Source organism: Oryza glaberrima, chromosome 5, assembly GCF_000147395.1.
Source record: "Oryza glaberrima chromosome 5, OglaRS2, whole genome shotgun sequence".
In the NCBI taxonomy this organism is placed as follows: domain Eukaryota; kingdom Viridiplantae; phylum Streptophyta; class Magnoliopsida; order Poales; family Poaceae; genus Oryza; species Oryza glaberrima.
Genome location: NC_068330.1, coordinates 9616785 through 9688505, shown reverse-complemented (window position 1 = coordinate 9688505; position 71721 = coordinate 9616785). Strand labels below are relative to the sequence as shown.

At 44.2% G+C, this 71721-nt stretch overlaps 4 protein-coding genes across 6 annotated transcripts; 2 read left to right on the top strand and 2 right to left on the bottom strand.

The window, feature by feature from the left end:
- Positions 1–19480: 19480 nt before the first annotated feature.
- LOC127774024 (germin-like protein 5-1) lies at positions 19481–20644 on the bottom strand. The gene is made up of 2 exons (XM_052300294.1): positions 20279–20644; positions 19481–20200 (listed from the first exon to the last, which is right to left on the bottom strand). Exons 1-2 carry the CDS (start codon positions 20400–20402, stop codon positions 19659–19661), a joined length of 666 nt encoding a protein of 221 aa, XP_052156254.1. The 5' UTR covers positions 20403–20644; the 3' UTR covers positions 19481–19658.
- Positions 20645–35113: 14469 nt separating this feature from the next.
- LOC127773941 (peptide chain release factor 1, mitochondrial) lies at positions 35114–39672 on the top strand. Of its 3 annotated transcripts, XM_052300185.1 has the most exons (12): positions 35114–35471; positions 36023–36341; positions 36499–36599; positions 36732–36830; positions 36915–37098; positions 37197–37245; positions 37337–37415; positions 37571–37645; positions 37735–37812; positions 37922–38080; positions 38675–38770; positions 38847–39671. In XM_052300185.1, the coding sequence occupies exons 2-12, from the start codon at positions 36203–36205 to the stop codon at positions 39033–39035; spliced, it is 1248 nt and encodes a 415-aa protein (XP_052156145.1). In that variant the 5' UTR covers positions 35114–35471; positions 36023–36202; the 3' UTR covers positions 39036–39671. The 3 variants fall into 3 exon arrangements, with proteins under 3 accessions (XP_052156145.1, XP_052156147.1, XP_052156146.1); XM_052300187.1 differs by lacking the exons at positions 35114–35471; positions 36023–36341 and having other exon boundaries at positions 36736–36830; positions 38847–39672; XM_052300186.1 differs by lacking the exons at positions 35114–35471; positions 36023–36341 and having other exon boundaries at positions 36728–36830; positions 38847–39672.
- A 629-nt stretch (positions 39673–40301) lies between these two features.
- Positions 40302–41602, bottom strand: LOC127773942 (uncharacterized). The gene has a single exon (XM_052300188.1). The coding sequence runs from the start codon at positions 41503–41505 to the stop codon at positions 40657–40659; it is 849 nt and encodes a 282-aa protein (XP_052156148.1). The 5' UTR covers positions 41506–41602; the 3' UTR covers positions 40302–40656.
- A 14545-nt stretch (positions 41603–56147) lies between these two features.
- Positions 56148–57801, top strand: LOC127772806 (expansin-A33). The gene is made up of 3 exons (XM_052298783.1): positions 56148–56346; positions 56459–56777; positions 56924–57801. Exons 1-3 carry the CDS (start codon positions 56226–56228, stop codon positions 57228–57230), a joined length of 747 nt encoding a protein of 248 aa, XP_052154743.1. The 5' UTR covers positions 56148–56225; the 3' UTR covers positions 57231–57801.
- The last annotated feature ends 13920 nt before the right edge of the window (positions 57802–71721 follow it).

Here is a 71721-nt window from a genome sequence, read left to right as displayed (position 1 = left end):
CCGCTGCTCCCGCCCGCCGTGGCCGCCCGATCTCCTCCGGGGCGATCCGGGCCATCCACGTGTCGCCCTGGCGCTGCTCCGCGTCGGTGCCCCGTGGCGCCACGTGGGCACCACCTTCTCCCTGGTAGGCTGTCGTGGCCGCCACATGGCTACCACGTGGTGCGCCCGCGCCTAGTGCACGCGTGGACCCGATCCATCGTGCGCCCGCCTCCTTTGAGTCACCGACAGGTAGGGCCCACTTGCCGGCGCCACCTCTCCCTCGTCGGGTGATGTCATAAACCGTATTAATTACGCAATAAATCGGTAATAATTCTAGAAATTCATTTAAATGGCTCAAAATTTCTAAAATTCATATCTAACTCATACGAACTCCAAATTGGGCCATACAGCTTGCAAAATTCATCTAAAATTGAGATCTACATGTTGGTTTTGTTTTCATGTACTATTTACTTGGGTTTTTTATTAGAGTTTTTCCTTGTTTTGCTTGCCAGTGCTTAGTTCCGTCGTTTCGAAAGGTCGCGTTCGCGACGAAGGAGTTCAGAAGGTTGTTTGAATAAGCGAGGCAAGTCACACATTCCCCTTTGAGCATATTGATCATACTTCATAAATGTTTTACCGTTTGCAAATAAAATTGCATGTCTTGCTAGTTACTTGGGATCAGGGTTTTACCTATCTGTTCGCTTGTGCCATATTACTTGATGTCTGTCCTTTGTCAAACTTGGGTGATAATTCGACTAGCTTGTGTTACTTATGTTGACCTAGATAGAACTATATGCTTAGCCGTGCTTAATTACCACTAGCACGTATAATGGGATAATTACATCATTAGACACCTAGTATCTTGACGAGCTGCGTGCTTGAGACATCCGGCCATGTTTCATTAGTCGTAATTATCCAATTAAAATGCGATTGAATGATGGGCTGTGGGTGCATGGTTTTGCTAGTCCCGCCCATGGCAATTAAGGACCGGTTGGCGGGATGCACGGGAAGACTTACCGCGCTTACCACTTGGTGAATTGTCTCTACGATACTATAGAGACATTTTTAAAATGCCTTTACAGTGTTATGAGACATTTTGAAGAATGTCTCATAGGTGCCATTTGGTGAATTGTCTCTACGAATTAAGCGGCATTTTATAAGTTGTCTCTATGCAAATAGAGGCACTTTGTAGAGGCACTAATATGTAGCGGCAACTATAGCAAATCAATATGAAAAAGAAAGAAAAATATTATCCCTTACTAATCCTTGAACTCATGTCCTCTTGAGTTGGCCATTTTTTATCTTCAATGCACTAACCATCTCAACCTCATATAATTACATGTAAATATGTGATTTGTGTTACTTATATCTAGTTACTTGATATATATTAATATTTGGAAAAAGTGTCGAAAAGATGTCTCTACAAGATAAATTTAACAAAGTATGCTAAAAATGTCTCTAAAGTGTCTCTAGAGTAAAAATATTTTAGGCAATTTTTAAAGTGCCTCTAAAAAGTGTCTCTAGACTATAGAGCTTCAAAACTTAGAGGCATTTTGAAAATTGTCTCTGCAAAAGAGCCTCTACAAAAGGTTTTTGTTGTAGTGGCTTGACCTGTAGTATAGCTTTCCTCTAGCTGACATACCCGGGCTAGGGTGGGCGTGATGGAGTATAGATGGGCCCTGCGACGGCCTATGCTACTTTCGGATTCACCGTGGCACGAAGGGGGCTGCCCGCTGTCTGCTGGGGGCGGGGGCAAAACTTGGGTGTGGCATCGATTGGTCAGAGGGAATTATATGAAGGATCTTGTGACAATCACTCGACATGGTGACGTGTTATGCATGGCACGGTGACATGCCGGTGTATTGTGTCTTGTGGGTACAGTTGTGTACCTTTGGCCAGAGTAAAACTATTCGAATAGTCGTGCCCGCGATTATGGGTGATCGACCAGAATCACCGTGATTAGTCTCACCCCCCAAATAATTGGTTAATGAACTAGTGTAGTTTAGGTGGTTTGGTTGGGCATGTTCAACGTGGTGTAGCGTTGATCAGTGGAGATTGAATATTATCTTAATTAATAAACTATTTTACTGTTTTGCTCAATAAATGCTTTAGAACTGCCTTTATGCAAATAGCCACAAACCTCCCTTTGTCTCCCGTTGCACCAGTGCATCATTGGTGTGACTTGCTGAGTACGGTGGTTGTACTCAGCCTTGCTATTATTTCCCCCTTTTCAAAAGTGTAGTGTGTTTGAGCTGAAGACAATGTTAGAGGACCAAGGCTCAGACCCCAGTTGAGTTTTGTCTGTGGAGTGGACCTGAAGCCCTGCTAGGATCGCCTTTTCCACGGCTGCTACTTTTTTTTTGGTGTGAGGACTAAGTGCCTCTTATGTAAGTATTTACGCTTTATTTACGTTTGGATCTGTATATTAATTTGTTGTTTTGTGTACCCTGGCTGATTACTAGACAAGGATTTTGATGAGGACACAGCTAGCTCGGATATAACCATGACTACCTTATGTATTAATCAATCAAAGGTGCATATGTTCTATATTAGATTTACTTGTTATATATTTGAACAAACATTGCTATACAATAAGTTTCGTGTGTTTCTGTTTGCAGAGGTACTTGCTTGGGCAAAAGAAAAGAGACCGAGTATAAGGAATGCATGGATGGCTAAAGAAGTTGATTCAGGACCAAACCATGACCTTCTCCAAGTCCATTTCCATCTCACCACGTCACTTTTGTTCCATAGAAGACAAGAGATCAAGTTCTACAAGTTTTGGATTCAGATTAGGGCCTCCTGACAGCATCAACTTCAAACGGACCTAGCCGCTGATCTAGAAAGAATTCTGAGGCCCATGAGTACTTGTTGGAAAGCTTATGGATTCTACTTTCAGATGGTTTTAGTCCCATGTCAAAAATTCCTACCGAGCTACCGGGATTCTGCAAAACAAGCCACGAACCTCATCCAATCCGAATCTGATTTGGGTTTTGGACCTTGTAATCGTGTCGTGGGCTTAGCCCAAGGGGGTGTGCGCCCTAAGGCAACCCTAAGATGTTCCTAATCATATTTATTCAGTAGCTGTCATCATTTAGAGTCGGGTTTTGCTTAGATTAATCTGTCAAGACCAGTTTCGCCGATAGATCGGTTTGTGGAACCCCAAATTCGAGTGCTTAATCATTCATATGCAATTGTGTTGCAATCTATCTTGTTCTTGCTTGTGTTCTTCGATTCACATGCAGGGATTAGCTTTCTCGGTGAGGTCAACCAGGTTTTGGCTCGGTTGATAACCTGAGGAGACGTGGTGCTGCGATTGCAGGGCTCAGTAGCGTATTCGTTCAGAAGCCGAATCGAGTTGTGTCGCGACTCTGCCCAAATCGACTGTTTATCAATACCTTTCGGAAGATCGGGACATAACATCCTCATCAGATTTAGTACACAAAATAGTCTGGAAATTTATGCTAAATTTCTGGGCGTGACATAAGCCAAGACTCCACCTATGACTTCTTCTCCAAATTTCTTACTAGAGGGAGGGAGATTGAGCAAGAATGATCACAACCACCGTACTTAGCAAGTCACACTGGGAGATGCATGATTAATGTAAAGGGGGGGGGTACAAAGGTAGTAATAAGGGGGTTCAGTTTTGCAGTATACCAACATTTTAATTCACTTAGTTGCTCGAGGCTATTTTGGTAAATCCGAATCTAAGTCTACGCAAGATTATTAATAAAGGCCATGAACCCAAACAAACCTGCCTTAACCCAAGGCCTACGATGAGTTAGACTGAAATGGAAACCTTATAGCCAGGCCCCCAGCTCATCCCAAGCCAACCCAAGCCAACCATTCCAGGTTTTAGTTGATTAACCAGATTGTTCATATTTTAAGAGGAGGCCACTAACTTGGGTACATTGCTAGGCTTGCCCATAACCGAGGGCACGACTATTCGAATAGATTATACTCTGATTAGAGGTGTACATCTTTACCCACAAGACACCTTTACTCTGCATTCCATTGCAATTGGAATCCATCATAAAAACGTGACATAACTCTTCACCTGTCCTAGCCGTGAACAAAAGTACCGACACAACTCTTCCTATGGTTGGTATCCCGGGATAGGTAGGTTAGGATTGAGCCCCACGGTATCAGAACATCCCTTGGGAGAGGCCACCCTGCAATTAGAATCCATCATAAAAACGTGACATAACCCTTCACCCGTCCTAGCTGTGAACAAAAGTACCGACCCAACTCCGCCTATGGTCAGTATCCTGGGACAGGTAGGTTAGGATTGAGCCCCACGACATCAGAACATCCCTCAAGAGTGGCCACCCGGATGCCCGTCCTATGCCACGACATCTTGATTATCGAAACACCCGCCCAATAACCTTCATTTGCCTTAGAGATATCTATCACCCGACTTCAAGCATTTCTATCAGTGTCGTTTTGTTCATGACTAAACTAAGCACCGAGTTAAGCCTTATCCATTATACATGTGGTTAGTATGATAAATGATTTGCAACAGAGGCCCGAGATTAATTCTTATATTGGCTGGGGTGCTAACTTCCCACAACTGGTGCGCACCAAAACCCTACTGGAAAACAGGTTGTAGGCTTTTAGGGGTTTTGAAAGAGGAAGAGAGTGTCATGTCCAGGCTATACCGCCAACAGTTCCAGAGTTACCAAGAGTGATGTGAAATAATACCCAAAATCTAGTATTGTAAAACCTCTATAAGTTGCTACTTAAGCATGGCTAAGCATGAACCTAAAAGGTCTAGTAAGCACCACATATAGAGTTCTTACTAGTTGTTTTTTTGTTTCCTAGGGTTGTCAAAGAATAATAATGCAATAATAAGTAATAAGGCCATAACAAGGAATAATAGGCATGGCTAAGTAAAACAAATATTCGCAAGAATTTAATAAAGAATAATTCAATAATTTAAATCAAAATAATTTTATAAACTGGGATTCAATATGCTCAAGGATGATATGACTTGCCTTGATCTTCCGAACCTTCGGCGACGAGCACAAACCGTGCTTCTGGAACCACCAGAATGACAGGAGCTACGCGAAGAAGACAAGAAAAGTTAAAACCCTATAAAGAAGCAAAAACAATATATCAAAAAAAGCACATGTTTCTTTAGGTTATAACAAAAATTAAGAGACTTGAATGAGTCTATTCAGAGTTCGTATGACCAAGATATGGTCATCCGAAGTTTAATATTGTTATGTGGAGATTTATGAATTACTGTAATTAATTTTGCAACTATAACGCTAGCCTGGAAAACAAAGAAAGGCTGCACTGTTGACGTGTGGACCCCACGTGTCAACATAAAGGACCAGGGTGGACCGAGTACACAGAGACAGTCCACTAGCCAATGCAACTAGACTCTGTGTGTCAACCGAAGCGAGTGGCCAATAAATGGGCCCCACTAGACACCACATGGGCTGCACACGTACGTGGACACCACGCGGCTACTGAGCTGGCACACACACCACACGTGCACGCAAAGGCTGTGCAAATGATTGCCGATACTGGTACACAGGTACCGGGACCGACAACAGGTCGACAGGCACGGCGGCGACACCGAGAGGACGAGGGCGAGTATCGAGAAGAGGGATCCTCACCACAATGAGACAAGGCGCAGAACGGCAATGGCGACCGACGATGAACGGGCACGGCGGGGACGACTTGAGGTAGACCGGTGGCGATGAACAACGTGATGACGAGGATCTGGCTTCGGCAGCGACCCAAGGATAAAGGCGAGGCGCGGCTGGCACAACGCTTGACGATGGGAAGCCGAGGACGAAGACGACAACGGGGCTGCAGCAACCTTGACGCAACAAGGACGACAAATGGGGTCGGCTTGACTGACAAAGGGCCGAATGCCAATGATGACCAGGAACGACGATGGAACGGTGATGAAGGAGATGACCGGGAACGGCTTTGGCTTGGCGATGACGATGGTAGAGCACGATGGTTGCACGGAGGAGAGGCCGGACGAAGATGGTGAGGCCAGGCGGTGCAAGGGTGCCACTAGACATCGGTGGTGAACGGTGAAACCGTGCAATGGCCGGGGAAGGAGACGACGTCACGGTAACGGGGAAGCAGATAGCGCGGCTGACCGATGCTCTGGTGTGGCGGCACGGGAGGCTGGAGGTGGTGCAGTGGCGGCAATGCCACTGGTTGCCAGCCGGGCCCCGCCTCTAGTGGTCTCTAAGCAAAACCGAGGTGACCCCGAGGAGAGGAGACGACGATGTCGGTCGGCTGGAGGTCAAGGACGAGCCTGACCGGTGGGACCTGCGGGAGACACATGGAAGCAACGTGGGTGCATGTGCGCCTCGCGTGCGTGGGAGGGGCGCGGTGCCCTGGGCTGGGAGGGATGAAGGAGGGAGTGGGCCAGTCCAGGGTGAAAGAAAGGGGAAAGGAAATAGGAGGTTGAGCGGGCCAGCGGGGAAAAGAAGCAAACTTTGGGTCGGACTTGGCCCAAAGGAAGGAGAGGTATTATTTTTAGTTTTTTTCTTTTAAATAAACTGAGACAATTGTTTTTGTTGCTTAATAAATATTTCCGGTGCTTTGAAAATTTGAGTAAAATTTGAGGGTTCCTTTTAGACCATGGAGAATTTAAGAAAAATTCTCTGGGCCACATTCGAATTTTTCTTGTACGTATTTTAATGTTTGCCAATTTCATTTGAAATTTTAATAAATTCTAAAAGGAATTTCCTTTTATGAAATGTTTTTTTAATTCGGGATGAATTTACCAGGGCGTGACATCCTGACAAGAGGAACAAGAGGCATTTAGGCGAATCATGAAAATATTTTTTTCCAACGTCTGACAATTAACAAGTTGGAGGTTACGAAAAGTAAAATCTGGAAGTTGGCGACTCAATCCATGTCAGTTTTTCGATACCTTCATCGAATAGCATCTCTTGGTAGCGGCATTCGCAGCAGCAGAAGGCCATCTCATCCTACAGAAGAAAATCAGGCCATCAGATTCAAAATCGGAGCAGAAGAGCATAATATTAACATGTAAAAATAGGAGCAAAATATGAAGCAAAAAAGATCAGAAGATCATTAATTCATGAGAAAATCCAACAAATGCTATTGACAAACGCCCAATTGCAACAAATGCTATTGACAAGTGCAAGTTTCATGAAATGTCATCCTACAAGCGACTTTGTACCAAAAATACTATCACCGTTAGGGTTCCTTTAGCAACCCTCCATTAAGTGCTATAGGATGAACAATGTATTTAACGACGCGGGATGGACGGAACCCTAACAGCGATGATATTTCTGGGACAAAATCACTTGTATGATGGTATTTTATGGAATTCGCACTTGTGTGCGCTTGTCAATGGCACTTCTTGGATTTTCTCTTAATTCATAGCTAAGTGATGTTCTGCTCCAAAAAAGAGCAACTGATGCTGTGCTCCTAACCGAGTAAGGGTTGGAAACCCTCACTCCCTGGCATGCAAAACGAAGCAGCGTTTAGCGCGTGATTAATTAAATATTAGCTATTTTTTTCAAAATAGATCAATATGATTTTTAAGCAACTTTCGTATAGAAACTTTTTGTAAAAAAACACAGCATTTAGCAGTTTGAAAAGCGTGCGCATAGAATATGAGGAAGAAGGGTTGGAAACATGGAGCAAGAACACAGCCTTGCCTTGCCTCCAGCCACAGAAAACAAAGCACACCATTATACTGAGATTAATTAAGTATTAGCCCTAAAAACTTGAAAAATGGATTAATATGTTTTTTAAAGCAACTTTCATATAGAAAACTTTTATAAAATATATACTATTTAGCAGTTTGAAAAATGTTCACGCAGAAAACGAGGAAAGTAAATTGGAAAAGTGGGGAAAATAACACAGCCTAAGTGATGTTCTGCTTTGTTTCCAATTGACGTTCTGCTCTCGTGCATATCAGCATATGAATATACAGGCCGCAAAACTAGTGATGGAATTTAGAATCAGAATATGAACTGAAAAAGAAGAGCAGAAGATCATTAATTTAAAGTTCAAATATGAACCTAGCTAATTAACTGATGTTCTGCTCCCTCCCAAGTCCCAATATAGCTAAGTCATATTCTGCTCTCTTTTAAGTTGATGTTCTGCTCCTAACCGAGATGATGTGTGTTGACGGTCATTTGCAATCAGTTTCGACCGTCCATACTACCAAAATAAAGGAGAACTATTTATGCTTGCAATACATATTTATGTTAGAATAATAATATTTCACTAGTGTTAGGATTACTAACCTTTTGCAGAGAATAATTGTAAAGTATAGGAGAATTGATATCAAATCAGACAATCAATCAATCGGACGATGTCGAGAATCAGATTTATGCATGAATCAGCCAAGAACTCAGAATTGACACGTCGAATTGGGCCAAAATTCACAAGTCTACGACAAGAATCAAGAGAGGAGGCCGCCAGCCAAACCGTGGGCTGGTTGGGCCAGCTCCTGTTTGATCCAGGAATTAGAGGAATGGCTGAGATGACTCCCCAATAATGGTTGGTGGGTATTACCGACCTTTTCAACCGTCATAACAGTCATTCTTGATGAGCCCATGACTCATCAAGATGTTCATGGAGACATGACTAGCGATAATTCAAGTATTGTAGCTGGTAATTCTCTAATATCATCTTGTCTTTAATTTGGAGCTATTTATTTTGATGAGAAATATGTCAAAATCTGGAGAAATTTACTAGCACTGGCCTATCATCAAATATATTTTTTAGTGGTGCTTTATTGCTTGGAGAAGGGAAGAAAAGAACAGCCAAGGAAATAGTATGTCAATATGGAGACCATGCACGTGGAATTGAAGAGCCACTCAATCTGAATACGTGAACCTTATTTGGTTACTCCCTCCATTCTAAATTGATCTACATATAGTTTTTTTTAAGGTTATTCCTAAATGAACTTTTGCTGTTGTTGAGTTTGGAGATCGGATTATTTTATTGCTGAAATTTTGTACCGTGAAAGATTGGGCAGAATATTTTGGACATCGTAGGCGTGTCCGTATCAATTCTCAAGCTATATAAACCCCTTACTCTCTCACTTTCTCCACACACTTCAAGCAATAGCTCTCTCATATTCTCTCAAGTTTAGTTTAGTAGTCTCAAACTAGTGGAGTAAGAATAGAATAGAAATCGAAGTCCGGAGGTCTTCGGAAGAGTTTGGGTATGGCTATAGTAGCTCTCATTTCCTCTTTCGTAAGATTTGTACTTTATTTATAATATTCTTCTTTATACCATTCTAGTATTGGAATACTTTCCGAGTATATGAATGCCAATAAATATTTTATGTTCATATTATACTGATTATACTGCTAGCTTATTTGGGAGATGTATAGGTACGGGTATAATGTTTGCTATCGCAATTACTCTATGTCATGACGATGATATTATAGTAGTATCTGATAGTTTAGACATGGTGTCTAGATTATTGGGTATCATTATTTCGGGTTGTATGCTGCGGATGAGAGGTGGGTCACTGATGGTGACAGCTCAGTACGGGTATTCCTTCGCACGTGTATATAGTCCTAAGTTAATTTCCTGGAGAGGGTATTCCTCCGTTTTTATCCCCGGTTATATGGTCATGACGGGCTTGTGTGTCATCCTACCCTTTGAATTATATTAACACCTGCTTAGACTAATAACATATAAATTATCAGTACGGTTCTCTCTACTATAATCTTCCCACGGGATTAAACAAATACGATATCCTTGGAATACTCTCGGGTAAAATGCTACAATGGTATACCCGTGCGCTTGCGGATAAACTCTGTAACCATAATATACCAGGAGTATTTCTGCACCATTGCTGGAAATTATATTTCTATTAATGTCGTTAAGAAATACCAACAATGTGTAGAAAAACTAATGAAAAGCCGAAAAAAGTCTGTATATTGTGATTTGTGGATGTGCAGAACAAGCACTTCTCTATAAAAAACCGAAACACTTCTATTATGTTGGGATTTGAGAACAAGCAGTACATATTTTGTTTAACGATTAATAGGTTATTACCTTCTACGGCAGATATAATTAATGAAGCAAATGCAAGGCCCTGATAATTTTAATGAAGCAAATAAGCAATTTAATAATCAATTCTCTTGCCTTAATTACAGTTAGAATATAACATTCCAAAAAAGACGATTTCAGTTTTGCCCCCACCACCAGTGCTTGCTCCTGCATTACTTCCTATGTATTACGAGGAAATGAAAAATAAAGTGTAAATTTTAATTAAATCATGGGGCAATTGTGTTGCTGTCCTTGCTTTACGATTCAATTATGATTTTACCCCCTACTTTTTAGGGTTTGTGATTTTGCCCTTTTTTTTGGGTAAATTGGAACCATGCCATTATAATTTTGGAAAGTTTGAGATATGCCATCGGTATCTCAATGACATGTAGGACCCACATGAGTCAATGACATGTGGGTCAGGATGGCATATCTCAAATTTTGCAAAATTATAATGGCATGGTTCTAATTTTCCCTTTTTTAAAATGAAACAGCCGTCTGCCCCTGGTTCTAACAGAAGTTTAGTGGGCCTGGAATTTCCAAATTAAATGAGAAAATAAAATGTTATTATAATTTGTGAATGACCATTCTACTCTTGGTTCAATGAAAGGGCCAAATCCCCAATCCCTTATTGTCCCCGATTTCCAATCCAAAACCCTAGCTGGGTTACAAGCGACGGTGGCAGCGCACTCGACAAGCGGAGGCGCGGCTGTCACGCCCAGAAATTCACGAACCAGAATTTCTAAGCTGAATGTGCATTAAACCCCTGTCCAGGACCAGCCAGGGTACATAAACGACAATTGTTGACATACAGATCCACGTCTTACAAAAATATAAAAGATTACAAATGCAGCAGAAAAGGTAAAAGCGAACTAAGTCTGAAGACTATACCCCTGCAGCGAGGCAACTCCATTCCACAGGCATCCTTGACGGCAGCGACGAAACCAACTTCTTCGAAATAGCTCCAATTGGGAAGAACTTCAGCTCTGGTGTGGGGAAGAGAGAGCAAGACTGAGTAGTACCCACTGTACTCAGCAAGTCATACCGGAAGAGGAGGTATGATGCAAGATATATCCAAAGGAGGCTAAAGTGGTTCATTCACATAAAGCTAGCATTTATAAACCATGCACCCACAGCCCACCATGTAGTGTATTTTACTTAACTAACACCAAAGCGGTGGCACTAATCCAAAGCTATGCCAATAATCAAAGTCTATGCATTAATGTGATTCCCCCTTTGTGTACTAGTTGAACTAAGCATGGCTAAGCATTTCCTAAACCAACATCTAATCATTTTAATACCCAAGTTATCAATGGCGTATGGGAAACAACATATAGCTGAGTAATAGGACCCATCCCACATGATATTGTAAAAGAATGCAACGTTTAGAAGAAATGCGGGACATTTGTAAATTGGGTACAATATTATCAATTGTAATGCATGACTTGCCTTTCTCTCGCGCTGATGAGACCACAGCAACGTCTTCGAGAAACCGCGGATCGACGAAACGGCCAAAATCTACGCGACAAACAAAGCACACAAGAAAAACATGCTATAAGACTACTGAAACAGGAAACAAAACCATTTTTAATGGATTCTTTGCATTTTTCTTGATTTACTGAGACTTGAATAGACTAAAACGGAGCTCGGATGAATTAGTTATGATTTTTAGAAGATTAATTGTGTTTTTACTATGAAAAGAAAAACCATAATGGATTTTATTGCGCAATAAATCCCAGGGCTGACGTCAGCACAAAAGGGGGGCGCCGACAGGTGGGCCCCATGGGTCAGCGGCACCTAGCGGGTGGGCCCCACCAGGCAGTGGCTCAAGGGGGAGGGGTGAGGCGTCGGCCGGGCTCGGCTCGGCTTCAGGCCGGCCGGCCGGCCATGGCGAGTAGCGGCGGCGCGTGTAGTCACTGGTGGTGACCGGCAGCACACGACGGCGAGCGGCGGACAGCGGCGGAGCGAAGCGGCTCTAGCGGTGGCGCTAAGCGGCGGGCGGCGCGGCAAAGAGAGAGAGAGGAAGGGAGGGAGACCGGTCCTCATCGAGGGCTCTGCCGGCGTGGGGGAAGAGCGACGGCGAGCGACGGGAGGACGACAGCGACGGGCGGACGGGCTCCGGGATACCGTAAGAGAGGAAAAGAGAGAGGTTAGAGGGAGAGAGGGAGTCCACGGCGAGCGAGGATGCCGGCCAAAGGCGGGAAAAAATGGGGTGCTCACTGGCGCGCGAGGAAGAAGGGGTTCCGATGGCGAGTGGCGGCAACCATGCGGCGGACGAGGCGCGGGTGGCACCAGCGAAGCTAGCGGCGTGGCGGCAGCTAAAGCGGCGGCGGTGGGAGGCACAGGGGAAAGCAGCGAGAGCGAAAAGCGAGAGAGGGGGACACGGGGAGCGTTTTATTGGCGGAGGGGGAGGCGGACAAGGGCGGGAAGGTGGCCGATTTGGCTAGCGACGACGTGGGGGAGGTGGGAAGAGAGAGGGGGGATTAAAATTGAATCCCACCTCAATGCGTGCGCGCGCGCGTGCGCGGGGAAAGCAGGGCGCGGGCGGCGACGTGGAGGGGTGCGGAGTGGGGCGCGGAAGGTGAAGGAGGTGGGCGGCAGCGGCGGTTGGGGCAATTGCCAGCCAGTTGGAGGAGGAAGAAGGGGACGACAGGTGGGCCGCACCTGTCAGTGACCCGGAGGGAGGAGGGAGGGGGCGTAGGCCGGCCCAGCAAGGAGGAGGGCGGCGCGGGAGGAGTGGGCCGACGGCCCAAGAAGAGGAAAAAGGGAAAAAGAAAAAGAGAAAAAGGAAAATAAATTCCCTGGGATTTAAATATTGCATAGAATTGATTTTAATTGGTTAAAATTATTTCCAGGGCTCTGAAAATTTCACTAAAAATCCTGTTAATGTATTGTGACATGTGGAACCCAAGAAAAATCCCACCATGACAATTCTAATTTTTAATTGCATTTATAAATTAAAGAATTAACTCTAGGTTAATTTAAATAATTTCTTCGGACGATTTATTTAATGAAATTTAAGCAAGTAGGGGAACTTCGGGGCGTGACATTGGGCCAGCTGCCACGGGCTAGCGCATGGTGGATTCGGGCGCGGCCAGGGAGGCGTGGTGGAAAGGAACGGCGGCGTTGCGGCAGAGAGGAGCGACGGTGTCACGCGCGGCAGACCGGCAGGCGCGCGCAGGGAGGCGTGGCGGCCAGCAGCCCCGCGGCCAGCGCGCGGTGGAGAGGAGCGGCAGCTCCATCAGCCAGCGAGCAGCTAACAGGGAAGCTTGGCGGTGGGATGGCGCAGCGTACAGGAATGCGGCGAATCTGGCGCAGCGCCACAGGAAGGCGGCGGCGAAGGCTGCGGTGAGGCAGCTCCTGCACAGCGCACGGGCAAGCGAACAGCATGATTGCGGCAGCCGGCAATAGCGATGCACGGCGAGCAGCTCGTCCACAAAAACAAACAATGCCATGCCGTTTGCTTCTTGATTTTCCTTCTATTTTTTCCCCATCTCATAGTATTTGTGACTTGCGACGAATTTGTGATGAATCTTTGTGCTGAAGTTCTACAACCGTGTGAATTGTGTGAAACTGCTATCAAAATTCTAAAAGTTGGACAAATGTTCAAGGGTATACATGTCTTTTTATGAGTGAATTGATGTTAACATAATAGGGGCAAACTGAAGCTTCTTTTGAAAAAAGTAAGGGCTAAAACGTAAACCCAAAAAAGAGGGGTAAAATCATAATTAGAATACAAAGTATGTATTTGTCAGCAGCAGCAGTGTATGTATGCAGTAAGTATTTGTGTATTTGTAATTTTGTATACGTACGTGTAGATATGGCAATCGATGGGTGAGATAGAGGAAGAGAGAGAGGAAGAGTGAAGAGAGGAGTATGACAGGCGGGTCCTATATTTTTTTATAAATAAAATGCTAACGGGACTGCCACGCGTACGCCACGTAGGACAAAACCGCTCTGGATTGGGTCGAGGGGGGTAATTTATCTGGTATTAAAAGTTCAGGGTGAACGGTGTCTGGTTTTAGGTTTAGGGGGTAATTCGATCGACCGCGATAGTTCGGGAGGGTAATTCATACTTCTAAGCAAAGAAGAATCGAATAAAGTTAGCCACAAAGCAAGGAAGAATCAAATAGAGTTAAGTAGATTGTATTTTCGTAATTATACTAATAGCTCCCGTTATTTCCAAATATTCTCGTACCGATTTAAGCTTTATACGCCCCTACAAAAATTCTGGGCCCCTTCAAACCAATCATTATGATCTCTGTTTTTTTTTAATTGGTCCCACTACAACTGTGCAATCAATATCATCACCAAATGATTCTAGCCGGGGGCCAAATCTACAACAGAGAATCTCCAACAACCTATCTAAATTAGACTCTCCAAACACCCGTATACCCAACTCTCTATTTAATTTGGCTAGTAAAACTAGATGATCATTCCAACAAACTCTCTATAGTAACAGCGAACCCACATGTCAGCTTATACTCCTCTTCTTCTTCTCTCTCCCCTTCTTCCTTCTCTTTCCTTCTTTTCCCCTTTCCTTCCTTCCTGTTGTCGACCATGCATGGCACGCGGTGGGCACAGGCGACGCGGGAGGCGGAAGGCGAAAGGCAGCGTGGCAGCACCCGTGCTCCACCAACGCCGACGCTTAGGCCCTTCTGCTCGACAAGGCGACGACGGAGGATGAGGTGTGGTAGGCAGCAAGCGATGTCAACAATGGCTTCGGGGGGCGGGGATGGCGACGGAGACTGCGTAGAGGCTTGCGACGGTAGCAGCGGCTCATGACGACAACCCGGCGAATGGCGCGAGGTGCGGAGCAGAGAGGGCGACGGCTTCTCCACACGCCAGGCCACCGCCACCGCCGTTGTCCTCTTGTCCCGTCGACGTGGTAGATCGGAGCAGCAATGGGGGAGGCGATGGAGGCCGACAATGGGGACGACTATAGGGCAGGCAACGGAGGCCAAGACGAAGATGCCTCCCACTCTCCTTCCTCGGCTTGGGCTGGGACGAGGCAGCGACAAACGAGGGCATAGGCAGTGGAGGCCGGCGATGGATGTTGCCGCCGCTACACGCGCTCGGCAACGCCTCGGATAGAGGGTGTGCGTGGAGAGAGAGGGGAAACAGGCATGGGTCCCACGGATGGCTAGCTGGCTTTGGCTGGCCAAGTTTGACCAGCAAGGGAGGCAGTTTAGCTAGCCGGATAGCTTGGCCATTCAAATAGCAAATATGTTGGAGTACAATTTTTATTAAAATTACTAAATTTTAGCTTGGACAGTGGGATATCAAGGCTCTTGGAGATGCTCGCATAAATAACATAAGTGCTTCTATGGTCCTCAAAAAAATAAACTGCACGAGTATTAAAGCTCACGGATGGTTTAGACTAAAAGTCACTTGACAGAGTAAACGTCGTTACGGAGGGTCAGTTTCGCCCCCGAGGAAGTTTGAGTGCCATAAAACTTACTAGTCTAAATCTCAATATGTAACCATGCCACATTATTATTCATTAGCAATAATTATATATTTAATCTCATGCAAGCATACAACATAATTTATGATTTATTTAATTCTAAAAATCAAAATACAAATATATTCAATTAATCATCACCCCTATATCATTTGCACAATATTTTAACAAATCTACCTATCATTTTTACCATATTTAACATATACTTATCAATAATCAATATGTTCGTACTAAAGCACGCGTATCATTTGACTGATAAACCCTAATATTTTATTTTTTTTCTTTTTACTTCTAGCTCGATTGTTAAAAATAAATATTAAGAATTAGTTAGTAATTCCCGGCGCGGGGAATCACATGGTTCTCAGCATACATACCCGCATCTTTCCTCCACCTCACCGATGCCTCCCATCATGGGCACGTGTCTGCGATCTACCTCCACATACCACAGCGGCTACGGCGAAGCCAACTCAGGTGCGGATGACTAATGGCAGGAAAAATATATAGTGCAAACCACATATGTAGTGTAGTGAAAACTTGGAAACTACTGTTGGATCGAGAAATGAACATCCGATAGTCGTCCACGTCAACATGAATTAAAATTAACTCTCAATAAAATTTTAACTCACGAGTCGGATGTCCATTTCTCGATCCAACGTGCACTGTGTATTTTCTTCTAATGGTAGGGTACCAGATTCCATGGAAGCTAAAGCGTTCTTGTTTGTTTGTCTGGTCGTGGCTTCAGGTCATGCATTTCGTCGTTAGGATAGGAGTAATATCTAGACCAATCAACTTTACTAGAAACTGAATCTTTTGGTCGGCCATAGCCCTGCTATATCTTAGTATATCGAAGAAGGTAAAATTTGCCACAGGACACGAAGATTGTGTCCTTTGCTGTAAGACATCCGAAGATCGTGAATCTTTTTGTGGACACTGTAAAAAAGTGGTAATTAGCTGCTGGACACTACTTCTATTATTTTATTATTTCTAGTCAAAATGGAGAGAGAAAGAGTGGTGTAAGTAATAAAATGCCCCTGGACACTATTTCGCTTCTCCTTCCAGCCGAGTAACAGAGGAGAGGGAGAGAGTAGGGCGTCGATGCTCCGGTGGCCGGGGATGGGCGACGTTGGTGGCGGATGATGTTCCCGGGAGACGCGCATCCAGGGAGGGTGGTGTCAAGCAAAGGGGGAGAAGGAGATGGCCGGAACGGCAACACAAAGAGCTCAGCTCTGGCTGGCTATGGTGGTGGCGGTGGTGGCCTGACTCAGAGGTGAAGAGAGAGGGGAAAGGGGAAAAATGAACTCTCCTCGGTGAGGCAAAGCCTATGGTGAAAGGGAATAGGAAGGGGAGCAACGGAGGAGGAGATCGGCCAGCAGTAGGTGGCGGCCAGTCATGGCAAGGAGAGAGAAATTTCGCCGACGGCGGCGCAGCCCACTTCACCGCTGCCCCATCCGAAGCGGAGCCTCGGGGAGGACTCCTAGCGGCAGCGCACCGCCTCGTGCTCTAGCCCGGCCATCCCCGCGCCGCCCCGTGCTTCAGCCCGGCCATCCCCGCGCCGCCCCGGCGCCTCGTCGATGCCGCTGCTTGAACTGCGCCTCGTCTCCGAGTGTATGACGTCGAACGGGTCGATCTCGGCCTCAGCCTCGTACAGCTTCCACGCCTCGGCGCAGCGCCACACAACGGGGGCGCAGGAGGAAGAAGATGAACAGAGAAAGAGGGATTGACAAGTGGGCCCATGGGCAAACTTGTCTTTAACCAATGTCTCTCTCTCCATTTTGGCCAGAAATAATAAAATAATGTGAGGAGTGTCCAGCAGCTAATTACCACTTTTTTACAGTGTCCACGAAAAGATTCACGATCTTTGGGTGTCTCACAGCAAAGGCCACAATCTTTTGGTGTCCTGTAGCAAATTTTGCCATGGAAGAACGACATGGGGCAACAAATTTGTTCTGTAAACGTGGAGGAAGTTGGTGGTGGGGATACGACACGGAGGAATTGCAGAGGGCGGGGTGGCGATGTGGTGGAAGGGGGCGGCGCACGGTGAAGAAAGCGATCGTAGTCCCAGTCGCCTGAATTGACTACGCCTTCCAAAGTTTTTTTCAAACTTTCAACTTTTTCATCACATTAAAACTTTCTTACACACACAAACTTTCAACTTTTCCATCACATCATTCCAACTTCAACCAAACTTCTAATTTTGACGTGAACTAAACACACGTGCGCATTAGTTATGCGGAATAGCTATCAATCTGCTGACAGATTTCGTATGGCTTAATCTTGCACTTTTTTTTTATCGTCGGATGTATTTGAGATTTACGCTACGCTGAGATTCGTGCATGGCATGAGAAACAAAAACTCTTACAGGTACCAGGACTCGAATCCGTGATTTTTAACTCATCCCTTTCACTGAGCTAACTTGTTTTTTAGTTACTTACACTATAATTGTATATTAGTTACATATGTAATTATAGTGCATTTATAATGTAAGTCTGAAAATTACATATGTAATTTTAGTAATTACATATGTAATTTTAGTGTATTTAAGTCTGAAATCTACTTGAGCCCATTTGACCCCACGTGAGTTTTAGATTGTCCACGTGGCCCATTTATTTGTTCTTTTAGTTTTGTTTGTGTATATTGATGTCATCCGTTATATGTTGATATAAAGGTTAAGAAATCTGTCAAAAAAATCTGTCACATGATATATGATATATAGGCAGTCCCTTAGTTATGTATGGATATGGGCTTTAGTTTTCCTGACAAAATTGTTCCTTGCTAACCATGATTATATATAATATGATAAGTAACTTTTAATCTGTACCACTAATGAGCTTTAATATCTGTGCAGTTTTTTTTTTTTGGAGTATAGAAGCACTTCTTTTTTTTGAAGTGGAAGTATAGAAGCACTTCTCAATAACACCAAAATTGAATAAATAAACTTCGTGTCTCACGCAGTGCTCTGTTTCTGTTTTACCACTCGATGACAATTAGTGTTAATTAACTAACTAACTACTCTCTCCGTTTCACAATGTAAGTTATTCTAGCATTTTCCACATACATATTGTCTAGATTCATTAACATCAATATGAATGTGGGAAATGCTAGAATGATTTACATTGTGAAACGGAGGAAGTAATAACTAACTACACATTGACATTATGCAGCGCCATTTTGATAAGAACTCCATCTGAAGTAAAGTGCTCTTTAGATGAGCTATATATCTCTGTGCTACGTACTCCCTCTGGTTCTATATTAATTGACGTTTTGAACAAAGTTAAAGTCAAACTTTTATAACTTTGACCATCAATAACTTTAAAAATATTTAGTTTAAAGAAATTAGAACAACATATATAAATTTATCTTTCAAAACACTATAATAAAAGTAAACATGCATTTATGTATTATATATATTATAATAGAAAAATAATGCCAAAGATATATCTTATAGACCATATCATTATCTAAAAACGTCAATTAAAATGAAACTGGATGGAGTACGGTCTTAAATTCAGGCTGCCTCTTTCTCTAGGCGTGTTGGTATGGGTCAGGGAATTGCTTGATGCGAAAGTGATGGCGCGGTGTCCGGCACAGTTGAAAAAACAAAAACAAAAAGCAAGAAAAGCTGATCTGCCTTCTGCTGCATGCCCTTGGCCATGGTCCCTACGCCCAACAACATGCTTCATTGCTCCCTCCATAAAGCGTGCCACCCTCTTTATGTCTACTTGCTGTCATTCCTTTGCGATGTGTTCATATGTTCTTGCTACTTACCGATTAACCGAATCTTTTATGCTCTCAAAACACTCTGCTGATCTTTTATGTACTCTCAAAGAGTACATGTACATATGGCTTACCTTTCTACGTGAAGTAACTGCGGCATATCAGTATGTCATTCACAATGTGGTATCGAGGTACACTTTTGCCGGTGTCCATGGAGATCTTTTATCTGAAGATCACTTTTCCAATTCTCTGCAGCTATCATGTGCAGTGCAGAAAGGGAATAAATGGATTTGGTATAAGAGTTAAAATAGCAGATGAATGGTGTCACCGTTAATTGTCAAATGATTGGATTTTATAATGAACAAACGCCTTTATTACAATGAAGACCTACAAGCTTTAATTTTGTGCCTGCTGCCGGAGCAGCATTGCGGAGCTCATCCATGGACAGAAATGCAGAGGTGCGAATTCTGAAAGAAATTAATTATCTCTTCTTGGGTGCAAGCCTGGATTTGATCTTCTCCACCTCCTTGGTGCCAACCTGGAAGGCCTTGGTGAGCACGCCGTCGGGCACCTCCGGCGACGCCGCGAAGAGCGTCATGGCGAGGGACTGCGTGCCGGGCAGCTGGCTGTTGAAGGCGGAGATGACGGCGGCGGGGGTGTCGCCGTTGTTCTTCTGGAAGTGGAGCAGGCCGCGCGGGAAGACGAAGACGTCGCCGGCGGAGATGGTCTTGGTGTACAGCTTGTTGGCGGTGGTGATGAAGCCGACGTCGAGGGTGCCCTGCAGGACGAACACCATCTCGGTGGCGCGCGGGTGGGTGTGCGGCGGGTTGAGGCCGCCGGGGGCGTAGTCGATCCGGGACATGGACACGCCCAGGGTGTTGAGCCCCGGCAACTTCTCCACGTTGGCGCCGGTCACCACCGAGCCGTACGTGTTGTTGGTGTTGCCGGCGGCGGCAAGCCCCTTGAAGTAGAAGTCGTCCTCCGTCACCGCCGCCTTGCACGCGAACCCATTCACCTTCACGGCTGCACCAAACAAATTTATTTTCTGTAATCTAATCTTGCTCGATCGGAGAACAAGACAAATAAATTCTTTGACAAAACCTGAGGTGAGGTCAGCGACGCAGATGTCCTGGAGCAGGTCAGGGTCGCCGGCGGTGGACGGCGTGGGGAGGAGGGCGAGGAGGAGGACGGCCACGACGGCACACGGGAGAGAAGGCCTAGCCATTGCTATTGCCACTGCCTGCCTACTGGATCGATCGCTCTCCTGCTTGTTCCAGCCTGCCTGTGCTCTTTACTGCTGCTTTGTGCACACACCTTTACTACACTCTTTCTGGCTGTTATTAATGGCGGAGGGAATGACTTTGTTGGATGCTGAATGGACCGAAGATATGGTAGTATTTATAACAGGTGGGGACTTGGGCGCACAGTGGCAGTGGCAAATGTAGCAGCAGCTAGCTAGGATTGCGTCCTTTCACCCCCAAGAAATGTGCTGGCTAGGAGGGGGTTGCTCAAGGAGTACACAAGGAACAATGCGATGGGTGGTTATTTTATTGTGCATCTCTTGATTTCGTCCCGTGGGCAGATTTGTTTGGTACAGGGGCAGAGGGTATGGAAGTGTGCTACATCGGGCCCTAAAGAATTATTGTGAGTGATGCCTTTCTGCTTTTGTAAGCCAGAAGTTGACGCAAGATCTTAGAAAGGTCACGATGACCCTTCTTAGGGCGTTCACTGTATATCGTGCTGTCATTCGGCCCGAGCTCTCCACGTCGGCTAGCTTTTCTGTGTGATTTGGTGCCACGTTAGTGGGTGGGCCCACCAAATTGAGGAACGCGTGACCAAAGATGGTCACCCGTTCTTCAGCCCGTTCGAAGATTGGTGGCATGGGGAGAGAGAGTGTGTGGTTTCGTGCGTGTCGTCGTTGCCTGCGTCGCCTGGGAACGGAGAGGGAGAAAGAGACGGAGGGGAGAAAGGTGACAGAGGAAAGGGATCTCGTCTCGGCGGACGGAGCGGACGGAGGGGAGCCCACCATCCCCCATCTTCCGTGTCCCCTTTCCGTGTCATGCTGAGGAGCTTGCTGTCGTCCCCCTCTCCATGCCAAGAAGGACGCAGCTCCTACTTCGTGCCGTCGCGGGGCTCGTCGCCATCTCCCACTCCTCCGGAATGCTCGACAACCGCCGCCTTGATCTAGAGGCTGTCGGCGGAGGACACTCATAACAAGCAGGACAGCATTGCCGCGACGCCCTGATCTAGTTGCCGCCTAAGCTCCATGGCTAGCCTCGAGGTTGTCGTGGGAAGGGGAGGGAAACCCAACAGAGGGGTTGGGGAAGCCAACATCGGCTTGCTCGCTAGCCGTCCCTAGCCTTGATTTGCGCTCACCGGTGAGGCCAGCCTCGATCCGCTCCACTGGGAGCTCGATGGCTACGTTATCCTTGATCCACGCCCACCGCTGAGGCCACTCCATGGACGCTGCCACCAAGACCCGCCTCAATGTCCTCTGCTGCCTACAACGTGGGGACTGGCAGGGGGAGGAGAGGCGCTGGTCGGGGGAGGAGATGGCAAGCATTGGCCAGGGGTTAGGGGAGGAGAGGCGTCGGGCGGGTCGCCAGCGTGAGGAGAGAAGGAGTGGCGTGAGGATAAGGGAGAGAAGGGGGATGGGGGATTTTATTGCAAATTTTTGACCTCCAGACAAATTATAGAAAATATGAGAACTGAAACAAAAGTTTTACGGGCTAAAATATAAAATTAAAGCCACTTGTAATGCCACTTGCGTCGTAAAGAATTCAAATTTTAGAACCATAGCCCTAGACAACGTAGTACTCTGAGGCTCCTCATATGAGGATGACACACTGTGAACACCCTTAGGTCATTCATAGTGGGCTGATGTGTCATTCGGCCCCACGGCACCAACAAGGAATTTCGGCTTCACGTTCGTGCAGCAGTGTACCCTTGTGAAGAGCCACGGATATCTGCAGAGGTCCACGTTCTTTGAATCACCTGAGGCAAACCGACGAGTGGCGCAGCCGTCCTCCCTCTGCCCCCAACCTAGCGACAAGTTACCCACCAGCCACCTATTTTGACCCACCGCCCTCGAGCTCGATCCCTCATCTATGGGAGCTCGGCCCGCCGCCGCTAGACCTCAGGAGGAGGATATCTGAACCGGCGGCACCAGCGAGCATGTCGTCGCCTCGCCAAGGAAACTCCTTGACCTCCACCCTTCTTTTCTTTTCCGTGCCGAGGAATCAGGTGGAGATTGGGGAGGGTGGGTGAGGAGGGGTAAGATTTTTTTAATTATTCTCTAGATTTCAGGGTGTTGAGTGTAAAATTTTAACAACAGTATAAATTTTGATATAACAAAGTCTAAAATACAAAAATACCTATAGCACCCATCACAAGTTGCTTGAACTGTGAAGAGAGTTGTTTCAAAGTAGTCATCCTATTTTCTGCACTTCGAGTTTTCTCATAGTCATGTCTTGCACTCTAAATGGCCTTAGCAGTCCGTTCTTCTAGGTACTTTGGATTCTTTTGCTCGCTCTAGAGTATTACACTCAACATTTATGTGCACATACAATTAGACACCCGCAAATTCCCTGACACGCACTAGATCAATCTATATAAACTTGATCGGTTTTTCTGCAACACAACATGGGATGTCGCATTTGAGTGACACCTCCTGCAAGTGCTCTCAACATCCCTCTTAGACAATTGTCCTTTGTTGCTGACAAATTAGGGCGCACGCCCGAAGGTTAAAATCTTCCGCTTTAAGATTAGCTGGATCTGTTTGCCAAGCTTCCATCAAACCGTTGCGGAAGTGTGGGAGGCAAGATTATCCCACCATGAACCCCTCCACATCATATACCAAAAGTTTGGAAGTATGGCAAAGAAACTGAGGAAATCAAGCTGCAAACTCATTAAAAAGTCAAAATTACAACCCCATATGGCACTAGAGATCATCTTCTGGCTTGACATCGCTCAAGAAACGAGGCATTTGATGCCACAAGAGATAGCCCTGTGACAGGGCTACGGATTTCCAGGAATTGTTGCAGATGAGCACTTGCTTCGTCGTTAGGCTTGCACAGAACGGGCTAGCTTGCGCCATCGTGATCAGGCTGGTTTTCAGATCGAAGTCACCATCTCCCACGTTGACTTAAGGTCCAATGGGCACGTTGTCAGTAGAAGGAGCAGTGAACTCGCGGAGGGTCTTCTCAGCCATTTTCTTGAAGACTAGAGGCGCTAGGATGGCTGGTCTTTCTGCCGAGAGTGTCTTCTGCTAAGGCACGAGGTTTGGCGCTTCTAAAGAAGGCTTCAGGATTGTCTTGGAAGTTTTTGGCAAGTTGAGACTAGTCATACACTACCCTATTTTCTCAACAAAGCAAAAACAATCAAGGTTAGCCCGCAAAAGGATAGTGAACAAACATTGGTGAATATAAAGTTATTAGCATGTAGTGAACTCTTAATCAAATATCTTCCTCGGCAATGACGCTATAAATGCTTGTTGGTATTTCTTAACGACATTACTATAAATATAATTCCCAGCAATAGTGTCGAAATATTCTCAATATATTTTATAGTTACAGATATAATCTGCAAGCGCACGGATATATCGCTATAGCATTTCATCCGGAAGTATTCCAATGTATTGTATTTATTTAATCCAAGGGAAGATATGACAAGAGAGTACTATGCTAATAATTCATATCACTTATATAGATCAAAGTATAAGTACGGGTAAACCAATATTCAGGGGTAGAAATATGTTGCACACAGAAGAAGTAACCATATTACTCTTATTAAAATAAAATCTAAGCTAAGTGGAGAAGAATAGAATCATTTCACTACTTCTAGTATGTAGCCATTTTAATATACACTTGTTAGTATACAACAATGCAGCCAATACCCCTAACTATGCCCTCCTGGTATTTCGAGAGACCACTCCTGATTGCCGAGTTTCTTGTGTCAACCTGTCATGGCCATCCAACCGGTAATGAATACGGAGGAGTACCACACCGAGAAATTGTCTTAATACAATATACCCACGTGGAGGAATACCCGTATTGAGCTATCACCATCAACGGCCCACCTCTACTGTCCCGCAACATATAATACCAATTAATGATATCTAATAATCTAAGCACTATGCTTACATTACTAAATACTACTCCATATTGCTGCAGCAGACATAGAGCAATCATCGAAATAACCTTTAAACCCACACCATTGCATATCTCTGGTAAGCTAGCTACATCATTATATCGAGACAAGTATAACATAAAGTCAGTACTCAGATAATATAAATGAAGTAAAGGACCGGAGCTATATAAAGAGAAATATTTCGTTAACAAGACAAGTCTTACAAGAGAAGGAAGAACTACTAGAACCATACCCAAAATCTCTTGAAGATTTGAGGAACTAAGAAAGTATTCTATTTCTACTCCACTAGCACTATAACAAAGTAAATAAACTAGAGAGAGCTCTTGATTCTTCTTCTTGGGTCTGTGAGGGAATAAGTGATGCCTCCTCCTTAAATAGGTTGCCAACGACGGTTGTGGTGGTTGTAATTATCGGAAATGCCCCGCAACCGTCACTGCGGAGGTATCCTGGATGTCCACGTGGAAGGCCGGTATGATTGGCCTCAGCTAGGGTTCGGCCGAACCTGGGTTAGCCCATCCGGCCTCCAATTTTCGCCTGGATCCTCCTTGTTGGGCTTTATTCTCCATGGTATGGTAGTTGGGCTTATTTGCTGGTGTTAAATTGGTTTTGTAAGCCCATCTATCCATAAGTCTGCTACTCGGCGGTCGTCGATTGAATGCTTGGTTATTTTCAGCCGATTCTCCTTTGTTTATGTATAGATCTTTGTATTCAAATAAAATTCCATGTACAAGTGGAGATAGATTATTTCTAATAAAATATATATTGCAAGCATAGCTGGTTCTCCTTTATTCTGGATATATTGATGTCGAAATTGATCTATAACGACCGTCAATAGCATCGTTGCCCTGTCTCTCTCATCGCCTCTCACTATCTCGGTGTGGTGAATGGCGCAGTCGAGGCAACTAGGGGGCCTTAGAAGCGCCCCCCCCCCCCTCCGCTGCCCAAACAGGGCCTAAATAAAAACAGACCTATGATATAACAAGGGTCATCGGTCACAGGCTCACAGCTCACAGGTCATAACTCGCATCACTATATATTATACCTGCTCTTATTAAGTTTTGATACGATGAATACTCCCTTTTTATTTTTACAGATTGCCTAAATAAGCACAGACCTATGAAAATGCAACAAGGGTCATCGGTCACATGGCACAACCTGCTAAAAATCAATTTTCACATTTGTAACACCCCAAGCTCCAAATTCATATTAGTCCACTCTACACATTGAGTGAGCCCACATTCACATAATGTCCTACTTACGTTCTTGTCATTGCTGTATGTAAAAGGATTAACATAAAGGTACTACGGTTGGATGGACTGCTCTCCAAGCAGTCCTCGTGCTCGATCTCTTTCCTCTTCCCATAGTCCTGGGCTTCTCCGGCTGTCCCTGCATCTCCCCACAGTCCACACCCTTTGCACCCTCTCCCCTCCCTCTCATTACAGTTCCTTAGTCCTCGCCTCGACTCCTCCCAATAGCTCCTTCTCTCAACGGTGACGATCGGGCATGAAGGGAAAAGGGCCAAGGCGATGATGGCGAACCCAGATCACTACTTAGCGACTAGGCGTGTACCTTCCCGCACGGTCACTATTCCGTATGGTATGGTTCATATGGAATACATGTCGGTACATATACGTACTTGTACAAACTTTTTGTGTATGCATATAAATTTTGTACGTATGCGTACAAACTTATACGTATAAAGTTTGTATGCATATATGTAAAAAACAATTATATGTCAAAAGTATATAAATTTATACATATATAAAAATTGTATAGGTACATATAAGAACTTTATATTTGCATATATAAACTGTAATACACAAATATGTAACTAATATTTGTGTAATACGGTGAATCTACAACTTTGTGCCTCAGGATGTATCCCTGTCTTCTGTTCAATGAGATAACGAAGCCTGTGTTCAAGAGGATGCATTAACGCATGATTAATTAAGTCGTATTAGTTAAACTTTTTCTAAAAAATGAATTAATATGATTCTTTGAAACAACTTTCGTACATATTTTTTTTTTGCAAAAAAACATATAATTTAGCAGTTTGAAAAGCGTGCCGTATGGAAAACGAGAGATATGAGTTAGGAAAATGAAGAAAACTACTCAGCCTAATTGTGTTTGTGACTTTGACAATCTCGTTTCTATTAGCTTATCATTTTTTTTTTGCTGCCAAAGAAGCTTTGTTCGTGGTCTAGACGCTTTGCAAAATTGTGAAGCAAAGCGTTGGTAAGCATATCTATTTACTGTATTTTAATTGTTATATACCCTCCATCGTTTTTGTTCCGATGAATGAATTTCAACATTGGTTCTGATCTGCAAAATTGTTATTTTAGCAGAAGCTAGGAGGGGAGCAAATTAAAGGAGGTGTTGGCACCGATCACCGATGGAAGGGCAACCACAACCATTATGTTGATTGTTGAAGCTGGCAAGTATCTCCATAGGAGAGAGAAATATATAGATATGCCGATTTGCAAAAAAAGAATAACAGTATTGCTCCTCTTAACGGTGATTAGGTCATGTGAATGGGTAACGGCGACTGAGTCATGTAAATGGGATAAAAAAGAAGAAAAAATATTTTTGGTGGCAGGTTATTGGAATAACTATTTTTTATGATTTATAAGAGAAACCATAAACTTTTGATAACAGACATTGGATGGTGATGGATAGTCTGGATTTTGTCTACTCATTGACGCTGATTATGAAGTTGTACGTTAGAAATTACATGGTTTTGAATATGTAAAGGTTGTGATGTTATTTTACACGTGCCTATGTAATAAGTATATAATAACCCACTCTATCATTCTCTTTTACTATTAAATATTTTGTTTTGTGCTGTCAAAACATATACATATTTAATTTACATTACTAAATGCCACCGTAGCGTTAGCACCGACATGCTACTAGTATATACTTTGTACATATATCCGTATGCATATAAAATATATACATACTTATATACTTAAGACTGGGGGTGGATTGATATCACGTGCTTTGGCTGCGCGTGAAGTGTTGGGTATCAGCACCCAATTAGCAAACAAGACAAAGAGAAAAGGGGTGGCGACAGTGAGAAAAGCCCTTTGATGGTTGTTTTGGTAGCGATAAACCTTGGGACCGCCAGATCTGGGCAAAGCCTCATCGGATAGCTCGATGACGAGGGTGAAGGGAGGGCAACAACAATGTCAACTAACAAGGATCCAGCACTGGTGGGATTCCTCCCTCGCAAGCGATACGGATCCAACACCGACGGGCCCTCTGCCCCCTTGCGAGCCTTACCACCACGATTATTAACCTTGGTTCCTCAACATTATAAATGACCGATTCGGCTGATGTGGTGAGTGGGATTTACGTGGGTCTCTTCCTCCTTCTCTCCCCACTCCCTTTTACTATTTCTCCTACTAGTAATCTGCCCGTGCTAACGCTACGGCTGTTTTTGATAATACAAATCAAAATATATGTCTAAAAAAACAAATATCCATATTCTTATGCGAATGCTAAAGGATCAACACATATTTAGCCTTAAAACAATAATTCCATATTCTCAAATTTATAGTATTTTATGAACTTGTTGAAATATAAAATTATGGTCAAACGCACGCCACCAATACAAAATAATTCAAAAATCATATAACTTTTAATTTTTTATAAGGGAGTAGTAAATTTAGATGGACTAATTAATTGCATCTTATGCATATGCACAAACGGTAAATTATTTGAATGTTTGCATAAAAGGTATATGCACCAATATTATAACATTATAACATGAACTGTCTCATTTCTTCTCCAAAAGGGAATATCTGGCAATTCTTTATCCACAATTTGCATACAAATACATCTGATCAATCTTAAATCTCTCCATAAATTTACTATCAGAACTTCCGCATGTCTAAATGTACCCGACCCCGCATAACCCATTAACACATTTTCCTGGAGGATATGGACAACTCCAACAGCTCATCAGCCAAGTGCACCTAGATGACACGCATATTGATATCTTATGATTGTTGCGGCAACATATTTCATATAACACAATAAATTTCAAAGCATCTTTGAAACCTCATTTAACACGCTGAACTTTTAAAATAAAAAATATAACCAATACTTAGCAGTACACTATTATTGACGTGTTTATAGTTCATACATTCCATTTGTAAAATAAATTTAAAAGCATCTTACAACACAAACATGCATTTCTTCACTGCACAAAATATTTTAATGAGAAAACTGCACCAGAAGGTTAGCAACGTACCATGACAAAGCAAAAAAAATCATATCATATATTCATTATTGAACCATTTGCTCAGGTGAACAGTTTGGTGCCATACAAACTCCTGGGAACATGAAAAAGCTTGGCGCCATATAATTAACGCGTTATAACTTTTTGCAGAGAACAGAAGAGAACTCAAACAAGCCTCATGATGCCTATTCCTCTTTTTTCCAGTGATGCAGTTCCTAATTGTTCAGTTGAACTACCATCCATGTATAAGAGTACTGATGGCCTCAGCAAACAATCGGAGAATGATCGCAAAATCAAGAAGATTGTACAATTGGTCACTGCACAAATGCTATTTGCACCAAAACAGAGTACTAAAAAGAACCAGTCGTATATTCAGTCCAACTTTTGTGTTACCAAAAATGAAATATATGTTTCATACAGGACAGATTTGGCACTATTATATCTGATATGAACCAAAATAAAATGCAATCTCTACATACAAAAGAATATGCAATTGATGGTAGTTGATGTCAAAACGGGGAAAGTTTTCGTCATATCGCTGATGCAGTCCCATTTGGCTTGCTCGATCTGGTTTCAGAAAGCCTCTGTTTCATGATTAAACAAACAATAACAGCTAGCACTTGTAGCTTGCTCACTGCAGAGCATAAAGAATAGTTAGGCAATATGATACATCATATCATAAACATGAACATATCTATGCCACATATGAGACGAAACACCAATGAAATACTAATGTATATTCATGTCTCATTATAAATATAATGAAAAAAATGCACAACATCTCATTACAAATTTGGATAAAGAATTACGAAATAACAGATGATAGTTAACCTGCTGCTTTATCGACATAGGTAAAAACCAAATTTAATCCCTCCAGAAATTTCGCCGAAGTATGATATCTCTGTTCAGCCTGCGAATTGGCACATAGCTCTTGCCACAGTCCATGAGCTGAAGAAGTGGCAACTTTGAAGTAGCCACCTAAACCCCACCTATAAGTCAGAAGAGCAAGTGTTATTGTCTTCTTTATTCTTTTTAAATCAATACAACAAAGAACAAGGTTATGAGGTGAAATCTGGGCACAGGGCAAGGAGAAGCCAGCTTAGAGTCCTTGCAGATTATCCTGCATCCATTACCAGTAATGCTATATCTGGAGTTCAAGCAAAGTAAATTTAGATACCGTTCAGGAACTTAGTGACTGAAAACATCTCTGCCATCTGATTTGAAGCATTTAGAATCAAGCAAATCCAAGCATGCATAAGAACGGACAATAGATGCAACAACTGCATCTGTTATTTTTGAACCAAGAATCAAGCATAGCATGCATAGGCCCCTAATAAAACAAGAAAAAAGATGGATAAAGGATTTAACTCAAAAGGAATATAATTTTAACAAGACTCCCCCTAACATAATTCGTGAAAAATGAGCAGCATATAAAGTACCTGATATTAGAACTCTCTAGAGTAAACACAACTTCATTGCATTAGTGGGTTGAGGATATGTGCAAGCTTCTCAAATTTGAGCAGGACGAACCAGACTATCCTTCAGACTAATCAAATTGGTTGAATCATTACTTAGTTGGGTAAATCTCAGTGAGTTCATTCATTAGGACTCAAATTTGAGCAGGACAAACCAGACTATCCTTCAGACTAATCAGATTGGTTGAATCATTACTTAGTTGGGTAAATCTCAGTGAGTTCATTCATTAGGACAGTTTATGACCTGCAAGAAGTTAATATCTCAATGAACTTGCAATGGTAATTCAATTAAACTGAAAAAAAATTGTAGTAGCAGGTTGTGTTCCTGATTTTGTTAGGGAAGAATGATCTCATAGCCAAAGAGTTCAAAGGATTGAAGAGCTCATATTAAGAAAACTGAGATTGCCGCTGCCATCCATCTAATTTGAGAACTGATGGAGATCGCTTATCTGAGACAAACCTATTTAGCTCATCCCTGTGTTGACAAACATGTCACTGAAGTCAATTAAGAGATCACTCAAGGCTTAAAATGCAGATTGAACAAGTATATCTGTAAAACTGGGTTTCTTGAGTATAGCTTACAGAGGAGAGGTCCACACTACATAGATTCATAAATCAAGACATTCCATAGAAATATACTTAACAAAGGTATCCATCCGCCTCGGTAATTTCATACAAATAGCTTTTGTAATTATGCTTATTCAATGTACTAACAAAACGAGATAGTTAATTTTCAGACACTTCATGAATTAAAACTGCACATTTATATAGGGAGTAGGGACTTCAAGGAATTAACAAGAGAGGAGATCAGTGACCACCTGGATACATTCATGAGTACAGATTTGGTGGGAAGGTTTCAACGATGTAATCCATTGCAGTAGGCTGAGTGGAGATAAGTGCAGGCATACATCATGACAGATTGAAATAAACAGTATCGATCTATGAGGTGTAAAGTATTTTGTAGGAAAGTGATTAGGAAGAGAATAGTTACCTGATTTAGAGGGATGCTGTCATGGCTTTAATTCATGCTATTAGGTCCAATTCGGCAGTCAGTCAGGATTTTCTTTTTCATGATTCTTAAACAATGGAGCCAGAACAGATCCTCCTTATGTGAAATATGCAGGTGGTAATGGAGGAAGAGGTGGTGATGTCATTCTTGAGTGTTCAAGGTCAGTCTGGGATTTCAGTGGTTTGCAACATCACATGGTATATGTTTAAAACCATCATAGTGTCCGTTTCGTCCAGAGATGCATATACTTTTTCTGCACTTACTGGTTTCCTGCTGTTTGAAAACATCATATTGTGCTAGATTTAGGAGTTTGTTCCTAAAAACACTGTGCCGTTGCTGAGAATCTGAACTTGTTGAACTAAAAGGGGCTAACCCTACCCAATCATGAACCTTAAGATTTTTTTTAAAAAAACAAATCATCACGAAAGAATAGGAAGGATCCTGATATATGCCTGCATATACATTTGCGTATAAAAAGACACAATGAGGTTCAGTTACAATAAAAGGCTGACCAAGATTATCTATCCACCCTGACAATTTTGTTTTGGCTAGTTTCAGAGCCTAAATATTTCGTTGTTATTATGGAGTAGTTTCATATGATAAGGAGCAATTCTGCTGAGTTATATGTTTGGAGAAAATTCATGCTTAGTTGCTTACCTGACTTGATGCCTGTAAGAAAGCTCATGCTTAGTTGCTTACCTGACTTGATGCCTGTAAGAAAGCAAGCCGAGGAGCCAGTGGAGTTTCAAAGAATCAGATCAGAGGCGGTGAAACCGGCGAGAAGGGCGACGAGCGGTGGAGTGGCACGCGACGGCGGACTGGCAGCGTTAGATTTTGGAGAGCGATGGAGGCGGCATGAGGAGCGAGAGGTAGAGGTGGCGGGGCGTGGGTTGGAGGCGCGGTGGAGCGAGAGGTGGGGGAGCGATGGCCCGCGATGCGGTGCCGGGGGAGGGGAGCAGAGGAATTTCGCGATCGGAACAGGAAGGAAAGTGCGCGTGATTCGGGGGCGCTGCTGGGTGAGGGAAGGCGATGGGTACGCGGGAGACGTTAGATTGAGATGAGATAATCTGGACCGTTGAGTGAGAAATGAAAGAATGAGTGATGAGTGATGAGTGATGAGTGGAGCCATTTGTTGAACTATATGGTAGATTTCGATTCCGGCACGAATTTTAGATTCGTTGATATATGTAGGGACCCAAAGTGAACTTACTCCACTGTTCGATCGTCTAGGGGAAGCCCATAAAAGCCTGCGACAGTGCTATTCCTTGGGCCGATGCGGGAGCGCGAGTGTCATCCCCTCGGAGAATAAGTTCACTTTGGGTCCCTCTATTTGTCGCCCAGTCCGATTTTCATCCCTTGACCGCATAACCGGATACGACTCGTCCCCCAACTTATGAAAACCGGGCAAACGAGGTCCCTCGGCGGTTTTGATAGTGGTTTTGGCTGACGTGGCGCATATGTGGCTAATTTGACTCAGTCTTCATCTAACGTGGCACTGACATGGTGCTTATGTGGCAATTCGATCCAGAAAAATAATAAAGCCCATGGAACCCACATGTCATTTTCACACATAAAATAATAATAATAAATAGTGGGACCCACGTGGGCCCCACATGTCATACTCACCCCCTCATCTTCTTCCTCCCTCTCCATCTCCCCTCTCTCCATCTCTCTCCTCTCCTCTCTCCAGCCTCCAGGCGCCACGGCTCACGGGGTCACAGGGAGGTCTGGCGGTGGCGGCCGGCGACGCAACAGTCGCCGGCGCGGTGAGCTCCACCTCTCGGCGCAGCTGTACAGCCGCACGCGTGGCTGTCTGACGGCGTGGGTGGCACGGATGGATTCATGGATCTAATCCTGCGCCAGCACGTAGCCCCCCGCAACGCGACGGCGAGACTGCGACGGCCGGCGACGTCGCTCTCACGCCGGCGAGACAGAGTACATCTTCAACTGCCAGCATTAATTTACATCGAGAGAGAAAATTAGCAGTAGCATCAAATAATATCATTTCAGTTTCGTCGCAATTAAGCTAGCTAGCCATGTGAGGAGTCAGTTCGATGCCTCGATCGATCGTCGGTGTCGAAGAGGGGTCAAGAACTCAAGATTAGGCGATCGATTCCATCTGACTCATCGGCTGAATCATACGAGCTACCGTCAATTGAGTACTCGTACTAACGTACACGTGTAAATGTTACTGACTGCATGAGAGAAACTGTAGAAGTCCTGTGCTTACACAATGTACTACGGCCAGAAGTCCTGTGCTTACACAATGTACTACGGCCTAGCCATGATCTAGATGATGCAGCACAAGACCTTTTAATTAATTAGTCGATCGACAAGCGATCCATGCATGCATGGGAGTAATTTACAGGCTTCGAGTTCATACACTGTTGCATTGCGGCTTGCGAAAAACACAATGCTACACTAAGAATTAATGATGGCCATCCGCAGCTAAGTGATGATATGTGAGCAGTTAGCAATTACCAGTTACTGACGAGAGGTGAGTAGGTAAAGGCATTATTAGCAAGAACTGCATCGGAACAAAGTTCATTCCAATGGTCAAAACTCAAAACCCCAGTGAGCTAAGGCGTGAGAGTGACGTCGCCGGCCGTCGCCGACTCGCCGTCGCGTCGTGGGGGGGGGGGGGTTACGTGCTGGCGCGGGATTAGATCCATGAATCCATCCGTGCCGCCCACGCCGTCAGACAGCCACGCGCGTGCGAGGTCAGAAACACACACGGCTGCACGGCTGCGCCGAGGGGTGGAGCTCGCCGCCGACGGCGGCTGTCGTGTCACCAGCCGCCACCGCCGGACCTCCCCGTGACCCAGTGAGCCGTGGCACCTGGAGGCTGGAGAGAGGAGGGGAGAGAGATGGAGAGAGGGGAGATGGAAAGGGAGGAGGAAGAAGATGAGGGGGTGAGTATGACATATGGGGCCCACGTGGGTCCCACTATTTTTTTTATTATTTTATGTGTGGAAATGACATGTGGGTCCCACGTGCTTTATTATTTTTCCTAATCGAATTGCCACGTCAGTGCCACGTCAGATGAATACCGAGTCAAATTAGCCACGTAGGCGCCACGTCAGCCAAACCATTATCAAAACCGCCAAGGGACCTCGTTTACCCGGTTATCGTAAGTTGGGGATGGGTCGTATCTGGTTTTGCGGTCAAGGGACGAAAATCGGACTGGCCGACAAATAGAGGGACCCAAGTGAACTTATTCCTCCCCTCGGCCTCGACTCCAGGATCCTAGACGAGTTCGCCCGCCGACGCCTCGCCTGCGTCGCTTCGATCTCTATCCCACGAGCGGAGCAGCGCTGCCGGCGCTGCTGCTTCCGCCGCATCCTCGCTCGCTGCCACTGGTGAGCATCCATCCACTCTTTCTCATCTCTCTCTCCACCACACTTTTTCTCGATTGCGCTAGCCCTAGCTTCTCTTCTGGATCTCGAAGCTGCTTTTCTCTTTGCCTTTTGTCTTAACCCTAGTATCAATAACCAGTTTAGTTTGTTCCCAATAAAATTTAGGTTCAACTGTACCCCAGGCGACCACGTTAGGTCCACCGTGCTGAAATGTGAAATCAACGAGTTCAAGGATTTACAATTAGCCGGCAAAGTATAGTTATTTGGTTGGTCACATTTATTTATTGAGCGAGACAGTTTCTTGGAGATTAGTCATGTTGATGTAAGCGAGCATTTCTATGGTATGTAACCACAATTCTGAATGTCATTAGATATTTTTGCAATATTATTCGTTAGTGTTAAACTGTTTATGTTTTGTATGACTTTACTCCAATTCAGGGTGGAGGGCTTGGTAGGGCTAGGTGTGGCGCTCGCTATACCTCGTTCCTCCCGCCTACAACCCCCCTCCCCGCTCCGGCAGAGAGCAGGACACCGCGCTGACGAGAGAGCGTGCGGGCGCGAGAGAAACGACGGCGCGCGAGCCGCAGCCGCGAGAGAAGTTGAGGCCGCGCGAGAGGAGCGAAGCATGGAAGCAGGCCAAGCTATTGGGCCCATTGGGCTTGTTTTTTTGTGTAAATGGGGCTTTTGACTAGGAAACCCTAGACCCAAATTTCCCCTTTCTCCAGTTCTCCAATCCCCAATCTTGCGATTCCATCCAGCCGGCCGAGTGGGAGCGGCGGCGCTGCCTGTGGTCTGTGGAGCTGGTGGTGGGCCTGGCGACGTTCCGTGCCGTGCGCGAGGAGGGGCGCGGCAGGGCGGAATCCCTGGCGTAGAGCGGCGAACGCGCGGGTCGGCGGGGCAGCAGCGCGGCGGCGCGACGCGGGGGCAGCAGCACGGCGCAGCAACCGGCACTGGCTAAGTAGCGCCGGGAGCAAGGCAGAGACAGCCACCAACAGGGACTGAAGGCAGGCAGAGGCAGGCAACAAGCTATAGAGGAGAGGAAGAGGAGATTAGGAATGTTGTGGTATTTTTGAGTTTCTCTTCTATTTACCCTTTTGGCAACTGGATGATGAATTGTGATCTTATGACTAGTGCTTGTTGCTATGTTTAATGTAGACATAATGGGATAATGTTGCTTTTTTTTCCCTTCTTGTTCTGTTCTAATTCTCACGCTAGTTCATGTGCCACACCTATTTTTTTTTTTCGGTCGTCCAATTATTTCAGTGTACTTTTGATAAATTTAAGCCTTGTTTGTATTTGTCTGCATGAAGACATGTAGAATTTGCTCTTGGTATCTGTTTGGGCTCTGGTTGTGCCACTACTTGATGCTCTTAGGTTCTGTCCATCTTCACCTCTCCTATTCCATATCATCAACTTGTTCTTTTGCTAGTAGAATCACTAATTCAGTATTGTTAGTATCTTCTATGGGCAATATATGTACTGTCAGAAGAAATAAATCCTTTAGGATGAAGTGTCTGAATAGATTCAATGCAGAAAGTTTATGTTGTTATGCTTCAACTGTTATTCATTATTATTTAATTTAATTCAGGAATTTTGTTGAATAATGGATGCTAGGTCTGAAGCAAATTACGTGATCTGTGGTGATAACATGCTCTCGATCTGAGACAGCATTCAAATAAGCATCGTCGAAGGTGTCCTACTGGGTTACACAAACTTCTTTCAGAAGCGAGAAGAAGATGGCCACCAAACCCCAGCCATAGATTCCCATTTCCAAGCCTGCCTCACTCCACCAGCATGATGAAACATCACCTACGTCGATGTGGTGCTGCTGCTTTCACCATGGTCCGATGTTTCTGCCACTTTCCGCATGCTGTATCCACGTCACCTCCAATTGGATGGAAGTGCCCTTCTCCTCGGCTATACTCCACCAATGGTGAGCCAATGTCTGCTGTCACATCTTCTTGCTCCATCTCTGCTTACTCCACTCTTTCTCTGCTTTCTGGTTCATCTATGATAATATGACTGTGCTGCTGCAAAGAAGAAATATTTGATTCAAGTGTGCTCCTTGTTTGCCCCTCTTTTCGCATCAGAGATGAACCAGCAGCTTCCTGCGAACCTGGTGGGGGTCATGGAGCAGAGAATGAAATTGATCGAGCAGAGGAGTGCGTACCTCCAGGAGCAAATTAACCAGGTCATCTTTGGATGGGCAACCTCTGTTTCTAGCACTGTTCTGTTCTTGTTATCATGTGGCCATGTAGAGCTTTCAAATTTTAGGTTGGAAGTAAAAATAATCTTGATTTGAGTTTGACGTTAATGAAGACAGCCAGATGCCTCGCCTGAAGAATACTCAAGGGCCAACAAGGAGCTCCACAAATTGGAGAGTACTATGGATATGATCGAGGAGCTGCGGTCCAAACAGGAGGTAATGATCACATGAATTTGTGTAATGTTCACATCCCATGGTATGGTAGACTGGGAGTAGGCCAAACTATTTGAGTATTTGCAGGAAATTGAGGGTTTGAAATCCTTGATGACAAACTCTGTTGAAGAGAAGGACTTCCGCGAGATGGCAGCTCAGGAGCTCCTTCAGGCTCTGGAGGAGGAGAAACAACTGCAGCACAAGCTGTTTCGATCATTACTTCCAAAAGATGAAGCTGACGAGAGGGATTGCATATTGGAGGTCCGTGCAGGTAAGGCAGAACCTGCTATGTCTGTCCGTATGCATATTTTGTCCTTTTTGGTGTCAATCAATGTATTTGGGCAACTGGTGATTGATGATGATATGCAGGTACTGGAGGAGAAGAGGCGTCTTTGTTTGCAATGGACATATTTAAAATGTAGGATTTGCCCCTTCACCGGTGTTACTCCACAGCATTTACCTGTGCTGCTCAATCTGTTACTAATAAATTTGAGTCTTCTATATTATAGGTACGAGAAGTACTCCCAAAAGAATGGTTGGAAATTCGATGCTATTGATATCATGGAGTCTGCATTAAAAGGATACAAGGTATAGTCTTTGTTGGCAATACCAAAGATCTTGAGTGAATATATACACAGCTTTTATTGTTGCAGCAATAAAAATGTTACACCGTCTAGTTCTGGAAGATCTTCCGTAAGTGTCAACATGCACTTGACATTATTATTATTTCAAATTTAATGCAGGAAGCTAGTGGGACTATATCAGGTCCTGGGGCATACGGGAAACTCAAGTTTGAGAGTGGCATCCATAGAGTTCAGGTATGGTGAATTGATGATGAGTTACCCTATTTATATTCATCACATTTAGCCACTTGCCTTTTAATCTGACTTGATCCTGCCGATGGCAGCGAGTACCAGTAACGGAGAAATCTGGACGGGTGCACACTAGTGCTGTATCTGTTGCTATTCTTCCTCAAGCTGATGAGGTTGTAATTGGATATAGCTTTTGATCGGTCTTGTTTTGTTTGTTCCAAAAGTTTTTATCATCTGTGCAATTTATGGCATGGTTAGTAAAAGTTGCTTCTTCGAGAGCAGGTTGATGTACAATTGCGCAATGAAGACTTGAGAATCGATACCTACAGATCAGGTGGTTCTGGAGGTCAGTCTGTCAATACGACTGATAGCGCTGTTAGAATAACCCATGTTCCAACCGGAACAGTTGTTGCGATACAGGATGAGAGGTCTCAGCATCAGGTTGCCATACACACACAATCATTCCTTTGCTGTAGTTTTCTCCTTTAAATCAGGAAACAAGTAGTGCTTAGGTCCTGTTTGTTTCAGCTTAAGATTATTGTAATCTAGATTATTGAGGCACATTAAGCTGGATTATAATAAGCCGACATAGAATAAGTTGTTAGCTGTATGTTTCTCTGGATTATTAGATGTTTGTTAGTTGTTAGCCACCCAATAATAAAAAAAACACCTTTAGAGTGGATTATCAGATTGTAGTAATCTGGCTTATAGAGTGTAATAATCTATCGTAATAAGCTATCTCTTTGTTTCAGCTTACTCCTAATAATCCAGATTATAATAATCCTAAGCTGAATCAAACAGGGCCTTTGATACCTCATTTTCGTATTTCTGTTCCTATGTTATGCCCTTCATTTATATATTTTTAGTCTCATATTTATTTTCTGATTCTTTAATAGTTTTATTGATCTTAGCATTATCTTAACACTTATTTGTTGTCTTCACTTTTGATGCACCAAGTGGAAATCAATCATATACATTTGTAGAATTGTTCATTTATCTACTTATTATATTAATGTTATATGCAACTCTTTTTAGAATAAGGCCAAAGCCCTCAAAGTTCTCCGAGCAAGACTATATGAAATTGAAAGGCATCGACTCCATATGGACCGGTCAAAGCTTCGATCAGAGCAGGTACCTCACTATCTAATTGCTCATCACAAATATTAATCCCTGAGTATGGGATTGTCCAATTCTGACTTGCTAGTAGATTGGAAGCGGTGACAGGTCCGAACGTATCCGAACATACAACTTTCCACAAGGGCGTGTTACCGATCATCGTGTTGGGATCACACACCACTCCATAGAAGATGTTATGGAAGGGGAGAGCTTGGATATCTTCATTGATGCGCTCCTCCTGAGTTATGAAATGGACGCAATCGCTTCATTTGCTTCTTAAGTCATACTGGTTTTGTGGTTTCTTTTAGCATCAACTACATCGGGACCAAACAGAGAAGGAACCATGTATACATCGCACTGAACCGGCAGAGACAACGTCAAGAATCTTGAGTTCTCAAGTTTTCCTTATTCTCAATGTATAAGCATGTGGGTTAGGATCATAGCTGTATCGCCCATTATTCTGAAAGCAGTAGCAGCCAAACAGTTTTTCTTCATATTTTTTATCGCGCCGCAAGTTATTTGTGGGCAACTGAATCACGAGTGGCTGCCACATCGGTGTTCAGTCAAATGGGATTACAATTTTGACAGAGATAAATGGGATTACAAATTTGACAGAGAACTATGTTAACTACAGTCTACATCCTTATGTTAACTATATATAGTCTACATCCAGGTAAAGATGGTTTGGTTAAGGAATTCCTTACGACGGGTGCTGTGAAAGCTAATACATGTTTATATTTGTCTTGGAGACCTATAAATTGCAGCAACGAAAGGAAAGGATAAACGAGTGCCACCATTTGATAATTGATCAATATATAGACATGTTTTGTATTTGAATGGTATAAACGCAATTATTCTGAGATGGAGGTAGTAGTTTACAGCTGTATTTATGAAACAGAAACAATTTGGTGCATATCAAATCCGAGACTGCTTTCTAAATTTTCCCTTCGTTCAAAACAGTGGGAAAATCCATTAGTTATCTTAGGGTGCGTTTAGTTCAAGTCAAAATTGGAAGTTTGGTTGAAATTGGAACAATGTGATGGAAAAGTTGGAAGTTTGTGTGTAGGAAAGTTTTGATGTAATGGAAAAGTTAGAGGTTTGAAGAAAAAGTTAGGAACTAAACCAGGTTAGAAGTTTGTGTGTGTAAGAAAGTTTTGATGTGATGGAAAAGTTGGAGGTTTGAAGAAAAAGTTAGGAACTAATCCAGGCCTTAGAAGACTGGAAGGTCTGATATCAATATGGACTATGCATCCGTGTTCTGGCCTTCTGGGTAACCAATTATGTACAGTGAAGAAAAGACATGGTTAAATTTTTTTTTTCCAACCTCGTCGGCCTCAGGATGAACTTAACTCACCCACAACCATACCAGACGAGAGAAAAATGGAAGAACAGACTGAAGCGGACAGATCAAGCTTCAATTCGAATAGGTTTGTAAAGAAAGAAAAATTGTGACATGTATTCTCAATCTAGTTCACTTGTGAAGGATAAAAACTAAAGCTATAAGTGAGACCAAATTTAGTTGCACAATATTCATCCAATGGCAACATATTCTGTCACTATAAATAAGTAATTAACGAACATGATACATGATACAAACATGCTACAATTGATGAAAGGATCAACGTCTAACATATCAACACTAGGAATTTACGGTGAAGAGGAGGCTCCAAATTGGGGTTTCAATTACATTGCAAGCCTCTGTATACCTGAACTTGTGCTTCTGGGAATAGAATCACTTGCTACACAAGAAGCATAATGGCATGGAAGAAGAAGAAGAAAAAAAACAGAATAGACATGCCAAATCTACGATTGCAAGGTCCCAAACAGTGGGGCATGATCATCTTTCAATGATCTGTCAGCTGAACCTGCAAGAACTGCATACCATTCACTGTGAAGAACAATTAGCTCCCCATTTTGATGCTGTTCAATGTTGGCTCACCTTGAACCTCCTGTTTCACTGGCTTCTTGTCCTCCCTGGATGATGGTATTGACAATGGCATTGAGCTGGCTGCAGCAGCTGCAGCCGCGGCGAATGCCAGCGCCGGCTGCTGCATGGCATTGAACTTGAGCAGCTTGTCTCTGTTTGCCTCGCTGCTCTTCGGAATCTTCTTCTTGGGCGGCGGTGCGGCAGCGGGCTTCTTGGCTTCTCTGGCCTCCGCCTCAAGCGCGCGGAAGGCCGCGTCAAGCATCTCGCGGGAGCGCTTCCGCGCCACGGCCGCTTCCCGGACGCAGCGCTCCGCATCCTCTCGGGCCGCGGCGGCGGCGCGAGCGACTGAATCGTGGGCCAGCCGCGCGGCGACGAGGAGGACTCGCGCGGCGCGCTCGTCCAGCGCGCGCCGGCCGCCCCCCGCGGGCGTGTAGGAGAAGGGCTTGCCCTCGGCTGCGGCGGCGCACGAGGGGCAGACGAAGGAGGCAGAGTCTGGGACACAGGAGTGGTGCGCGACGAAGAGGCCGCAGCTGGAGCAAGCGGCGGTAGGTCCCGGCGGGGAGAGGATGGGATCGAGGCGGGGCTCCTGGACGGCGGTGGCGGCGGAGGCGGAGGCGGAGGCGGGAGGGAGGAGGAGGAGGCAGGCGGAGCAGAAGGCGGCGGGGTGATAGAGCAGGACACAGGAGGAGCAGAGGCGGCAGAAGACGCCGTCGTGGCGGACGTGGTGGAGGGGCCAGGCGTCGCGGCCGGATGCGCACCGGTCGCCGCCGCAGCCACGAGGGATGGAGCCGGCGGAGGGCGACGGGCGGAAGGGAGGCGTCATCGCCGCCGTGGCGGCTTCGATGCGAGAGGAGAGAGGACGGGGAGGATTAGGGTTTCTCTGGGGAAACGCTGCCACCAAACGGCTCAAAGGAGGAATTATCCCATTTTCTCCTCTTCGAAATGGTACAAGGCGGAAATGGCGAAACTGCGTAACACCCATGAAATTTCGATTCTAAACATGATAAAAAATCGGAATAATCCAATTCTAAAATTCAAAATTGGAAATTTAAATAATATTTACTGCCTCTTAGACATAGTTGTTAACAAAGTAAGTATAATTAAATGAGAAAAATGTTGTGATTGGTTGAGAAGTGGATGTAGGTGGGAAAAGTGAATGGTGGAGGGTTATAATTAGATTGAAAAAGAATATTGGTGGAAAAGTTATTATATATTAGAATAAATTCTGAGTGCAAGAAGTTATTATATTTTGGAATATAACAAAATAAAATCAAATATTAATTATTTTCTAAAAACAATTATTATGGATTAATTATTTAAGAAAAATATTTTGCAAATAAAAAATATTTATTGAGAATTTCTATACAGTTGCCTGCAAATTTTTTTTGTTTTTATCTGCTGAATTTGTGGATGTCTGATCCTCCTTCAAGAATCTTTTTGCACTATATCTCCTTGTTGTGTCGAAGCAAAAGTACGTAGGGGCCCATGGTTTTTGATGAAGACACAGCTAGCTCTGATACCAACTGATGAGGATGTTGCGTCTCGATCTTCCAATAAGTATTGATAACTCTTGATTTGGTGGAAACTTGACACATAAGATCCAGCTTCTGATCAACATGACCTGAACCATGCAATCACAGCACCACGTCTTCTCTAGTTATCAATCGTGCACTGCCCGGTTGACCTCACCGAGAAGGCTAATCCCTGCATGCGAATTGAAGAACACAAGTAAGAACAAGATAGATTGCAACACAATTTGCATATGAATGATTAAGCACTCGAATTTGGAGTTCCACAAACCGATCTAGTGGCGAAACGTCAATGTCAGAAATAATCTAAACAAAACCCAACTCTAAACGATGACGTCTACTGAATAAATATGATTAGGGATGTCCTAGGGTTGCCCTAGGGTGCACACCCCCTTAGACTAAGCCCACGACACAATGACAAAGCCCAAAACCCTAATCAGATTCGGACTGGATAATGTACGCGGCTTGTTTTGCAGATTCCCGACAGCTCGGTGGGAACTGTGACGTGGGACCAAAACCATCTGAAAGTAGACTCCATAGGCTTTCCAACAAGTACTCATGGGCCCTGAAATTTCTTCTAGATCAGTAGCTAGGTCCGTTTGAAGTTGATGCTGTCAGGAGACCCGAATCTGAATCCAAAATGTGTAGAACTTTATCTCTTATCTTCTATGGACCAAACGTGACATGGCTAGGTAGAAGTTAACTTGGAGAATGTCTTGATTTAGTCCCCAATCAACTTCTTTGATCATCCATGCATTCTTTATGCTCGGTCTCCTTTTCTTCATCCACGCAACTAGCTCTGCAAACGAGTAGAATATACAAAACTCATGGTGTAGTAATGTTTGCTCAAATATATAGTAAGTAAATCTAATATAGAACATATGCACCTTTGGTTGATAAATACATAAGTTAGTCATGGTCATATCCGAACTAGTTGTGTTCTCATCACTCTTGTACTTTATTAGGAAAGCATAGAGATTGTGATGTCTTTCACTAGAGATTTTTTAAACACTTCATATGTGATATTGTTTTTCCTTCTTCATTTGTTGTTGTTGAAACACATTTGGATGATCCATTGAACTCGTCTTCTCATGTCTAGAAAATACATCTCTCTGAGCTATTGTTTATATGCACAGATGATTTTCTTTTGCTGCTATGTTGGACTATTGAAGTGCTGATTAATTTCTGGCTTTCTTGCTACTGCCTTGGCTCGCGAGCTAAACAAGCTAGCTCGAGCTTGCCAACAAGCCGAGCCGAGCTAGCTCGTTATACTAACGAGCTTGACCAAGCTGAGCCGAGTCGAGCCGAGCTGAGCTAGCTCGGTTTCTACCCCTAGGAACACCACAACAAAATTAATTCAAATGACACATTAGGCCTGACAACAAAAGAAAAACAACAACGAACTAGGGGGCCTACAACTCCATCTTCACAGGCGCCCACCTGGATATAAGCCAACACTCCATCTAAGACTTTTTCTTCAAAAAGCTTCACTGACAAGAGGGGAAAAGATTATTGAGCAAGAATGAGTACAACCGCCGTACTCAGCAAGCCATACCAAAAATGAATTATAATGCAAAGGGAAACAAGGAGTTGGCATAATAGGGTTTGTTGGTATTTCTTAACGACATTACTAGAAATATAATTCCCAGCAATGGCGCAGAAATACTCCTGGTATATTATGGTTACAGAGTTCATCCGCAAGCGCATAGATATACCATTGTAGCATTTCACCCGAGAGTATTCCAAGGGTATCGTATTTATTTAATCTAGTGGGAAGATCATGGTAGAGAGAACGTGACTAATAATTTATACATTACTTGTGATAATCATAGTCTAAGCAGGGGTTAAGATAATCCAAGAGTAGAGTGACACACAAGCAGTATGCTACTCATTCTCATACTAAAATATCTAAGCTAAGTGGAAAGAAAAGAGAAAGAGAATCTATTCCTATACTTCTAATATACATAGTATACATACATTCTAGTCATCTGATATACTAGCTAATACCCTCTATTCGATGCCCTCCTGGTACTTCAAGAAGCCACCCTTGACTGCCGAGTTCCTTACGACAGCCTGTCATGACCATACAACCGGGGCTAAATACGGAGGAATACCCTCCCCAGGAAATTAACTTAGGACTATATACACGCGTGGAGGAATACCCGTACTGAGCTGTCACCATCAGCGGCCCACCTCTCATCCGCATCATATAACCCCAAATAATGATATCCCGTAATCTAGATAGCACGTCTAAACTACCAGATACTACTCTAATATCATCGTCATGACATAGAGTAATTGCATATGCAAACATTATACCCGCGCTAAAGCATCTCCCAGATAAGCTAGCAGCATATTTAGTATAACATGAACATAATGTAAAGTTAGCATTCATATACTCGAAAAGTATTTCAATACCATAAATGTATAAATAAGAGTATTCTAAATAAAGTACAAAGCTTACAAAAGAGAAGAGAAGAGCTACTAGAGCCATACTAAACTCTTCTGAAGGCTTCTGGACTCCGATTTCTACTCTATTCCTATTCCACTAGCTAGATAACACTAAACTAAACTTGAGAGAATATGAGAGAGCTCTTGCTTGAGGTGTGTAAGTGAAGTGAGGATGAGAGCTCCTTTTATAGCCTCCTAATGACGGTTGTGACGGTTGGAAAGGTCGGTAATACCCACCAACCGTTATTGGAGAGCCATCTCAGCCGTCCAGGAGAAACCTGGATAAAATGGCGCTGCGGGGGGTTTGGCCAAACCATGGGTCAGCAAAACCTAGCCCAAAAGCGGCAGGTGGCCTCCTCCATTGCTCTCTTCCGTAGACTTGTGGATTTTGGCTCAATTCATCATGTCAATTATGAGTTCTTGGCCCATTCATACATAAGTCTGATCCTCGACATCGTCCAATTGATTTATCATCTGAGTTGATGTCGATTCTCCTCCACTTTATGGTTATTTTCTGCAAAAGGTTAGTGAACCTAATACCGGTGGAATATTATTATTCTAACATGTATATGCATTGCAAGTATAACTAGTTCTCCTCTATTTTGGTAATATTGACGGTCAAAACTGATCACTAACGCCCGTCAACAGGGTTCATTTTTGCGTAAAGACAAAGTTGAAATATTTTAATGTTTTTAATAGCATAGTTTAAACTTGGTTCTTTTTCTAAGCAATATTATCACAGTAGTGAACCCACACATACCTACCTTAAACCAAGGTTATCCACTTGTCCAAAGTGCCATGAATTCCAACCATTCTTAGAAGCAAAACACTAAATTGCGTACATTGCTAGGCTTGCCCATAACCGAGGGCACGGCTATTCGAATAGTTTTACTCTAATCAGAGGTGTATATTTTTACCCACAAGACACAATAGTCGATTTCATGTCAGCCATGCATCGTGATACCTGAAAGATATCCGAAAAGTCAAGATCATAACAAGACTATCCACCTAGCTCAACCCAAAATGAAAGGGCCCATTAAGATTTCGCTGCCTGCGGGTCCCCGATAAGGTAAAGGTTGCCGAATCCCACGGGACGAGGCATGCCCCCTTTGCACCAGGTCAAAGTCGGCCTCCCCTGGCCCCAAACTTACCATATCGATGGCCTTTGTTTTGAGATGATCTAGACATATAGCCAGACCTTACCCATTAGATTTGTGGTTGCACTGTTATGCTTCGCAACAAAGGCCCGATGACCAGTCCTTATAGTGACCGAGATGGCTCTATCAAAACCATGCACCTTTGTCTCACCAAATAGGATTATAGAATTTTGAATGAGATTCCATCATGTCCTGCCTCAACTAGCCACCTAGTCATCATTGTTACCCACATTCTAATTTGTGAAAAGGGGCTCTATGTTGGATCATATATAAGCCCATCCTAGACCAACTAATAAGTCCATCATATAGGGCCTATTTGGCACACATCCAGCTCCACCTCTCCTAAGGCTGGAACCCAGCCAAACAGTTTCAACTCGACCTAAAATGAGAGCGGAGCTAGATGGAGCGCTCTCACAAAATGAACTAGAGAGGTAGAGCTGAGTTTAGGCTGCTCCACAACTCTACTCCTGATCCAACTCCAAGAGCTAAATTGAGGAGTTGAAGCTCTACTAAACAAGCCCATAGGGTGCCATACTAATCATTTTATCGTTTTACTAAGGTTGACAAGAGTATGGGTAGCAATTCAACAATATGGCTATATAACAAGGATCATAGAAATATTAACTGTTAAATAAACAATAGTGAGCGTCATATAATTTATAAAAGTGATGCATATACAAGTGAATCAACATAGTTTTTATAATAATGGGATTCAATATGTTTAAAGAACATAGTATGACTTGCCTTACTCAAAGAAATGGTCTTTTGACATGATATGCATTTCGGGAATTTTTGAAACGACGACAACAACACGACTAAACAAAACAAGGCAAAAACACTAAGCAAAAGACAAACAGTAAGCAAAAGCACATAAATTGGTTCTTCTTGATTTAACAAGAAATTAGAGACTTGAACAGGTCAATTTAGAGTTCGTATGGCCGATAAGCGATCATCCGAAGTTATATTAAGTTCAAGTTGATATTTCCAAATTGTTGAATTATTTTGGAACTATAAAATTATTAAAAAAATGCCTGTGCATTGCAACGGGTAAAAATTCGATCCAACCCACAATTAAAGCCATAGGCCAACTCGCACAGCCTACTGCGTTTTCAACCACCAGACACTCCTATGACCATATGCCGGAGCCAATTCTCTCCATCAAATCGGGTTGTCAAAACTCAAAATTAGTTGAGGACTTTTGATCTACTTGATCTCCTCTTTCTGTTTTTTTTTTCCAAAATCGTAATAAATCCGCAAAATTTTGTTTTTCCAAAATCAGAACAAATTCACCAAATTTGGGATAAAGTGAATTAAAAACAAACTGAAAGAGGAATTGTGAGAAAAATGACAAGGGAGGAGGGGGAATTGATTTTAATTTGCAATCAATTGGAGGAGAAAACGCACGGGGAAATAGATTGACGTGGTGGCGGTGCTAGGGTTTTGTCATGCCCAGAAATTCCCGAATAGAATTCCAAGCAGAATGTGCATTAAAATCCCTGTCCAGGACCGGCCAGGGTACACAAACGACAATGTTGACATATAGATCCATGTCTTACAAATATTATAAAAGTCTTACATAAATGTAGTGGAAAATAAAAGATAACTGGTGCTAAGCCTTGACTTGGATTGCAGCAGGAACACCACTCCACAGGCATCCTCGATGGCACGGACGAAGCCTACTCGTCGGAACAGCCACCATCTGACGCATACTCAAACTCTGAGGTTGGGGAAAAGTAGAGCAAGACTGAGTACAACCACCGTACTCAGCAAGTCATACCGGAATAGGGGGTATGATGCAGGATATAACCAAAGGATAGCTAGAGCGGTTCATTTGCATAAAGCGAGCATTTATAAACAGTAGTTGAAAACAGTAAAACAGTTGTAAGTAATTAATGAATATTGCATCACCACCGCTCAGCGCTACACCACGCTGACATAGGCCTAAACCACCACCTGCACTAAACCAGTTCATTAAACTACACTAGGATGAAACTAATCACGGTGAATCTGGTTGACCGCCCATAACTGCGGACTCGGCTATTCGAATAGTTTTACTCTGATCAGAGGTGTACAACTGTACCCACAAGACACAGCCCCACGACACGTTACCGTGCACCGACATGCCACCACGACATACCGGAAAGAGGCCGTGACAGGACCCTTCGCATAACCCCCTCTAGCCAAGCACACCACACCTCAGGTTTCACCCCGTCCCCTGCGGGCAACGGGCAGTCCCCTCTCGTGCCTAGGTGAATCCGGAAGCGACAGAGGTTGTCGCAGGGCCCGTCCCGCTCCATTACACCCACCCTTGCCTGGGAGCGTCGGCTAGAGAAAAGCTACACTACAGGCCCAGCCGTTGCCCACGCTGGCTTGTGGTAAGTACGATAAGTTCTTCCAGGGCATCCCGTGAACCGGTTCTTACTTGCCATGGGTGTGACTAGCAAAACCATGCACCCACAGCCCACCATTGGTATATTTTAATTTGCCAACACCATAGCGGTGGTACATGTCCAACATTAAGCTAAACCAATGTCTAACATTTAATGTGAATCCCCCATTGTATGCTAGTTCAACTAAGCATGGCTAAACACATCCTAAACCAACATCTAAACATGTAATAACCCAAGCTAGCAAAGAAATGATGGTACACCAATCATATAGCTGAGTACAGTAGGTAATATCCATACAGTGTTATTGTAAAACAATGCATAATTTAGAGAGAATAAATGAGAATTTGCAATATAGGATCAATATGATCAAGAGACAAGCATGACTTGCCTTGCTCTGCTGCTGGAGGAACCTCAGCTACAACTTCGAAATACACCAGAGCGTCAGGAGAGCCGGAATCTATGCGACATACAAAGCAAACAATACAAACAAGCTATAAGACTGCTGGAACAGAGAACAAGACTATTTTTAATGGATTCTTTGCATTTTTCTTGATTTACTGAGACTTGAATGGGTTTAAACGGAGCACGGATGAATTTGATATGATTTTTAGAATATTCACTGTGTTTTTACTCTAAACAGAAAACCCTTAAATGATTTATTGCGCAATTTAATTCTGGAGAGAGAGAGCGGCGCTGACATGCAGGCCCCACATGGAAGTGGCTCGGGACACCGGTTCATGATGGATCGGGTCCATGGACCGGGGAGGGGGCGGCGCACCAGGTGGTGCACGCGTGACACCTACGTGGCACGCACGTGGCGGCCACGTGGCAGCCACGCGGGTAGCCGGATGGACGGCCCCGATCCACCCGGGATGGATCAGACGGCGGAGGGGCGGCACGCGGCCGGCGCGCACGGGCGGCTCAAGCCGGCCCGGCGGCCATGGCGCGGTGGCGGCGCGGTACCAGAGGCGACCGGCGGATGGCGGCGGCGATGTGGTGGACGGCTATGAGACAGCGCTACCAGGGGAAAAGAGAGGGGGAAGAAGGAGGGGGCGTCCTCACCGAAGGGGTTCGACCAGCGTGGAGGGAGACGACGGCGAACGGCGACGAGGAACGATGGAGGGAGGTCGACGAGCGGCAGACGGGGGGGGGGGGTCCGGGACGACCTAAGGAGCAAAATGGGAGAAGTTAGAGAGGGAGAGAGAGATCATGAGGGCAGGAACACCGGCCGAAGGTGACGGCCATGGCCGAACTCACCGGCACACGGTGCGGAGTGGGTTCCGGCGGCGGAATCCGACGGCGAAGGGGTGGACGGGGTAGCCCTCGGGCTCGCGAACCTGAAGGTGGCTACGGCGCGGCTCAGCGGTGGTTCTAGCGGCGGCGAGCGGCGGCCGAAGGTGGCTAAGGCGGCGGCGGCGGCGGCGCGTGCACGGCACTAGGGCGGTAGAGGGCACGGGAGAGCTCGGCGAAATGGGGAAAAAGAGAGAGGGAGGGGCGGTGATGCTTAAATAGTGGAAAGAGGAACTCGGGGAGGTCAGGGAGTGGGCCGATTTCGCCAGGGAAGTGGGGAGTGGAGAGAGAGGGTGGCCGGCAGGATTCAAAAATTGAATCCTGGCCGTTTCGGCGTGGGCGCGGGCGCGGGCGAGAGAGAGGGGGAAGTGGGCGCGGGAAGGCGCAGGAAAGGCGGCGACGTGGGCGGCGTGGCCCAGGAGGCGCGGGAGAGGCGGTTGCGGGCTCGGGCGGCGCCGGCCGGAGGTTGGGGGAGGACCCGACAGGTGGGCCCCACCTGTCGGTGACCCTAGGTGAGAGAGGAAGGGCGTGGGCTTAGCTGGGCCGTGGCCTTCGGCCAGCCCAGCAAGGGCGTGGGAAGGAGGAAGAAATGGACTGGCGGCTCATTAGGGAAAAATGAGGGAAGAAGGAAAAAAAGAATTCCAGGGATTTAAATAATTGCTCGTGCTCAATTTTAATTGATTAAAATTATTTCTAGGGTTCTGAATCTTCAAATAAAAATCCTGTTAGCACATTTTGGCATGAAGAACCCAAGAAAAATTCCGCATGTCAATTCTGATTATTAATTGCATTTATTAAATTAGGGTTTCTCTCTTACAATGCCACAAATATTTTCTTGGGATGTTTTATTAATTAAATTTAGGCTTGGGAAGAACTCCGGGGTGTGACAGGTTCGGTCCGGCAACGGTGGCATGCAACAGATCGGACGAGTTGGAAAAGAACCGGCCAGGGAAAAACCGGATGGAAAAAACCGGCTAGGGAAATACCGAAACGGAAAAAAAATAGCGGAAGCTCTACTTATTTTTTTTTGGCCGTTATAAGGGAATCGGACTTTTCTTTTAGCGGATTTTTTTGCTATTTTTTTTCTTTTTTTATGGACGGTTTATTTCACCCCTTTTTAAGGGAATCGGATTCTTTTCGCCCCTTTTTTTAATTACGAGCGACATATACTTTTATTCTTTTTAAGACCCAATTAATTTGCACGGATGGAAACATAGAATTAAAACCGATTCAAATACAGATGACGTACCAAAGTACTGGCAAAAACATCTTCAACTTTTATAATAGTAGAGATTTGTAAAGCCACATAAGCATCCACATGCGCAAACACGCTGTTGTAGGTGGGATGGAGATGGCAACCAGCATCGGCGACATAGGACTAGAGGTCACTAGTGCATGGCGGCATGGCAGCGCAGGGCTTCCGGCGGTCTCCGGGTGAAACAAAGGTTAGGCCGGGGAAGAGGAGGTAGCTACAACGCCGAGGAGGTGGCACTGGGGTCTGGTGCTGCTCTGCTGCATCGTTGTGTCTTCTCTTCAGCCACACACACACGCCCACACACACGCGTCCCTAATGGACTCAACTTTATACACAGCCCATTAGGGCCAAATAAGGTGGCGCGGCACCGTGTACAGAAAAAATTCTCTGTAATAAAACAGTGATTGCGGTCTCTCTTGAATAGATATGGAGATGAGGTCAGACCCATTTGAAAGTAGATTTGATGAGCTTTCCATGAAGTAGTTGAACGCCCAAAACAGAGTTCGCATGAAGTCGTGGCGGTCATCACAAGTTGGGATTGTTCTGCAGTCTGAATCTAGCCCGTGTGAATACTCTCCCCTTTTGATCCTCTCCGTCATTCCTAAGCAAAACAAGGTGCATGCATCTCCAGGGTATAAAAAGGACATCAACTCACGAGAGAACTCTACTGTTAATTGAGTTGACGTGCATGAGCGTGGGTAATAGGACCATGAAGTTGTACTTATGTAGGCGTGGATGTATCGGCGGTATTAATGTCCTCATCACCTTGAGAATGTTGAGCATACTTTATAAAATGTTTTACCATTTACAAATAAAATGCATGTTTTGCTAATTGCATGGTATTATGGGATTACCTATCTGTTTGCTTGTGCCATGTTTACTTAATATTCATCATTTGGCAAACTTGGGTGATAATTTGACTAGCTTGCGTCACTTGTATTGACCTTGCTAAATTATATATATGCTTAGCCATGATTAATTAATTATCACAAGCACACCTAATGGTTTAATCACACTATTTACATCTAGTATCTTGGTCAGCTGCAAGCTTGTTGGTGTTTGCTACACACACAGATACCATTGTAGCACTTCCCCTTAGAGTATTCCAAGGATATTGAACACATGGAACCTGTGTGTATATTTAAGAATATGATTCAACAAAGGACAACAACTAAATGGTAGGCTTAGAATAGAGAGAAATCCTATGTCTTCAACTAGCTAACTTAAGTTAAAGGTAAAACTCTTTCGAATGCTTTGGGCACCAGCCCTCTCCTGGTTTGCCAGGGTGAGTCTGGCCCTGAGCTCTATGATGTACCCGAACATGGAGGGATGCAAAGGATAGACAGGGCTGTCACCACCTGCCGCCTACCTCACTTTCCATGGAACACACAACAAACGAAGGTAACCTTTAACCTAGTGATAACAATCCGGCCCAGGTGGAGTTGGCCGAGGCCCAACAATTTAAGATAGCCCGGACCCCAACAGTTCTTAGGCACACCCACTTGAGGAAAGGCCCAATCTCCCTAGAAGACTAGTCCAATAGGGGAAGGGTGGCTCTCCCTTTTAAGGTGGCTTCCTCCTCTCAAGCTAAGCAAGGTGGGATTATTCAGAGGCTCACACGGTCGCCGCCCGACTTTTGCGTCTTTGCCAGCGGGAAATAGTGGAGGATGTCCTCATCACCTAGACACCACATCCGCGCTATCGATTACTAAGCATCCGCTAAGGTACAAGATCGGAGAGAGTGCCGTCACTCCGACACTCCTCTAGGACTCCAATAGAGAGAGTGCTGACAACTCCTAAACTCCACAGAAAGAATTCCAAAATTTCGGGCACTCCTTTTGGAGCTTCCCGTCGCTCTCTTTCCATATTTTAACTCTACTAGAGAGTATCCTAAATATAAAAGTGAGTTATACTCCACTTGAGTTGTGTGTTTTCAGAGTGAGAGCTTCCCATCTTTATATAGTGTTGTATTGACGGGTTGGAGGTCAATTAAGCCCAGGACCATGCATAACCGCCAATGGGGAGTCATCAGGAGCGTACACGTGGAACCAAATGGTGAGGGGCACCAGAGTTGGTTCGCTCGAACAGGGAGTTTGGCCAAACTTCTGGCCCACTTCCCATCCACTGCATTAGCTGGAAGGTTGCCTGGTGGGCCCCCAACATGATGTAATTTGGTTGGGCTCAATTCTATGTGGTATTTATTGACAGGTGGGGCCTCCAATCCATGTAAACGCATCCGATTGTCCGGAGGTGTATTTAGTCGCATGGCGGGTGTTTTTCATCCATAATTCACCTGCATACAAGTATTTACCAAGACTTTGTGGAAATGCTTAGTAATAACCACTACCTCTGAGTTTGATATTACATTTTATATTCTTTCATTTGCTTTTATGCAGGAATTGACAGTTGGATTTGGTACGCAAGGACTGTCAACAGAGCTCGAGATATTTGACCATGGTATAATGATCATAATTACTCAACTAAAATATAGCTTAATGGTGGGCTCTAGGTTCATGGTTTTGATCGTCGCACCCACGGCAATTAAGGACAGACTCATAGGTAATCCCTGGATGATTTACCATGCTTACAACAAATAAGCATGGGCAACTGCTGAACTTGTATAATAGGTTTTCCATTTCTGACGTACCTAGACAAGGGTGGGCGTGATGTTGTTTGGATGGACCATGCGGTGGTCTATGCGGTTTCCGGATTCACCATGGAACAAGGGGGCAGCCCACCTTGGTTTTAAAGGTGGGTGTGAAACCTGCAGTGTGGTGCGCTTGGTTAGAGGGAGTTATGCGAAGGGCTTTGTCACGATTTCTCCCTTTGCGGTACCATGGTGGTACTTCAGGGGCATGGCAACATGTGTGGAATCGTGTCTTGTAGGTATAGTTGTGCACCTCTGGCTAGAGTAAAGCTCTTCGAATAGCCGTACCCGTGGTTATGAGCGATCGACCAGCTTCGCCGTGATTAGTCCCACACTGAAAAGAAAACTCAACTGAGGTATAAGCTAAGTCCTCAGTTGAGTTTTGCCTATGGAGTGGAGTTGAAGTACAGCTAGGATCGCCTTTTTTCACTACTGCTTTCTTTTCAGTGTGAGGACTAAGTGCCTCTTCTGTACTTATTGACAATTTACTTATATTTGGATCTATATTTTAATTTGTCGTTTTGTGTACACTGATTTGATTCTTAGATAGAGATTTATAGACAAAACAGTTTGGAAATTTAAATAAATTTCTAGGCGTGACATGCATCGAGGCGGGCATAGAAGCTCTTTATGTTGGTGGGGGCCATGGCAGTACAAAGGGCGAAGGCCTTGTAGAGCGGGTTGGTCAAATGCCGTGTTGAAGCATTTCCATTCAGGATGGAATTTTGGCGTAGACTCTTTAGTTGAAGGTGGTATTCTAGCAAAGCCCATTTAAATAGTGACATTTCAGTAAATCCAATCTTTTGCGATGGTATATATGTAATTTTCTCTCAAGCATGAAAAACTAAGAAATCATATCAAAGTATAAGTTCAGACCAAATTAATTCACATTAGCATAAACACATTTCATAAATATACATATGAAACAACTAAGAAGTCATAAACATTAAATATCAAACGCAAAAACCAATTTTTATTTCGAAACCAACTCTGACTCAGAGTCAGTCGGACCGTTCGGGCCTCCCATGCTGGTCGGTCCGCAAATTCCAGGCCCAGTCGGTCCGGCCCAGCCTATGCCGAAAAAACTTATTCACCATAAGCCCGGGCCTCTTGGCCCAACCATTCCGTTCCATCCGGTCCCATCCAGAAAGCAAAGCACTTGCTTAATTTCATCACAGCCACTTATCTTTGATAACTTTTCATCACATAATTAAATCATCACATGATTCTACATATATACTCCATGTTGATTTTTCTTATAACCTCACATGGGAAATACAAGATAGGGTAACGGACCCATTAACATATCCAAATTAGAAGGCATGTGCCTTGCACTTCTAAAGTCCTATTTGATGCAGATTAAGCAGTATATCAATTACCAGAGAACCGAAACCCAATTAGCGTCGCGGTGTGTACTACGTTCATACGGAATCTTAACTACCATACTCATATTCTAGCCCCTAGCTAGATCTAAACGCACAACTACCATCTCCTCTAGAATGTATCGACCATTTTATATATAATCTTGGTTGATGATTGCATTGCATTTTCTCCATTTCGATTAGCTGTTTGGCACAAATTGGCCATGTGATCGTCTCCAAAGCTATCCCTTAGTTCACGGCCCTACATGTTCTGCCACTTGTATAATTAATCACAACTATCGTAGCATAACCCCAGAAAAAATGTACTAATGCAGGGTTGACTTGCAGGAGATGTGTTGAGTTAACAATGACGCCTAATTAATTAATTTAGTTAATCCGTGGGGAAGGTACGGCCGGTACATCTACGCGTTGCCAGGATGCAGATTAATTTTTCTAAAGTTTTTCATGGAGAATATTTACTCTTGTAGCTGCTCCTGTATCAGTATGGTATAGCCTCTAGCTAGGTAGTAGGTAGTTATCAGGTTATTGTGATGGTGTGTTCATGCAGGCACGACACATGTCCATACTCTCATGTACAACTAGCTATAGTATAGCTTCGTTAAAGTAGTATACCATCATCAGGAATGTTCATGCATTAGGTGTAATAGCTATGAATATTACCAAAATGTACTTCAAAAATTTACTTTACCGTGTGTTTTATTTTTTCTCATAAAATTACTTTAAAAAACTTGAACAATGCACCGAGCATTTTATCTTATTTTTCATGAAACTTCCAGGCAAAGATTTAATATAACTTATACACATGCGAGAAATAATTGGGTACGAAAGGTACAACCATTTTATATTGTTATACAGCATTTCTAAAATGTGAACGCCATGTAAGCAGGTCACGCGTGACAGCACGATCAGCTTCATAATTATCTCAGTAACAGAACTGAACACATTTTATTTTCTGAATTTCGTCCATGATCCAAAGGCTGAAGACTCATGGATTCCACCGACTTTATTTACCAATATTAAGTGCATTAACTCAACACAGAGTATAATCCTTTTTGAATCGTGTACCTATTGAAATTTTGAGCACAAAGGATTCCCTCACATGCAGGAAAGTCTGTCAGTAGGGATCTCACATGGAAGCTGGAATTTCTCCGGACAAAGAAAATTTCTTACAGCATCAAGAACATGGAGAACACGTCAGAAACTAATTTTCTTTTACGAGTTTGAAAACTTGCTGCTTCAAAGTCAAAGAAGGAACCACCAAGCCGCCATGGTTTCTCCACCAAGAGGAAAACAAATACACATAATTACGGCATAAACACACAGATGCTAATCCCTGCTATAAAATGCAGAGTCAAGCTGCTAGGAAGGCCACTGCAGAACATAGCTAGCTCAAGAGTGCAGTTCTACAGCAAGTTCTTCCATCGTCTTTACCAATTAACACAATGGCAATGCCAGTAGTACAAGTGCTTCTTCTTTGCGCATTAGCTTATCAAGCAGTCGACGCCCAGTGGACACCAGCCACGGCAACGTTCTACGGCGGCAGCGATGGCGCTGGTACCATGGGTACGTTCGTTTATCTTCCTCCATTTCTGCAAAACGTTTTCTTTTTTTTTTCCTTTCTGGAGAAATGTGCATGCATATTGATGATGTTGATTGTGCGTGCATATGCATGCAGGAGGCGCGTGTGGATACGGCAACCTGTACAACGCCGGGTACGGGCTGAACAACGCGGCGCTGAGCTCGGCGCTGTTCAACGACGGCGCCATGTGCGGCGCGTGCTACACCATCGCCTGCGACACCAGCCAGTCCACGTGGTGCAAGCCCGGCACGTCCATCACCATCACGGCCACCAACCTGTGCCCGCCCAACTACGCAAAAAAAAGCGACGCCGGCGGGTGGTGCAACCCGCCTCGCAAGCACTTCGACATGTCGCAGCCGGCCTGGACCTCCATCGCCATCTACCAAGCTGGCATCGTCCCCGTCAATTTTAAGAGGTATACGCGAAATCGCAAAACACAAGTCACTACTACAGAAACCGGCCCCTTCATATAAGATATATATCGATCGGTTCGTTGTGTCAGGTTTTAAACCGGCAGTGACATGAACATGTGCTTATGAGCGGCTGTGTGTGCATTTTTAGGGTACCGTGCCAGAAGAGCGGGGGCATCAGGTTCACCATAAACGGGAGGGACTACTTCGAGCTGGTGACGGTGTTCAACGTGGGAGGCAGCGGCGTGGTGGCGCAGGTGTCGATCAAGGGGTCCAAGACGGACTGGATGGCGATGAGCAGGAACTGGGGCCAAAACTGGCAGAGCAACGCCTACCTCAACACCCAGAGCCTGTCGTTCAAGGTGAAGCTCGACGACGCCCGCGAGGTCACGGTGTGGAACATCGCGCCCTCCAACTGGAACTTCGGCACCACCTACACGTCCAACATCAACTTCTAGTTTGTTCAACCAAGAATTTAGTCAGCATCTTGCTGGGAGCAAATTATATATATCTACCTCGATTAATTATTATAATTACTAGTATATATATATGACTTAATTATTAGGACGAATTGTCATTATTGACGATCGATGTATTGTCTAGGACAGATATTCGTCGGCTTATGTAAAGGTAGGCAGAGAGCGATGTTCTTTTTGGAAAATCAGTTCTGTTTGCCGGTTTCTACTCTTGATCCTGCGCTGCAATATTACTGCGGTTGTATTATACTTGGATAGAGGCTTGGTATCTGAGCCCTCTAAGTAATCAATTAATGCAGTATTTACATTTAATAAATAGATCCAAATTACTTTATTGTTTTTCGTGTCAATCTGTCACGCCTGATGCAGAGTAGCCATCGGGCAGGACCTAAAATAGACTATGGGTGTAAGTGGTAAGTGGGCCGCTGAGCCATGTAAGAAAAGGGAGTTGGGCCTGCGCGCCTGGGAAGTGTGATGCGGGTTTTCGTACTATAAATAGTACATGAAACAACTGTAAGATTCAGATATGAAAAAGAAGAGAAATCAATCTCAACTACCCCAAATTTTGTCTCTTCTTCCGCTCAATCTGAACCTTCTTCCTCCTCAATTCTCCGTCTCAAATGATTCTGGAGGTGAAGGCGGCGGGGTGTTACAGTGGTATCAGAGATAGGTTTCGAGCCCATCGGGAGGAGTAGTTCATTATGGCGCTGGCCAAACTTAGCGCTCCGCTGCGGGTCGCCATGGAATCCATGGAGAGCAAATTGTTGGCTAAGATGGAGGAGATGACGACGAAGATGGAGATACTGGACAAATGTCTTGGGCAACAAGGTGACCATATCTCTCAAGTAAGTTCTAAGGTGAATCTGGCGATGGATTCATTGGGGAAGATGCAGCAGCTCTCTTTGGCACAAGCTATCAAGAGCAAGGCACCGCTGCAAGTGGAGATTCCCACACACACTTCGGGTGGAATTCTGGGCACGCTGCCGGGCAATTCATCGAACATCGCAGGTGCATCTAAACCTCCACTTCGCTCTCCCCCCACAGTTACAATTATGCCTTTTACATGTCGGGAGTCTGAGGATGGGGCGAACCTAGCAGAGCAGAGGGTAATGGGGGCCCTGCTGGTGATGGGGGTAGAAGGAAATCACATCTCCCTAAAATGGAACTTCGTAAATTTTCAGGCAGCGATGTTCGCATTTGGTTAGACAATTGTGAAACCTATTTTGTCATGTATCAGATTCTTGAGAATTTTATGATCTCTGGTGTTGTGTTACATTTGATTGGGGATGCGGCCCAGTGGTATCAGTCATTTAAGCTAGTGACTCCTGTTCATGATTGGCATCATTTTTGTCAAGCTGTTATTGAGGAATTTGAGTGTGAAACTGAGCATGAAACTACTTTTGCTCTGCAAACTTTTACTCAAACTGATTCTGTGGCTGATTATAAAAAAGCTTTTGACTCTTTGGTGTACCAAGTGCGCTTGTTTGATCTTGCTTATGGGGGTATGATGCTGGTCACTCGGTTTATTTTAGGGTTAAAGGAGGAGATTTGATCTGCTATTTTAGTGGCATTGCCAAGTACAGTTTCCCATGCAGCTGCTGTGGCATTGGCTCAGGAGGAGGTGCTATCTATGCAGTCTCATAAGTCTCATAAGAAGTTGCAATTTAAGCCTGTTGTTTACAAACCTGATCAGTCTGTTGTTTCAGTTGACACATCTCCTGTGAAGTTTGAAAAAGGGGACTTATGGAAGGCCAAACAGCTGAAGGATTATCGTCGGGCTAATGGTTTATGTTTTAAGTGTGGACAGAAGTATTCCCCTGAGCATAAATGTGTCTTACAAGGCAGTCAGCTGAAGCTTATGTAGACAACTGAGATTTTGTCTGATGAGCTGTTAGATGCTGTAGTCATAGGAGAAAGAGAAGAGACCGCTGATCTTTGTCATATTTCAGTGACTGCTCTGGCTGGTAGTTCTCATCCCCAAGCGATGTGACTCAGAGCCTTGGTGCAGAACAAGGTGCTTCTTATGCTCATTGATTCAGGAAGTTCTCACAGTTTTCTGGACTATGATTTTGCTCAATTGCTGGGTCTTCAGCTTGAAGAAATACCCCCTACAGTGGTGAAAGTGGCTAATGGGGACTGCATTACTTGTCGGCATCAGATTCCTGTCTTTTCTTGGTGGATACAAGGTCTAACCTTCTCCTATGATACGATAGTTTTACCTTTGGGGGGTCATGATGCTATACTTGGGATGGATTGGTTGGCTCAATGGGGTGATATGCAGTGTAATTGGGCAGAACATTCTCTGAAGTTTCATTACAAGGGGTGTCCTGTTCAGTTGACTGGGGTCCAGTCTTCTGACCCTCCTCTTCATTTATCCGAAATTTCATTGCATCAGTTTCTATAATGGCACAAAGGGTGTGACATTTGGGCTACTGCATTAGTAGCACCATCTTTTGCTCTCCCTACAGATCCTGTTGCTGTTGAACCGGTAATCCAGCAAGTGTTAGATGAGTTTCAGGATGTGTTCCAGGACCTCAAATCCTTAACTCCTCATTGAACTTTTGATCATGCTATCTCTCTTTTGTGTGATGCCACTCCGGTTAATAGCAAACCATGTAGATACTCCCCTCTCCAGAAAACTGAAATTGAAAGGCAAGTGACTGAAATGTTGGATTCAGGGCTGATTACACCAAGCATGAGTCATTTTTCCTCTCCTGTATTGTTGGTGAAGAAAAAGGATGGCAGTTGGAGGTTGTGTGGATTACAGAAAATTGAATGATATCACCATTAAAAGCAAATTTCCTATGCCGGTGATGGATGAATTACTGGATGAGCTTGCAGGCACTCAATTTTTCTCCAAACTGGATTTGAAAGCTGGGTATCATCAAATTAGGATGGTGGAACAAGATGAGTTTAAAATAGCCTTCAAACCTCACCATGGACAGTTTCAATTTCGGGTGATGCCCTTTGGTCTCACTAATGCACCCTCTACTTTTCAATGCCTTATGAATTCAGTCTTTGCTCCTTTTATTAGGAAATTTGTTTTGGTGTTTACGGATGATATTTTGGTGTATAGCCCAACCCTAGAACAACATGTGAATCATTTGAAACAAGTTTTTGCCATCCTACAGTAGCATTAGTTGTATGTTAAAGCATCCAAATGCTCGTTTGCTCAGAAGAAACTAGATTATTTGGGGCATATTATTTCTAATCAGGGGGTCAGTACTGACCCTGATAAGACATCAGCTTTGTTGGCTTGGCCAGGACCTACATCTATCTCTGAATTAAAGGGGGTTTCTTGGCTTGACTGGGTATTATCGCAAATTTGTGCATCATTACAGCATTTTGGCCAAACCTCTCACCAACTTACTTAAGAAGAAGTCCTTTTCCTCGGATGCTGCTGCCCACGTAGCTTTTGAGCACTTGAAGCACGCAATGAGTACTACTCCTGTATTAGCTCTGCCTGATTTTGCTCAACCTTTCACTTTAGAAACTGATGCTTGTTCTTCAGGAGTTGGTGTTGTCTTGAGCCAGCATGGCCAACCCATAGCCTATTACAGCAAAGCTTTGGGGCTAGCCAATCAGAAGCTTTCCATCTATGAGAAAGAATTTTTGGCTATTATGATGTGTATTGATAAGTGGAGATCTTATCTCAGCAGGGGGCCCTTTACAATTAAAACAGATCACAAAAGTCTGTGCCATCTTGATGATCAAGTCCTGGGTACATAATTACAACAGAAAGCTATGACCAAACTTATGGGGCTACAATATACTTTCCAGTACAAAAAGGGTGTTGAGAATGTTGTAGCTGATGCATTATCTAGGATTTCTCATGAAAATATCACTGCCTTGACTATGGTGCAACCTATCTTCTTACAAGAAGTTATCAATTCTTATGCAGTATATCCCAAAGCTCAACAACTGCTGGAAGAATTAGCCATTGCTCAACCTAATTCTAAAGGTTACACTTTGGTGAATGGTATTATTAAATTACAAGACAAAATCTGGATTGGGGCCAATGCTGGGTTACAAAAATCATAGCTACTTTTCACTCTAATCCAATTGGGGGCCATTCAGGGGTCATGGCTACTTACCAACGCTTGAAAAAGTTGTTTGCATGGTCTGGTCTGAAAGTGGCTGTGGAAAGTTTTGTGCAGCAGTGTCAAGTCTGCCAGCAAGCGAAGCATGAGCACTGTAAGTTACCTAGCTTGCTTGTTCCTTTACCTATTCCCAAAGATGCTTGGCAAGATATCTTGTTGGATTTCATTGAGGGCTTGCCCTTGTCTGGGGGTTTCAATTCTATATTGGTAGTTGTGGATCGGTTCACCAAATACAGGTACTTCATTCCTCTGAAACATCCATATACTGCCTCTCAAGTGGCCCATGTTGTGGACAAATTGGTGTTTAAGACTCATGGGATACCTAGGTCTATTTGTAAATTATGGTAGGATCTATTTGTAGTTTGGAAAACTGAATTGCAACTGAGTACAGCATATCATCCCCAAACCGATGGACAAACTGAACAGGTTAATTAGTGCCTAGAGATGTATTTGCGATGTCTGACACGAGCTAATCCTAAGAAGTGGACTGCCTTGCTTCACTTGGCTGAGTTTTGGTACAATACCAGTTTTCATACCACTCTGGGTTGCTCTCCTTACGAAGCTCTGTTTGATCGTGAGCCTCATTATGCTCAGCTTCCTGATTTATTTGAAGCTTTTCAACCTGAGGTGGTGGATTTGCTGACTGAACGAGAACTGGTCTCCACCTTTCTTCAGGAGCAAATTGCTCGAGCCCAGATTCGCATGAAGAATATGGCTGACAAAGGCCAGTCTGACCACTCTTTCCTGGTGGGTGATCAAGTCTTTCTCAAGCTGCAACCATACGCTCAGTCATCTGTGGTGAATAGGCCCTATCCAAAATTGGCCTACAAGTTCTTTGGTCCCTACAAATTTGAAGAAAAGATTTGACAGGCGGCTTATCGTTTGGCATTACCAGCTGGTAGTGCTATTCACCCGGTGTTCCATGTGTCTCAGCTCAAGGCATTCATTCCTGATTATACGCCAGTGTATTCATCCTTACCTGTTCCAGTCACTTTGGATGCTGCGGCTGTTCAGCCTGAAGTGATACTGGATCGGCGGCTGGTCAAGAAGGGTAAAGTGGCTCGTGTTCAAGCATTGATCAAATGGACCTCTTTGCCAGTGGAGCATGCTACATGGTAAGATCTGGAAGTGGTGCGCTCAAGGTTTCTGCAAGCTGCAGCTTGGGATCAAGCTGCATCTCCAGGGGGGCACTGTCACGCCTGATGCAGAGTAGCCATCGGTTGGGACCTAAAATATACTATGGGTGTAAGTAGTAAGTGGGCCGTTGGGCCATGTAAGAAAAGGGAGTCGGGCTTGCGTGCCTGGGAAGTGTGATGCGGGTTGTCGAACTATAAATAGTACCTGAAACAGTTGTAAGATTCAGATATGAAAAAGAAGAGAAATCAATCTCAACTACCCCAAATTCTTTGTCTCTTCTTCCTTTCAATCTGAACCTTCTTCCTCCTCAATTCTCTGTCTCTCAAATAGATTCTGGAGGTGAAGGCGGCGGGATGTTACACAATCAGGAATGGCCAACACCTATCACTATGAGCCAAGCCGCGCGTGAGAAAAAACCGAGCCAGCACGTGGGGGAAAAACTACATAGAGTTATTTAGCTCCCCTCCCCCTCCCCCTCCCTCGTCCTTATCCTTATCCCTTCCCCACCTCTCATATCTCTCTCTTTCACCAGATCTCCATCTTCCCCCTCTCCAAATCTCCTCCCTCCCTCTCCATCGGTGGCCGGCCTCGCCTCGCCTCGGCCGGCCTCACCCCGGCCAGCGCCTGGCCTAATCCCAGCCGGTGGGAAGCCAGTGCCTCTTGTCGGTGAGCGGCTTGCCGACACGCAGAAGATGGCCTTGCCGAGGCAGCTGCGCGGGTTCGACGCGTGCAAGTGGGAGCTAGCGTCGGTGGTCATGTACAGCCGCGTGGCTTCCGTCCTGGCAAGCCCCGGCATGGCACATCGGCAACGTGGCCTCCGTCCTGGTGTGGTGCATCAGCAGCTGGCCAGTGCTCCCGGCCGACGCCTCTTCAATGGCCGGCCTCGCCCCTACTAGCGGCTCTCCCTGGCGGCCGGCCTCGCCCTAGCTGACGTCCAGCAATGGCCTCTCTCATGTCCCCTATGCCGGATTCATCGGCAATGGCATGGTCGCACACAGATCTGGTGGGCCAGAGGTTGATTTGTGGATATTTTTGTTGTTGATAATGTGTATGCTCATCCTGTGAATTCAATCGATGATTTTTGATTTGAGAATTTGAATTTGGATTTGGGGCAACGACGAGCAGCTCGGTGCATCGGCTTGAGCAGATGCATCGAGCGGTTTTTTTTGGCTCGCGTACGCCTCAAAGGTGCCGGTTTTGAAACCGACACCAATCACTCGGAGTAATTAGTGCCGCCTCCGTTGTGCCGGTTGGGAAATCCGGCACCTAAGGGGGTTTCCTAACCGACACCCCTTTTCTGGAGTAGTGCAACCACTGTCAACTTCTATCACATGTAAAACAGCGGCAACACTACTAGGTCTAGCCCCATTGAGAACATAATCTTTTCAGTGCTTCCAAATTAATCCTCCAAACCAAAGATATAAAATCAGTTAGTTCAGCCCCTTCTTATCTTTAGGAAACCCATCGATCACTCTATAACTCTAGCCTAACAAACATTGTTGTCAAAGGCTGTGGCATTACTGCCTCCAATCACATCTTGTCGGGAGAAGACACAAGTCAAAATCAAATGCTAAATTATTGTGTCATCCTCTTGATCCCACCACGGCGGATCTAGGAAGAAATAATAGAAGGGGCTGAACAAACTATATAAAACTATACCCCCCCTCTTCTAATGGATGTATGACAGAAAATTTTAGTAGAGCCCTCATGGAGGCTCTCAACCAATTCTACGTTGCAAAGCCGATAGTGGGGGCTCAAGACCCCATAGCCCCTATATATGGCAGATCCACCACTGGATCCCACAGAGGATATATGGCTGAATGTGGCAATTCAAATTTAGCAAAACGGTCTGATGTCCAACAATTGTTGTTTATCAAGATTTGCATTAAGTTCCTAAGACTCCTTATAATTTCGAACAACTTTTAAGTTTACAGAATTTAAACTATGGAGTTCCCCCTTACTGGTTGGGTAAAAAATTAATCAAGATTTGGTACAAGTTCTTTTAAATGTGTTTCAATGTTTACCAAATTGTGTAGTTATAGTTTTTATCTTTGTTGCAGACAATAATACTATTGCATTTCAAAAATGTTCCCTCGGATCCAGCCACTAATACATGATGTTTTAACACTAAAAATAGTGCTAAATGTCCTATATTAATGATCGGATGTATAGAACAGTGAATTGGTAGATGTAAAGACCAGGTATTTTCATTATTTAATGAAATTTCTATTTTCTTCAAGTTTCAAAGAAATTCTATTTTCTAGAGAAGATATATGGAACAGTAGGAGTGAAAGGAGAGTTGGATCACCTAATATAACAAAGAGTAAATTACAGTTTGTACCACCTTTTGTTGTCAAAGTTTTACTTGTACCACCCTTATACCAATATTGTGATGCTCATCTCATCTGATTTGGTCAGACCGTTGGGAAAGAGCTTTGGTCCTAGGGGCAAATTAATCGGACATTTATGAAAATTCTCTCTCTAAAACATCTGAATATCATAAAAAAATGGTGTCCAAGGGCAAAATAACACTTCTTAAAGTGTCTATAGGTAGGGGTGGACAAAAAAAGACCGAACCGAACTAACCGAGACCGAGACCGAAAAATTCGGTCATCAGTTGTAACTAACCGAATTTTACACGGTCTTTTCGGTCATCTCGTTCAGTTAACCGAAATAATCGAACTGACCAAATCACTATGAAAGACCAACACAGCCCAATAGCCCATTAGCTACAGAAAACCCTAACCTTCCATCCCGTCCCCACCTCCTTCCCACTCCGCCCGGTCCTCCCCACAACCCCACCTACATGCTGTGCCGCCTCTTCCTCGCGTTTCTCCTCCTCTCCGCCTCTTTGATCTCCGCTTTCTCCTTCTCGCACCACGCCTCTCCGTGTTCCCCACCCACTGCACCGCCTTCACCGCGCCTCCGCCTTCTCCTCGCGCCGCGCCTCTCCGCCTTCTCTTTGCGCCGTGCCGCGCCGCCGCCTTCACTGCGCCTCTCCTCTCCACCTTCTCCTCACGTCGCGCCGCCGCCTTCTCCCCACGCGTCTGCACGCCCGCTCCTTCCGCTCTTCCGCCACTTCCTCCGAGGCTGATGGGAGACGCGAGATGGATGTGATCTGGACTTTCTGGTGGAGTGGTTGAGATCGACAGGATCCATGGCCGGATTGATTTGCTTGATTTGATTTTTTTTCCATGAATCATGCTCTACTTGCTACTTGTTGGTGGCATCATCATATTTTACTCATTCATCCCAGTTGCTTTCTCATCGATCTTGTACAGAGGACTCAAATTTTTTTTTTTGCAATTAATTTTAGTGCTAAGTTCGATCTATGATCGAGACCGAACCGAACTAATCGAAGACCGAAATGCTCGATCTTGAGTTTTGTTGAAGACCGATCGGTATTGTGATCCTAAAGACCGAATTTTTTTTAAAAGACCGAATTTTTTTTAAAAGACCGAATAACTGAACCGAATTTTTCGGTTAGACCGAATGCCCACCCCTATCTATAGGTGGAGCCATATTTTTTAAAGTCACACAGCAAATTTTTCCACTATAAATAGGATGCCTGGTTTATAAGGGAGCCATAGGGGAATATTTTGCCTACCAATGCAAAGTTAATTAGTTATGTTTGTATGGAATTTTGTTTTTTTGCACAGAAAAAACTTATGGTAATTTCAATTCTTGTGGTTCGAATTTGTTTTCTTCAAGTTTATACCATGTCCAGCAATGCTATGACTGGTTAATTTTGCTATGTGCCACATATCTCCAGGAAAACTAGTAGTTATTAATGAGGATGGCTTGTGTTCTCTCCAACTTTTAATATACGATGCCGTTCACTTTTTGATAAACATCTGACTATTCATCCCATTAAAAAAAATATGCAAATATAAATAAAATAAAATTCATACTTTAAATATCTTTAGTATAACAAGGCACAACAAAATAAATGATAATTATTTGTGTTTTAAATATGAGGGATGGTCAAACGTATGTAGTAAAAAGCAATGGCATCATATTAAAAAAAAGAGAGTAATTAATAAGCACTTCCTTGGAAGAGATTATATGTTTTCGTCATACTTGTCATTGCCTTCAGTTATTCAATCTAAAGCTACTACCCTATGGCCGCAGTTTATGTCGTCATGACCATATTCTCATATTCTGTTCATACCAACTTTGGCTTTTGGCCTTCCCTCGAAATAATACATTGTCAGTTATGGTAGTTACAGTTGTTGACTTCTATCATCATCCTATAAATTAATCTTCTCGAGCTTCTAATTAACAAGAAGTTGGGATTCTAAAATAGAGGAAAACGCTATTGGGCTTCTTCTCCTTGCCCAGGCCATGTGGTAACTCAACAGTAAAATAATTAAGAAATCAGCTAGCAGTTGAACTACAGTTGACTTGCGGCGTTACTGTATCCGATTGCAAATCATCTGACTGGCCTACCCATTCAACCCACTACAACTGTCAATAATGCTACCCTTTCGATTATGCCACATACTTCCTCCGTTTCACAATGTAAGTCATTCTAGCATTTCCCATATACATATCGATGTTAATGAATCTAGATAGATATATATATCTATATTCATTAACATCAATATAAATGTGAAAAATTCTAGAATGACTTACATTGTGAAACAGAGGGAGTATGTTATAGTGTATTTTAGCCTATAAGGAGTATACTGAAAGTCACATATGTAGCATGGTATAACAACATGTTAGCATTAGAAAATAATTTGTAATTATCATGTTTTGGAAGTTCTGACACGATCTTGCCAACACTTCTCATTCGATAAAATTTGAAATTTCTTTTTTTTTAAAGGGAAACTTCTAGCAACTCTGTTCAATCCACATCAAGATTCTTACAATTATTGTCAAGGAAAGATGAAATAAAAACCAGGGGAACCGGTACCCTGTAAAACAACTAGTAGAAACACCTTTTGCTAGGTTATTTGCTAGCATATTTGCGAGCGTAGAAGCCATATTATCTTTGATTCATGGAATACATTTAACCTGGGCTTAAGGTCTTGGATCATGTGCCAAAGATATACTACGGAATTAGCTATGGCTGCGACACCATCCTCGCCACTTCTATAGCATCGATTTCGATTATTATATTACTTTTGTTACTCCCAGCGCATCCACCAATTTAATTAGCTGCCCTACGGCATGTCATAATTACCACCATCGTGGCATCGTCGACTTGGGGATAAAATTGTTGCCATCGCGGCCACGAATTATCGCTGTTGATTGTGCATCATAGGTCCAGTATCCCCTTTCAAATTTGTTGCCAAGAAAGCGCTATCAACATTCATCCCTAAACCACTCTCGGAGGCTTCTGAAGGATGATCACATTTGTTGTCTGCTAGTTATTTATATGGCCCATTCAGATTGGAACACTATTTTGGTCCACCACACTCGTAGGGTTATTTGGTAGAGTAGTATGCTGTGCCTCCAGTGCTGCACCACAACCCAAACGTACCGGTGGGGAATCCCTTCCCACCAATTTGGGAGCACATATTCCCGTTGGCATATGTGTCGGTTCCAGAACCATCACTTATGAGAATTATAGGTGACGGTTCTACCTAGACAACTGGTACCTATAATCTTCATTCTTAAAAGAAAAAATTCAATGGACGCCAGCATAGCATCGACAGTGATGGAGGAGTGCGACGTCATGCAGCGGTGCGAAGAGCTAGCGGCACGGCTGAGACAACTACTCTGTTCAACAGGAACACATGAAGTTCAGGAAAAAAATCACACTAGAACAGTAACCACCATCAAAATTGGGCGGAATCCCCCATCTCAATTGGGGACGGCGTCCATCACAGCCTACAAATCACAGATGTGAAAAGTTATCTCAATCGGGCAAACAGCCGTCACGGATGAACCCGTCACCGATAGCTTTGACCCAGACGACCAGTCAAACTATAGCCCATCACGGATGACCTATCTCAATCGGGCCACAACTAACGCCCGTCACAGATGACTACTAACCTCAATCGGGCCTAAATTAGAGGACATCATGGATGACACTCATCTCAATCAGGCCTAAACTATAGCCCGTCACGGATGACCCTCATCTCAATCGGGCATTAACTACAGCTCATCACAGATGACCATCATCTCAATCGGGCACTAAGTTAATGCCTGTCACAGATGAGTATAATCCACAAAAAAAAATTGTTTTTTGGCTAACCTCGGGCCTTTGCTAGCCATGTCCACTGCAAAATGACAGAAACACATACATATACAATATCCCTAGCATCATCCATTCATATACATGCACAGCCATCAATATATTTCACACAACCACATTCACAGAACATCCATTTTGATATCATATTTCACATCCATTCACATATTTAACATATTTCACCTGCAAAACCGAGTTAATTGGATCAAATATATATTTAGCAAGTATAAACATAAACAGAAGAAATATATACATAAATATAAACATCACAGTTACATAATCAAGGTCTTAAACAATGTTCATCATTACCTAAATATAAAAGTTCAACAATGTTCATCATTTTTGTTTAAGCCTAAACATTCCTTTGGGGTTAATTATTTCGCGGAAGATGAAGCCCGCTATCTCCTCACGAACCTCCTCAAAGCTGGTAGGGAGAGACTTGGTAATTTTGTCATACATTGTCATAATTCGAGATTAGTGGATCGATCATATATATGTACTTCGATGTAGTTAGTATATATCACAATTGAGACCACTGACCTCAAATTCAGTCAAAGTCTTCACCTTTTCTCTGTACAGAAGGCGCATGTTGTGGCACACATGGAATCCGCACTGGTCGCCTATTTGTTGCTTCACTGGGAAGTCTTTTTTGTGGATGAGGGCATCATGTCCTATCTTCCTGAGGCCTCCTCTTTTTACATATTGGCCCCACGCTTCATCTATCGTTAGTTGAATAGGGATCCAATCATATGCGTGCTTATCAATTCTGGAGTTCAGGTAGTGGCATGTACTCTTCTTAGGCGTTATGACCAGAAGGATCCAATGGGAACTGCAGCATTAATATAGTGAAAGTTAAATACTAAAGCTATACGTGTCATGCAATTGTGTATATTTAGGAACACACTTACTATTGATTATAGGCGCACATAATGTACTCTTTGTCTCGGCAGGACCACAAGGTGTCATAGATGTAGTTGACCATTCCTTGACGGTCATTCTCGAGATTTCTGACAGTGACCACTTGTGGATCAAGGAAGGCAACTTCCGGTGCATTCTTCTGACACCACTGCCAACTTAACCTACGCGCAAGACAAACAATCTTGTAAGCGGGTTAAATGGATTGTTATTACCAAATTGAGTAGAACGACAATACTTACAAGGAGTAGCACTTAAGGATGTTTGTGTCCACCGCTCGGAGCCTGTAGAGGTCAAATAGATCCTTAAAGTCGACCACGATATAATTTGTTGGACCAACGAGTGGCTTTCCATCGTGCTCTCCAAGGATATCGCTAGCTCTATTCTGCCTCCTTGCGTTAGATTTTTCCATGTATATGTGAAGGTCCTTGCAAGCGGTGCCCATTGTGGCTAGCACGTCGTCTCCAACCAATGGCATGCCTAGTTGGAAATCTTGTGGAGCGACGTACTTTTTCTTGACCTCCTTTCTCTTAGTCTCTTCCTGCCCCTTGCCTAGATCTAGATTCCTTGGAGTCAGAAGCGAGGCCTGCACCTTTCCTCCTCTTCCTCTCTACCTTGCAGCAGGTTTATCGAGAGTAATTCTCTGAGGAGAAGAGTGTGCCTTCCTGCTCTTCTTCATCGGTGGGGGTTGGGCAATCGCCATGCTGTCGGCCTCCATACGCTACGTCCCTAAAATCCGTGTCATACTGCAACTCCACATCGTAAGATTGTTCATGATGAGCTGGAGCTGTTGGGACTGAAGGAGCACGGGCGGGTCTCAGTAGTGGACGACCGCTTGGTGCATTGGTTGGCCTCGCTATCACCTTTATCTCAATGAGGTCCTTGGGTCATTGGATGAAGGTACCACGGGCATTTCCTAGTGATAGGACCTCGTCGTTCGCTGGATACTTGAGTGGGAAAAGCTCGAATTCGGGCTTCACCGAGTCTACTTGAACTTTTGCACAGTTGGCCCTAAGTTGCGCCCCATGCACTGTTGTCTTTGGGGTCGGCTTGTACGCAAGTCCCTCGGCTGCCGAAACCTTGAAGGTCGGCATCACCCTAACTGTGAGGGTGCAGCTCATTTGTTCCTGCGATAGATTCATCAAATTTTTTTAGAATATTATATAACATATGGATTCGTTAAGCCTTTCATGCATTGTGGACAAGACTTTTACCGTTATGTGGTCGATGGCGGTAGGGACCGATGATGAATTTTCCGCCACCTCAGTTGATGCGCAACTGTTGCGCCTTTGGGTGGGACCTGCTAACTCTTCTTGCGCAGCAGCAGCGGCAGCCTCCGGGTTCTGTTGCTCTTCTCAAAGCTTCTCGTCGAATTCAGAGGTCACTCGGCTCTGATCGACTCCCGGATCTTGGCGATAAATTTTGCGCCTTGTTGGAAGTCTGCTTCTTGTGCTGCCATGCGTACTCTGGAAATCCAACTTTCCAGGGAGTGGTAGACCCAATGCCCCTTGTCCATCCACGGTGTTCATTGGTGCCCAACGCTTTTGTGAGGAGGTCGTTCTCGCGTCTTTGAGAGCAGACCTCTTGCGAGGCTTGTTGCTCGGCAACCAACTCCTTCTGCATTACAATTTAGTGGGGTTAAATCAAAAGCACAATGGAAACAACGCGAACATCTATTGAGACTAGACAATTACTATAGTATCATACACTTGTTGATCTTGTGGATTTGGCAAGGAAATTGTCCCATCATTATTCTTCAGGTGCCCAGCCCTGGCCCAATTCCTTGCTCGTGGGATTGGGATATCACCAAACACCAGCGGCGTGTTCGATTCCATTGCCTCTTCATCCTCCTGCTGCCATTTCTCTTCTTTCCCGGCATATCCGGTGGTGCCAATCCAGTGCGGGTGCTAGTTCATTGCCTGGAGTGCTCGATATGCCTCTCTTCTGGCTCGTGATTCGGGGGTCGACTTCTTCGCGTAAATTGTCTCCCAGACGTTTGCCGTGATGAAAGGATATTTCCTAGTTGGATCGGGATTCGTCGGGTTGAAGACGAACTCGCCGACAAGCCTGCTCTTAAAGTTCTTCCAAGCATTGCCCATAACATGGAAAGCAGCCAGCT

Bases quoted from the DNA above. Each gene is read 5' to 3' on its own strand.
- LOC127773941 (XM_052300185.1), top strand. From the start codon at position 36,203: ATGATGAAACATCACCTACGTCGATGTGGTGCTGCTGCTTTCACCATG. The intron at 37,246-37,336 runs GTAGGATTTGCC...TCTATATTATAG, and splicing joins GCAATGGACATATTTAAAAT to GTACGAGAAGTACTCCCAAA. The intron at 38,081-38,674 runs GTTGCCATACAC...AACTCTTTTTAG, and splicing joins ATGAGAGGTCTCAGCATCAG to AATAAGGCCAAAGCCCTCAA.
- LOC127773942 (XM_052300188.1), bottom strand. From the start codon at position 41,505: ATGACGCCTCCCTTCCGCCCGTCGCCCTCCGCCGGCTCCATCCCTCGT.
- LOC127772806 (XM_052298783.1), top strand. From the start codon at position 56,226: ATGGCAATGCCAGTAGTACAAGTGCTTCTTCTTTGCGCATTAGCTTAT. The intron at 56,347-56,458 runs GTACGTTCGTTT...ATATGCATGCAG, and splicing joins CGATGGCGCTGGTACCATGG to GAGGCGCGTGTGGATACGGC. The intron at 56,778-56,923 runs GTATACGCGAAA...GTGCATTTTTAG, and splicing joins GTCCCCGTCAATTTTAAGAG to GGTACCGTGCCAGAAGAGCG.
- LOC127774024 (XM_052300294.1), bottom strand. From the start codon at position 20,402: ATGGCTAGGCCTTCTCTCCCGTGTGCCGTCGTGGCCGTCCTCCTCCTC. The intron at 20,201-20,278 runs GTTTTGTCAAAG...TGTTTGGTGCAG, and splicing joins CGTCGCTGACCTCACCTCAG to CCGTGAAGGTGAATGGGTTC.